Genomic DNA, 72,089 nt, shown 5'->3' on the forward strand with positions numbered 1-72,089 from the left:
CGCGATGTATCCAAATGTAATGTATTCGTCCAGATGGATTAGGACGGGTCGTTAAATCTATCGTGTAAAACATTTATAAAAGAATTTCATGTATTCCCAGTCCCGAAAATATATATATTAAAAGCATTTAGTAAAAAGGGAGCAAATGAAACTCACGATACGATATTTTATAGTAAAAATATTCATACGATGGAACTGAACAAAGCAGCGTTAGCCTTGGATTCACAAACCTCTATCAAGTATATATATATATATATATATATATATATATATATATATATATATATATTAACATATAATCGTAATTGAGCAAGTTTATATATTTTATTATTAATAATATGTTATATTATGTTATTTAATATATTTAATTTATATATTTTATATAACTATTATTTATATCATCCATTATAACATATTAATAATAAAATTTATATTAAGGTCTATATATGATAAGAATATATATTTTATATATTAACTGATATCTTTTATATATAGCTTAATTAATATCATTTTAATAACAAAAATATAGTGATATGTAATATTAATATTATTGTAATCTATTTTTATATAAAAATATCTATTTATAATAGTACTGATAATGATAAGAATGATAATAATAATAATAATATTAGTAATAACAGTAACAATAATGATAATGTTAACCTTAATAATGATAAAGATAATAACTTTACTAATAATGTTAAATTTTAATAAAAATGATAGTTTTAATAAAAAGCTAACTTTAATAATTGTAGTTATAATGATCCTTTTAATAGAAATGATAGTAATAATAATAATTATATCTTTAGTAATAATAATATTCATCATAACAACAATAATAATAATAATCATAATAATAACAATAATAATAATAAAAATAATAGAAAGGCTACCTTATTGTAATAAGCATTTTAAAAAGAAATAAACATCACTTCCCGAGCTCAAACCTGCGACCTCTTGCTCACTCAAAACATCCCTTAACCATCTGCTTTAGTCTGTTTTTCTAAAATTATAACCCATCTATATTTATTTTACCCGTAATTATTCTGTTTTATTTTCTTCTTTATTACTTCGTTACCGAAACCATCCTCATCATCATTCAATACTTAATATAATTTGGAATTCGACCCAAATGGAAAACGATACATGGCAGCCCAAATAAAACAATGGTGTTGGGTGATTGTTTTCGAACGAACAGAAAAAAAAAATACGCAACCACAACAGTGATTTAAAAAGGTGTTTGATTAAATGGGTTTGTGGTGTTGGGACTGTACAGAAGGAAATAGAATTACCTAGTTCGTGAGAGAGAAAGAGAGATAGGTGATGGAGTGGCGATTGGAGTTATATGTAGGTGTCGGTTATAGTTGAAACAGAAAAATATAGTAGTTGCAGCGACATTTTACATGGGTTTGGTGATACGGTGGTACTGTAAAAACAGAAACATGAGGTTGGTTGTTTGAGGTGAAGTTTGTGGCAGCTTGTTGGTGATCATGGGTGGTAACCGGTGGTGGATGGTGGTGAATTGTTTTGTTGATTGCAGTAGTAGAAACAAGAGCTAGTATCAGCTATAGTCAAGTAAGAGTAGTAGCAAACATACATGTTGCAGTAACATTGAGTCGTAGTCGGTTTAAAATGATGTTTTGGGTCCTCGGTTGTATGGCAGAAGCATATTTTAAGCGATGGTGGTTGATGTGGGTTTTAACAAGGGCAGCAAAGATATCGATGATGATAATATTTAAGTGGATTTGCGTGGGGTTGTTGAATTGATGTTAGTTTTTGTGAATCAATTAAGATAGTGATTGTTGAAGATGGTAAGGTGATTTGATCCGCATCATCCAACAAAAACAGAAGAGTATTATAGTAACGATGCCAATTAGGGTGACTCGAATGGTGGTTAATTGTAACAACCCAAACCAACCCGCGAACAAACCACGTGAAAATACAAAATAAAAAAAAAATTGCTGCACAGTGAACTGGCGTGGCGCGCCAGTAAGGCCGCGCGGCGCGCCATTCGGGTCTGTCCGGAAAGTCTCAAAATGCGAAAAAGATTGACTAGTTCCCGACACTTTTAGACGAAACGCTTTTTACCATACATCCAAATATGTAAAACTAACTTGTTTCAAATATAAAATCAATGTTTTACAAGCGGGGCCCACATCGGTCGTTTTACGAGTTTAATACAATTTACGAGTTTCGACCACCAAAAAGTTTAAGTTCCAAACTACACAATGAGCATGGCGTTTGGGATTAAACTACCCAACTATCGGTCAAACTCCACGAGCTACTAAAGCCAAAAGTGTCCCCTAGCATCAAGCGGGATCTCTAGTCCAAAACGATGCCCTTACCCTTGTCCAAAACCAAACCTATAAAATGGTAAACAACGAGAGGGTAAGCAAAGCTTAGTGAATGCAATAATTATACATACATATATATAACCCATCTATTTGCAATCACAATTACCGAATACCTTGTACGAACTTGAAACTAAAATTAGCATAACATCATACCCGAAATACTTAACAAGTCGCACATTATCACCAAACCGCATTAACATATACTCAACACAATATATTTAAATAATATGCCAAACAATCAACAATCTCAATATGGTTAACCATAACGCTATGGTGCTACCTGCTCGTGGTTCACACCATACGCAATTGAGTCATACTCTTTTATAGTGCTACCGGCTCGTGGTTCACACTCGATGCTACCGGCTCGTGGTTCACATCTTAGTTTATAGTGCTACCGGCTCGTGGTTCACACTCGATGCTACCGGCTCGTGGTTCACATCTTAGTTTATGGTGCTACCGGCTCGTGGTTCACAATCGATTCTACCGGCTCGTGGTTCACATCTTATCGCACACATGTCATGGCACTACCGGCTCGATGGTTCATGCCATAACACCCACAAATAAACACGCCATATACACATACGTATAATTACTCCACTCACCTTAGAGTCTTCGTGAAAAGATACCCGAGCTTGCGAAACCTCAAAGTAACGTACCTATCTCATTATACATATTATCAAACGCAAACTCAAGTCGGTCAACCAATTCTTTCACCATTCCTAAGTCATTTTGACCCAAAGTGCAATCCCGACCCATTTTGCACCATTAATCCTAATAATGGGTCAACTTCACCAAAAACCCTAACTCTAGTCAAATATGGTCTTATTACATTTTTAAATCACCAATTTAACTCATTTTCACACATGCAAGACCACTTAGGTCATTAAAGAACCATTTGACCCATTTCAAGGTCAACACAACCATTTGGGTCATCCATGCCCAATTAACACCCATTTACATATCATTGAAGTGTTCTAGTACTTTAACTAACTAATTAGGTTCATAAACATAAATTAACACTTTGAAAACCCTAATTAGTTACCTTTGAGTCTACATGACCCAAAATCACCCAAATCCCCCAAATTACTAGCAAGTGGGTTTTGTGTGCATCACTAACCCAAACCCTAACCCTTAATGCAATTAAAGTAAGAATCTAGGTTTTAGAACTTACCAACACAATCACTACGTAGCTAGCGACTAGATGAATGACTTTAGAACTCGCACTAAGACCCGATTCAACCTCCTTTACACTTTAATGAAGCTTTCTCTCTCAAGAAATGTACTCTCTCACTAGAATTGAATTGGAGAGGATAAGGTGGTTGTGAATGGAGTTAATGAGCTCCCAAAACTGATCTAAGGCATTAAATTCGGACCCCAAGGTGATTTTACCAAAATGCCCTCAAAATATCTAATTAAAAAGAAAAGGGGAATCTGTCGCAGACAGATGGCGTGGCGCGCCACATAGCCGCGCGGCGCGCGACCTCCCAGTTCAGCATCTTTTGTCCTTTTTAATTATGTGCAACAAAAACCCCAAACTTGAGTAACTCATATACACATATGTACACTACGAATATTCGGATCGTACAATTCTCCCCCACTTATTCGGATTGCGTCCTCGCAATCCAAGCCGCATGACACGAGGGAAGATAAACTAACACGAACTCTTCAGGCTCCCAAGTGAACTCGGAACCTTTGCTTCGTCGCCATTGAACCTTAAAGGTCTTCACCTCTTTATTCCTCAACATTTTCACCTTCTCGTCAAGGATAGCAATCGGTTCTTCGACATATTCTAACTTGTTGTTTAGCTCGATCTCGTCTAAATGCATCCATGAGGAATCATCCGCAAGACACTTACGGAGGTGGGAAACATGAAATGTATTATGGATCCCCGCAAGCTCTTCGGGTAATTCTAATCGATATGCAACTTCACCAACACGAGCTAAAACCTTGAACGGTCCAATAAACCGAGGAGCTAACTTTCCCCGTTTTCGAAATCGAATAATACCTTTCCATGGTGAAACCTTAAGCATCACCATATCGCCTTCTTGGAACTCAATCAATCGCCTACGTCTATCGGCATACGACTTTTGCCTATCTTGAGCCTTCTTCAAATGTTCCCGAATCAAATCGATCTTGCTATTTGTCTCTAAAACCAAATCGGTACTCCTGATCTCTCTTTGACCCACTTCTCCCCAACAAATGGGAGTTCGACACCTACGCCCATAAAGCATTTCGTAAGGTGGCATCCCGATACTAGTATGATAACTATTATTGTACGAGAATTCCACCAAAGGCAAATGCTCATCCCAACTACCACCAAAGTCAATGATGCACGCTCGTAGCATATCTTCCAAAGTTTGATTCGTACGTTCGGTTTGCCCGTCCGTTTGAGGATGATACGCCGTGCTCAACTTCAATTGCGTGCCCATATCTTCATGAAACTTTTCCCAAAACCGCGATGTAAAACGGGTATCTCGATCCGAAATAATAGATATAGGAACCCCATGTCGCGAGACCACTTCCTTGATAAACAACTTAGCCAAGGTCTCCGACGATATCGCTTCTTTAATGGGAAGAAACAAAGCGCTCTTTGTCAATCGGTCAACTATAACCCAAATCTAATCGAATTGGGTTCTCGCCGTTTTAGGTAACTTTGTAATGAAATCCATGGTAATGTGCTCCCATTTCCATTTCAGGATTTCTAACGGTTGCAATTTACCATACGGCTTTTGGTGTTCGGGTTTTACTTGCAAACACGTGACGCATTGCTCAACATACTTCACAACATCACGCTTCATGCCCGGCCACCAATAATCTTTCTTCAAGTCAAGATACATTTTCGTCGCGCCCGGATGAATGGAGTATTTTGACTTATGTGCTTCATCAAGTAGCACTCGTCGGTAATCACCCATCTTAGGCACCCACACCCTTCCTTGGAAGGACAACAAACCACGCGGACCCATAGTAATAAACTCCGATTGGCCCACGATTCGCTCCGTATGCTTGTTGTGAACATAAGCCTCTATTTGAATCTCACCAAGCTTTTCAAGAAAATCGTTGGTAATAATCAAACGTAACGACCCCACTTTTATCGCCGGATGTTGACTCTTTCGACTCAACGCATCCGCGACTACATTCGCCTTACCCGGATGATAAAGTATTTCACAATCATAGTCTTTCACCACATCCATCCACCTACGTTGGCGATAATTCAAATCTCGTTGATTAAAGAGATGTTTCAAACTCTTATGATCCGAATAAATCGTACATTTGACACCATACAAGTAATGGCGCCAAATTTTCAACGCATGCACTACCGCCGCCAACTCAAGATCATGAGTCGGATACCTCGTTTCATGTTCCTTTAATTGTCGAGAGGCATAAGCGATGACCTTACCTCTTTGCATTAGAACACACCCGAGACCATTTAAGGAAGCATCACAATAAACCACCATGTCTTCAACACCTTCCGGTAACACTAACACCGGAGCTTGACACAACTTCTCTCTTAACAATTGAAAAGCAATTTCTTGCTCGTTCTCCCAACCAAACCTCGCATTCTTCCTTGTCAATTTCGTCAATGGAGAAGTAATCTTAGAAAAGTCTTGGATAAACCGACGATAATAACCGGCCAATCCGAGAAAACTTCGGATTTCCGTAGGCGTAGTCGGTCGTCCCCAACTCTTCACCGTTTCGATCTTCCCCGGATCTACTTGAATACCGTTTTCGTTCACAATATGACCAAGGAATTGAACTTCCCTTAGCCAAAATTCACATTTGGAGAACTTTGCATACAACTTCTCCTTTCGTAGCGTCTTCAATACTTCACGCAAATGATTTTCATGTTCGTTCATACTTTTCGAGTAGACTAGTATGTCGTCAATGAACACTAATACCGACTTGTCCAACATAGGTTGGCACACTCGGTTGATAAGATCCATGAATGCCGCCGGTGCATTCGTAAGACCAAAGGGCATAACTACAAACTCATAATGCTCGTAACGCGTTCCAAAAGCTGTTTTCTCTATGTCTTCCTCACGGACCCGCATTTGGTGATAGTCGGACCGTAGGTCGATCTTAGAGAAATACGTTGCACCTTGAAGTTGATCAAATAAATCATCAATCCTAGGTAATGGATAACGATTCTTGATCGTCACTTTATTTAACTCACGGTAATCAATGCACATACGCATACTACCATCTTTCTTCTTCACAAATAACACCGGAGCGCCCCATGGCGAAGCACTCGGTCGAATAAAATCCTTCTCGAGAAACTCTTGGGTTTGATTTAACAACTCTTGCATTTCCGTTGGTGCTAAATGATAAGGAGTTTTAGCAATGGGAGTAGCTCCCGGAACCAACTCAATACGAAACTCAACTTGTCTTTCCGCCGGTACACCCGGTAATTCGTCCGGAAAAACGTCTTTGAATTCACTAACAACCGGAATTTCACGAATAGGTGGTGGCTCATTGCGAGTATCAACAACATGAGCAAGGAAAGCCATGCCACCGGTAACAACAAAACGACGTGCCCATGCAAAAGTGCATATCGGCACCGGTCTCCTTCGCTTATCACCATGAATAATTAACTCTCCCCCACTTAGGGTCTTCACACGAATAAACTTATCATGGCATGCAATATCGGCTCTATAACGATCGAGCCAATCCATACCGATGACAATATCAAAGTCGCCCAAGGTCATTGGAATAAGATCAATTTTAAAGGTTTCGGCACCAAAAACAACCTCACAATTTTCACACACATCAACCACTAGCACCGTCTTGCCGTCCGCTATTTCGACTTCTATCGGACAACTTAACTTAGCTAACGGTCTATTAAGTTTAGGCACAAATTTAGGAGACACAAACGACAAATTTGCACCGCTATCGAAAAGAATCCTTGCCGGATTAGAATTAACCATGTAAGTACCTGAGACAACTTCGTGCGATTGTTTGGCTTCATCATTGGTCATCAAGTAGTTGCGACCCCTAGCCGTACCCGCTGCCTTCTCTAACCGCTTCACATTATCATTTCGCAAATCGGGACACTCCGGCTTCTTATGCCCCTCTTTACCACAATTAAAGCAAGTGATTTTGGTCGACGCCTTGGTGCAATCACGGGCCATGTGTCCTCTTTGATTAAAATTATAACACGTGGGCCCAAAACCCCCGGAAGCACCCTTCTTCACACTATTAAAGCTTTCGGAGCCTTTCTTGGACTTCTTATTTGAGAAGTTCGAATGACTTGAACCCTCAAACTTCCTCTTTGAAAAAGTAAAATCGCTCCTTCTTGGCACCTCCGGCTCAAAACCCCGAGCAAATTTAAATAATTCGTCAAAAGACTTAGCCATACCCCGACTAATCTTACCCTTGTACTCATCATTTAAAGTGCGGTAGAAATCCTTCATTAGCTTGTGATCATCACCAACATACTCCGGGCAAAAACGAGTCTTTGCCAAGAAGGTAGATGTAGTGACCCGAACTTTTCCATGTTTATATATATTAATTGAGATTGATATTTACATGATTAAATGTTTCCAACATGTTAAGCAATCAAACTTGTTAAGACTTGATTAATTGAAATATGTTTCATATAGACAATTGACCACCCAAGTTGACCGGTGATTCACGAACGTTAAAACTTGTAAAAACTATATGATGACATATATATGGATATATATATATATAGTTAACATGATACTATGATAAGTAAACATATCATTAAGTATATTAACAATGAACTACATATGTAAAAACAAGACTACTAACTTAATGATTTTTAAACGAGACATATATGTAACGATTATCGTTGTAAAGACATTTAATGTATATATATCATACTAAGAGATATTCATACATGATAATATCATGATAATATAATAATTTAAAATCTCATTTGATATTATAAACATTGGGTTAACAACATTTAACAAGATCGTTAACCTAAAGGTTTCAAAACAACAATTACATGTAACGACTAACGATGACTTAACGACTCAGTTAAAATGTATATACATGTAGTGTTTTAATATGTATTTATACACTTTTGAAAGACTTCAATACACTTATCAAAATACCTTTACTTAACAAAAATTCTTACAATTACATCCTCGTTCAGTTTCATCAACAATTCTACTCGTATGCACCCGTATTCGTACTCGTACAATACACAGCTTTTAGATGTATGTACTATTGGTATATACACTCCAATGATCAGCTCTTAGCAGCCCATGTGAGTCACCTAACACATGTGGGAACCATCATTTGGCAACTAGCATGAAATATCTCATAAAATTACAAAAATATGAGTAACCATTCATGACTTATTTACATGAAAACAAAATTACATATCCTTTATATCTAATCCATACACCAACGACCAAAAACACCTACAAACACTTTCATTCTTCAATTTTCTTCATCTAATTGATCTCTCTCAAGTTCTATCTTCAAGTTCTAAGTGTTCTTCATATATTCTACAAGTTCTAGTTACATAAAATCAAGAATACTTTCAAGTTTGCTAGCTCACTTCCAATCTTGTAAGGTGATCATCCAACCTCAAGAAATCTTTGTTTCCTACAGTAGGTTATCATTCTAATACAAGGTAATAATCATATTCAAACTTTGGTTCAATTTCTATAACTATAACAATCTTATTTCAAGTGATGATCTTACTTGAACTTGTTTTCGTGTCATGATTCTACTTCAAGAACTTCGAGCCATCCAAGGATCCGTTGAAGCTAGATCCATTTTTCTCTTTTCCAGTAGGTTTATCCAAGGAACTTAAGGTAGTAATGATGTTCATAACATCATTCGATTCATACATATAAAGCTATCTTATTCGAAGGTTTAAACTTGTAATCACTAGAACATAGTTTAGTTAATTCTAAACTTGTTCGCAAACAAAAGTTAATCCTTCTAACTTGACTTTTAAAATCAACTAAACACATGTTCTATATCTATATGATATGCTAACTTAATGATTTAAAACCTGGAAACACGAAAAACACCGTAAAACCGGATTTACGCCGTCGTAGTAACACCGCGGGCTGTTTTGGGTTAGTTAATTAAAAACTATGATAAACTTTGATTTAAAAGTTGTTATTCTGAGAAAATGATTTTTATTATGAACATGAAACTATATCCAAAAATTATGGTTAAACTCAAAGTGGAAGTATGTTTTCTAAAATGGTCATCTAGACGTCGTTCTTTCGACTGAAATGACTACCTTTACAAAAACGACTTGTAACTTATTTTTTCGACTATAAACCTATATTTTTTCTGTTTAGATTCATAAAATAGAGTTCAATATGAAACCATAGCAATTTGATTCACTCAAAACGTATTTAAAATGAAGAAGTTATGGGTAAAACAAGATTGGATAATTTTTCTCATTTTAGCTACGTGAAAATTGGTAACAAATCTATTCCAACCATAACTTAATCAACTTGTATTGTATATTATGTAATCTTGAGATACCATAGACACGTATACAATGTTTCGACCTATCATGTCGACACATCTATATATATTTCGGAACAACCATAGACACTCTATATGTGAATGTTGGAGTTAGCTATACAGGGTTGAGGTTGATTCCAAAATATATATAGTTTGAGTTGTGATCAATACTGAGATACGTATACACTGGGTCGTGGATTGATTCAAGATAATATTTATCGATTTATTTCTGTACATCTAACTGTGGACAACTAGTTGTAGGTTACTAACGAGGACAGCTGACTTAATAAACTTAAAACATCAAAATATATTAAAAGTGTTGTAAATATATTTTGAACATACTTTGATATATATGTATATATTGTTATAGGTTCGTGAATCAACCAGTGGCCAAGTCTTACTTCCCGACGAAGTAAAAATCTGTGAAAGTGAGTTATAGTCCCACTTTTAAAATCTAATATTTTTGGGATGAGAATACATGCAGGTTTTATAAATGATTTACAAAATAGACACAAGTACGTGAAACTACATTCTATGGTTGAATTATCGAAATCGAATATGCCCCTTTTTATTAAGTCTGGTAATCTAAGAATTAGGGAACAGACACCCTAATTGACGCGAATCCTAAAGATAGATCTATTGGGCCTAACAAACCCCATCCAAAGTACCGGATGCTTTAGTACTTCGAAATTTATATCATATCCGAAGGGTGTCCCGGAATGATGGGGATATTCTTATATATATGCATCTTGTTAATGTCGGTTACCAGGTGTTCACCATATGAATGATTTTTATCTCTATGTATGGGATGTGTATTGAAATATGAAATCTTGTGGTCTATTGTTACGATTTGATATATATAGGTTAAACCTATAACTCACCAACATTTTTGTTGACGTTTAAAGCATGTTTATTCTCAGGTGAATACTAAGAGCTTCCGCTGTTGCATACTAAAATAAGGACAAGATTTGGAGTCCATGTTTGTATGATATTGTGTAAAAACTGCATTCAAGAAACTGATTTCGATGTAACATATTTGTATTGTAAACCATTATGTAATGGTCGTGTGTAAACAGGATATTTTAGATTATCATTATTTGATAATCTACGTAAAGCTTTTTAAACCTTTATTTATGAAATAAAGGTTATGGTTTGTTTTAAAAATGAATGCAGTCTTTGAAAAACGTCTCATATAGAGGTCAAAACCTCGCAACGAAATCAATTAATATGGAACGTTTTTAATCAATAAGAACGGGACATTTCAGTAGACTTAAGAGTAACTAAGTCCATTGAACCTTGTTGCAAATGGTGCAACTCGTCCCGGATTCTATCGAGATCGGAAGAAGTTCGGTATTCCTTGAAAAACTCCTTTTTAAATTCTTCCCACGTCAAGCCCATACATTGTTCCTCACCATATAAGTTGATTTTATCATCCCACCATAACTTAGCCTCTTCTTGTAGCATGCTAGAGCCATACCTCGCCTTCTTCTCGGGAGGACATTCCGAGGTACGGAAAGCTCCCTCGATGTCGGAGATCCAACATGTACTTTTTAAAGGATCTCGTACCCCATTAAACATCGGGGGTTGAGCGTCCTTGAAATTCTTGTAGTGGAAGTCCCGCCTCCCTTCACCTCCTTCACCACGAGGATAAATGTTTCTAGCATCAAGGGCCTCTTCGATAGTGGCCTTCATTCGTTCATTTATCAAATCGGTCACTTGCCCATCGACCGAATCCTGGAAGACTTTTCGGACGTCCGTAAGAAAATCCGCTTTTAACTTTTTAAAGACGGCCTCAACCTTGGCCGAAAACTCGGCGTCCTCACTTGTACTTCCGTTATCATGATCGGGTCCGTTTCTCGTCTTCATTCTATAAAACGAAGTAGGTTAAGAAGCGAAACAAAAGACATAACTCGTATGTATATACATATACACCACACTACCCCATCTTGCTCAACAATCGTCGTACATTGCTTGCTCGACACGATTTGCGCCCGTAACAATGGTAGCTAATCATTGTTACGCGAGCACGTCACATTGACTTGCTAGTACAACGTCCATCTCGCTCGATGCTCGCTAAACATACATAACAAATAGCGCATGATTAGTTTACATAAACCTATGCACAAACCAATCCCGATCCGACCCAAAGTCCTACAAGTCCCGCATAAACGCGCATACAAGAAGTCTAAGTCTAGGCGCCTATCTCAAGTCACCTAAATCCCTTAGACCATGCTCTTATACTACTTGTAACAACCCAAACCAACCCGCGAACAAACCACGTGAAAATACAAAATAAAAAAAAAATTTGCTGCACAGTGAACTGGCGCGGCGCGCCAGTAAGGCCGCGCGGCGCGCCATTCGGGTCTGTCCGGAAAGTCTCAAAATGCGAAAAAGATTGACTAGTTCCCGACACTTTTAGACGAAATGCTTTTTACCATACATCCAAATATGTAAAACTAACTTGTTTCAAATATAAAATCAATGTTTTACAAGCGGGGCCCACATCGGCCGTTTTACAAGTTTAATACAATTTACGAGTTTCGACCACCAAAAAGTTTATGTTCCAAACTACACAATGAGCATGGCGTTTGGGATTAAACTACCCAACTATCGGTCAAACTCCACGAGTTACTAAAGCCAAAAGCGTCCCCTAGCATCAAGCGGGATCTCTAGTCCAAAACGATGCCCTTACCCTTGTCCAAAACCGAATCTATAAAATGGTAAACAACGAGAGGGTAAGCAAAGCTTAGTGAATGCAATAATTATACATACATATATATAACCCATCTATTTGCAATCACAATTACCGAATACCTTGTACGAACTTGAAACTCAAATTAGCATAACATCATACCCGAAATACTTAACAAGTCGCACATTATCACCAAACCGCATTAACATATACTCAACACAATATATTTAAACAATATGCCAAACAATCAACAATCTCAATATGGTTAACCATAACGCTATGGTGCTACCGGCTCGTGGTTCACACCATACGCAATTGAGTCATACTCTTTTATAGTGCTACCGGCTCGTGGTTCACACTCGATGCTACCGGCTCGTGGTTCACATCTTAGTTTATAGTGCTACCGGCTCGTGGTTCACACTCGATGCTACCGGATCGTGGTTCACATCTTAGTTTATGGTGCTACCGGCTCGTGGTTCACACTCGATGCTACCGGCTCGTGGTTCACATCTTATCGCACACATGTCATGGCACTACCAGCTCGATGGTTCATGCCATAACACCCACAAATAAACACGCCATATACACATACGTATAATTACTCCACTCACCTTAGAGTCTTCGTGAAAAGATACCCGAGCTTGCGAAACCTCAAAGTAACGTACCTATCACATTATACATATTATCAAACGCAAACTCAAGTCGGTCAACCAATTCTTTCACCATTCCTAAGTCATTTTGACCCAAAGTGCAATCCCGACCCATTTTGCACCATTAACCCTAATAATGGGTCAACTTCACCAAAAACCCTAACTCTAGTCAAATATGGTCTTATTACATTTTTAAATCACCAATTTAACTCATTTTCACACATGCAAGACCACTTAGGTCATTAAAGACCCATTTGACCCATTTCAAGGTCAACACAACCATTTGGGTCATCCATGCCCAATTAAAACCCATTTACATATCATTGAAGTGTTCTAGTACTTTAACTAACTAATTAGGTTCATAAACATAAATTAACACTTTGAAAACCCTAATTAGTTACCTTTGAGTCTACATGACCCAAAATCACCCAAATCCCCCAAATTACTAGCAAGTGGGTTTTGTGTGCAACTAACCCAAACCCTAACCCTTAATGCAATTAAAGTAAGAATCTAGGTTTTAGAACTTACCAACACAATCATTACGTAGCTAGCGACTAGATGAACGACTTTAGAACTCGCACTAAGACCCGATTCAACCTCCTTTACCCTTTAATGAAGCTTTCTCTCTCAAGAAATGTACTCTCTCACTAGAATTGAATTGGAGAGGATAAGGTGGTTGTGAATGGAGTTAATGAGCTCCCAAAACTGATCTAAGGCATTAAATTCGGACCCCAAGGTGATTTTACCAAAATGCCCTCAAAATATCTAATTAAAAAGAAAAGGGGAATCTGTCGCAGACAGATGGCGCGGCGCGCCACATAGCCGCGCGGCGCGCGACCTCCCAGTTCAGCATCTTTTGTCCTTTTTAATTATGTGCAACAAAAACCCCAAACTTGAGTAACTCATATACACATATGTACACTACGAATATTCGGATCTTACATTAATGGGTGACAGATGGGAGTGGTGAAGGTCCGGTGGTGGCTCATGGTGATGGTGAGGGTTGGTGATGGACGACTTGGTGGTGACTCACAAGTCTCATAAAGAAAACAAATGTGATGGTTCATATATGTATCTTTCTGCATATATATGTCTAACATATATAGATATTAGATATCAATTACGATTATGAAATAGATAATGGGAGACAAGAAAAACAGTGACTTTTCCTTTAATAATTTTTATCACGGATTAGTTAACTGTTCTCTCTGTTGTCATATATAATAAGGGTATTAATTCATACATCGTTGCTAATCAGTGGCGGATAAAATGTCTTTAGAAAAATTCCATATTTTAATATAGTATTTATATATATATATATATATATATATATATATATATATATATATATATATATATATATATATATATATATATATATATATATATATATATATAATGGTCTTAACCCTTTTAAAACTAGTCATAAAAAGGTTGTCTATCAGTTGTTTTCAGTCCCTAGTAATATAAGCGGAGTATTACTCACCTTAAGAACGTAAATGTATATATATATTTTTTTTAACAATTCTAGTATTTACATAACTATTTACGGACCAACGTTTATTTTAAAATCCTTATATATTTGTATTTAAATTTATTTATTATCAATCGAATGACCAACGTGTTACATTCATTTAACAATTATATTCGAAATCATTTGATTCCAGAATATATATATATACACACACACACACACATATATATATATATACACACACACACACACACACATATATATATATATATATACATATATATGTATATATATACATACATATATATGTATATATATGTAGATACATATATATGTATATATATGTATGTATATATATATATATATATATATATATATATATATATATATATATATATATATATATATATATATATATATATATATATATATATATATATATATATATGCGTTTCAACAACATTTATTATTATTTTACATATTTAGCTCTAACAATTTAATCGTATATTATTTTAAATTATATTTCAAATTATTATATATATATATATATATATATATATATATATATATATATATATATATATATATAATTAAATATATATGTATCTATTTACAAATAGTTGTTCGTGAATCGTCGGAAACAGTCGAAGGTTAAATGAATATATTAAAACAATTCAAAAATTTTGAGACTCAACATTACACTCTTTGCTTATCGTGTCAAAGATATTAAATCGTATCGAGAGTTTGATTTAAAATTAGTCAAAATTTTCCGGGTCTCACAGTACCTACCCGTTAAAGAAATTTCGTCCTGAAATTTGATCGAGGTCGTCATGGCTAACAATAAGAATGTTTTCATGATGAATATAAGTTGATAAATAGAGTTTTATCATCATTGAGTAATGTAAATAAAATGATTTGATTATGTAAAGCGTACGAGTAAAGCTGTCACAAAAGATTGAGATAGAGATTTAACTTTTGACGTGGTCACGGTGGATTTTCGGAATTCAAGGAATTTAAAGAAATCTTCTAATCAGAAAGAAACTGTAATAGCACGATTTATTAGCAAACTGTTAGAATTACAGAAGAACATAAATATTAAGGAAATATTTTCGTGATATGCTTAGAAATTAAGTAGAATGAAAGAGTTATATAATATGGCACATGATGAGAGTATGATCTGTGACTCATCACGTTCCATTAGAAATTCAGCATGACTTACTGTAATATTACCACGTTAGCCTGACGTCATTATATTATACTAACTCATGCTTCAATTCCCAACACTTTTCCAGAAAACATTTATAATTTAAACTTGAATTTTACAGAATAGAGAAACTAAAACAGTTTCCTTTATGATGTAACATAGTAGCGCGAAGAGTTAAATAATTTCGGACAAGAATAGCTGTGAAGGTATCCTCAGGAATATCGAAGATATTTATAACAGAAGATACGATGATATCTTAGAATTTCCAAAGTACCTGAAACTAAAGGATGATGCAGAAAATTTTTCTGCAAAGAATCGAAATAAGTAGGAAGCAAGATATTCGCTGAAGATTTCATCAGACACTGAAACATATGGATTCTTTGAATACAGGTTTAGTCCCTGTGATTTTTCCACTGTCTCCTTCATGATTTGCTCAATCCGTTTTTCAGTACCAAGTTTTCTATTGAGCGTTTCCAACACTCCATTCTTTATCATTAAAATTTTGGCCATTGAGACCATCTACAACTTTTGCTGCTTCATCAGCATTCAAAGTTACCATATCTGAATCATTGTTTATCAATCTGAGGTGTTTCAAGAATTTTGAAGGGTTTGAACGCAGATTGTAATCGTCAAGACACATATGATGTTTAAGATGAAATCAAATGGCAAACTTGAAGAAATGTTTAGTTTCATATGTTATAATCAAGATTTTAATATGTTTTAATTGTCCAATGTTAGTAGTCCAATTTTAGTAGTCCACAGTTAGTAGTCCACAGTTAGTAGTACGTATATAGTTCAATATATAATCTTAGAATTAATTGACGTATTGTATACATATTGCATAGCTATTGTCTCAATTAATTTAAGATTATATTATATTGTCTCAGGATTAACCAAGACTAGTATAATATGAAAGTATTTAAATGACGATAAATAAAGTGCGTAAAATAAATAACAGTATTTATATGACGGTAATTAAAGTGCGTAAAATAAATAACAGTATTTAAATGACGGAAATTAAAGTGCGTAAAATAAATAACAGTATTTAAATGACGATAAATAAAATTGCGAGTATTAAAATTGCGATAATTAAAATGACAAATAAAATGTAATAAGGAAATAGTCATAACACGTATAGGAATAGTTAGCTAGGATTTTGTTAGCGTGGTTCTTAACAAAATTTTACATACATAATTAGTTTGTTTCTAACAAATTTTATTGTGTTCATTATTTCTTCATTACACCACTTGTTGGATTATGATCTGTCAAAATCCAAATATGAAATTGAATTTGAATGAAAATGGTTATTCTTCGGTGAACGGATACGTATATCGGTGGATGAAAGTAGTATAGTTAATGACGGTTGAATCAGAATTGAAGGATGTATAGTGTATCGTATTAATGTGAAATCTAAATATTTCTCGGGTATTACCTACCCGTTAAAATATTCTCATCATTAATAGTTTCTATGAAATAATCTTTGATGTAGAATGATACGTTGAATGATGATAAATGATGTTGAACGAAGATTATGCTCCAGGTACAGATGGTGATATTGAGGCGTGTGTTGTTGATGGTACTATTGGTGTTGGTGATGCTGCTGGTGCTCGTAAGTTTTGCACCATATTCTCCAAAGCCACTACTCGAGCACGAAGCTCGTTGACTTATTCTATTACTCCAGGATGATTGGAGATTGGAACAAGGGAATGAATAAGATTTAGAATTTGAGATATTATATAGTCGTAGCGAGATATTCTGGAAATGAGGGTGAAAATGGTGTTCCGGACTAGTTCACCGGTAAGTGCTGGTTCTTCGTCAAGAGGGAAATTTGGTTGATGAAAGGGATCACCTTCTTCTTGTCTCTAATGATTAACTAGATCACGAACACATCCCCAATTCATCCAGAATTGAAGATGACTAATCGGTTGGTCCATTCCGGTTGCACTGTTTTCGGAGCTCCAGTGAAAATCCATATCAGAATAGCTGTCGGAATCTGAGGAACTCGAACTGGTTGCATAATCCATCTTGTACGATTAAGGAAATGATTTTCGATAGAAGATACATCACAGGACTTAGATTGGTATTCTTCAATACATAATTTTCATATGTATATATAATACCAAGATCCCATAAGTTACGGAGGAATCTTCGGAAGCTACCAGGCAAAGTCTACAGTAATAGATATGCTAGGATATAAATTTATCTATACACTATCGATGCAATCAATGCAGTAAGACGTGTCTAGACTAGGAATGATAAGCAGGTAATTTTCAACACGAAATGATAAACAAAAATTTTGACATGCAGACACGGTCGAAGTCCAGACTCACTAATGCATCTTAACAACTACCAGTTAGACACATTAATGCAAGACCTGGTTCGCTAAGACCACCACTCTAATACCAACTGTGATAGCCCATCCAAATTCACCTGGACGAATACAATAACATCTGGTCCCATTGAGAGGTACTTACCTATATATGATACGTTTTACAAACATTGCATTCTTTTAAAAGACAACTCATTTCAAAATATAACCTTTCGATACAAATGATATTTGACTCCTTTAATATGAACGACTAATATGTCATTGACTAAATAATAATATTTTTGAACTCGAATGACTTGAATGCAACATCTTTTGAAATATACCATGAATGACTTCAAGTAATATCTTTAAAACGAGCAAATGCACAGCGGAAGATTCTTTCATACCTGAGAATAAACAGGCTTAAAAGTGTCAACCAAAAGGTTGGTGAGTTCATAAGTTTATCGTAAAAAATAAAATTCAGTAATTTTGATAAACCACAAGATTTAGATACAGTACACCTATCTCGTGTACGAAACCATTTTTCATAAATACTTGGCATAGTAGGTTCGTATCCTTTTCTCCCCCGTAGGTTACCTCAGGATTTTTAATAACCGTACACATATCTCGTGTACAAAATAACATACACATAACCTGTGTATAAAAATCATTCTCTCTATATATAACCTTTGCTTGGTAACCGACCTTAACATATAAAGCGCATCATGAATATCCACAAAATAAATAGAACTTTCAGTCTGTAATATACAAGTATCATCTGTATATATACACCTCGAAGTACTAAAGCATCCGTAACCCGGATGGGGCTGGTCAGTACCCATAGATCTACCTTAAGGATTCGCGTCAATTAGGGGCCATTTCCCTAATTCTTAGGTTACCAAGCTATAATAATCAGGTGCGATATTCGATATAATAACCGACAGAACTTTCTCGTCTGTATAATAATTCAATCGAGGAATGTTTTGCTTGTGTCTATCGTGTCAAACATTTATAAAAGCATTTCATGTATTCTCAGTCCTAAAAATATATATATTAAAAGTATTTAGTAAAAAGGGAGCAAATGAAACTCACGATACGATATTTTGTAGTAGAAATATGCATACGACAGAACTGAACAAAGCAGGGTTGGAATCGTATTCATGAACCTATATCAAGTATATATATTAACATATAATCGTAATCGAGCAAGTTTATATATTTTATTATTAATAATATACTTGTTATATTATGTTATTTAATATATTTAATTTATATATTTTATATAACTATTATTTATATCATCCATTATAACATATTAATAATAAAATTTATATTAAGGTCTATATATGATAAGAATATATATTTTATATATTAATTGATATCTTTTATATATAGCTTAATTAATATCATTTTAATAACAAAAATATAGTGATATGTAATATTAATATTATTGTAATGTATCTTTATATAAAAATATCTATTTGTAATAGTACTGATAATGATAAGAATGATAATAATAATGTTAGTAATAATAGTAATAATAATGATAATGTTAACTTTAATAATGATAAAGATAATAACTTTACTAATAATGTTAAATTTTAATAAAAATGATAGTTTTAATAAAAATATAACTTTGATAATTGTAGTTATAATGATCCTTTTAATAGAAATGATAGTAATAATAATAATTATATCTTTAGTAATAATAATATTTATCATAACAACAATAATAATAATAATAATAATAATAATAATAATAATAATAATAATAATAATAATAATAATAATAATAATAATAATAATAATAATAATAATAATAATAATAGAAAGGCTACGTTATTGTAATAAGCCTTTTAAAAAAAATAAAAATCACTGCCCGGGCTCGAACCAGCAACCTCTCGCTCACCCAAAACATCCCTTAACCATCTGCTCTAATCTGTTTTTCTGAAATTATAACCCATCTATATTTATTTATCCCGTAATTATTCTGTTTTATTTTCTTCTTTATTACTTCATTACCAAAACCATCCTCATTATCATGCAATACTTAATATAATTTGGATTTCGGCCCAAATGGAAAATGAGACATGGCAGCCCAAATAAAAGTCCAATAACTTGATTAAATAGATCCTCCCACAAGTCCACTAACCCTAATCCAAAAGAAAGTATTCGGTAAAAAAAATATAGAAGAGGCAATTTGTAGCCGCTATCACTTTTCATCATCATTAATCATTATTTTCCATCATCATCTTTAATCTTCTACTTGTAACCAGAAACCGAAATATATACTACTGTAGTAGCAACGTAACAGTAAAAACAATGGTGTTGGGTGATTGTTTTCGAACGAACAGAAAAAAAATACGCAGCAACAACAGTGATTTAAAAAGGTGTTTGATTAAATGGGTTTGTGGTGTTAGGACTGTACAGAAGGAAATAGAATTACCTAGGTCGTGAGAGAGAAAGAGAGATAGGTGATGGAGTGGCGATTGGAGTTATATGTAGGTGGCGGTTATAGTTGAAACAGAAAAATATAGTAGTTGCAGCGACATTTTACATGGGTTTGGTGATACGGTGGTACTGCAAAAACAGAAACATGTGGGTGGTTGTATGAGGTGAAGGTGGTGGCAACTTGTTGGTGATCATGGGTGGTAACCGGTGGTGGATGGTGGTGATTTGTTTCGTTGATTGCAGTAGTAGAAACAAGAGCTAGTATCAGCTGTAGTCGAGTAAGTGTAGTAGCAAACATACATGTTGCAGTAACAGTGAGTCGTAGTCAGTTTAAAATGATGTTTTGGGTCCTCGGTTGTATGGCAGAAACATATTTTAAGCGATGGTGGTTGTTGTGGGTTTTAACAAGGGCAGCAAAGATATCGATGATGATAATATTTAAGTGGATTTGCGTGGGGTTGTTGAATTGATGTTAGTTTTTGTGAATCAATGAAGATTGTGATTGTTAAAGATGGTAGGGTGATTTGATCCGCGTCATCCAACAAAAATAGAAGAGTATTATAGTAACGATGCCAATTGGGGTGACTCGAATGGTGGTTAATGGGTGACGGATGGGAGTGGTGAAGGTTCAGTGGTGGCTCGTAGTGATGGTGAGGGTTGGTGATGGACGGCTTGGTGGTGGCTCACAAGTCTCATAAAGAAAACAAATGTGATGGTTCATATATGTATCTTTCTTCATATATATGTCTAACATATATAGATATTAGATATCAATTATTATTATGAAATAGATAATGGGAGACAAGAAAAATAGTGACTTTTCCTTTAATAATTTTAATCACGGATTAGTTAACTGTTCTCTCTGCCGACATATATAATATGGGTATTAATTCATACAGCGTTGCTAATTTGTGGCGGATAAAATATCTTTAGAAAAATTCCATATTTTAATATAGTATTTATATATATATATAATGGTCTTAACCCTTTTAAAACTAGTCATAAAAAGGTTGTCTATCAGTTGTTTTCAGTCCCTAGTAATATAAGCGGAGTATTAAATCTCACCTTAAGAAAGTAAATGTATATATATATATATATATATATATATATATATATATATATATATATATATATATATATATATATATATATATATATATATTTTAACAATTCTAGTATTTACAAAACTATTTACGGAACAAAGTTTATTTTTAAAATCCTTATATATTTGTATTTAAATTTATTTAATATCAATTGAATGACCGACGTGTTACATTCATTTAACAATTATATTCGAAATCATTTGATTCTAGAATATAATATATATATATATATATATATATATATATATATATATATATATATATATATAAATGTGTGTGTTTCAACAATAATTATTATTATTTTACATATTTAGCTCTAACAATTTAATTGTATATTATTTTAAATTATATTTCAAACTATATATATATATATATATATATATATATATATATATATATATATATATATATATATATATATATAAAATTAAATATATATGTATCTATTTACAAATAGTTGTTCGTGAATCGTTGAAAATAGTCAAAGGTTAAATGAATATATTAAAAAAATTCAAAATTATTATGACTCAACATTACAGACTTTGCTTATCGTGTCAAAAATATTAAATCGTATCGAGAGTTTGATTTATAATTAGTCGAAATTTTTCGGGTCGTCACACAAGCTGAACGGCGTTTCTCCTGTGCTATTTTTATGATTGGTACGATGCGTCCACAAAACACTTGGGAGCTCATCGACGCACTCATTACCATACAAACTCATGCGCGCCTTTATCACCTTTACAATATCTCGGTTTGTTACTTCAAATAGGCCATTGGCCTGTGGGTGCGCGACCTAAGTGAAAGACTGCTTGATATTCAGCTCTTGACACTAGCTCTTAAAAGGCTCACCTTCAAACTAAGTACCATTGTCGCTAACAATTTCATAGGGGATACCAAACATGCACATCTTCCAAAAAGAAGTTACGGATGTGCCTGCCAGTAATTGTTGCCAATGCCTTTGCCTCCACCCACTTGGTGAAATAATAAATTGCCACCACCAAGAATTTTATTCCTCCTGATCAAGTAATGATAGTATGAATATTGTTAAAGCGCGTATATTACAAAGTATTACATAAGTGTTTTATTTCAAGCGTACCTGAGCACGCAGAATAGGGCCGACAATGTCGATGGCCTACTTGCTGAACTGCCATGCTATCGTTATTAGTATCATGGGATGCCGTGGTGCTCGAATTATTGGCACGTATTGTTGACATGATTGGCATGTCCTTACAATTTCTGTTGCGTCGCTATGAATGGAGGGCCAGTAATATCCTATGTGCATCACTTTTGCAGCAATCGTTCTGTACCCAGAGTGTAGAGCACAAGAGCCTTTGTGAACTTCCCGAAGCACCACTTTAGCTTGATTAGGTCTAATGCACAACAGGCTTGGGCCTAAATAGGATTTCCGATATAAAACACCTTTGATTAATGCCTACATGGGTGCTTTCATGCGGATCTTTCGCGCTTCTTTTTCTTCTACTGGGAGTTCGCCCTCAGTCAGGAATTTCACCAACGGTGTCATCCAATTTGGGCTTTCCTCTTCGATAGGCGCAACAGTTGGTTTCTCATCAATAGATTATTCTGGTAACACTTCAACCCAAACGTCTTTGCGCAGATGATCGAAAGCCAAAGCAGCCAATTTGCTCAGTGCATCTTCTTTCTTGTTTTGCCCCCTAGGTACCTACGTCAAATTAAAAATATCAAACTCGTTTGCTAATTCATGCACTGGTTCAATGTACCACTGCATAGAGGCTTCATGCGCTCCAAACGATCCATTGACCTGGTTAGCGACTAACTATGAGTCAACATACGCATCCAAGTGCTTTATTCTGACTTGTTGTGCTATGCGCATTCCAGACAGTAACGCTTCATTTCCAGACTCATTATTGGTCGCAACAAACATGAACAGGAGTGCATAAGTATGCTCCTCTCCGTTGGGGCTTATGAGAACCAGTCCAGTGCCAGTGCCTTCGGGCCCACAAGCTCAATCTGTATGTAGTTCCCTGACCTAATGCTCGTCACAGCTGATTGTAGTACTTCCTGCGAGTGCCTCTACTTTTCCTATTGTTTCAGCCAGATAATCTGCAAGTATCTCGCATTTTATCACCGTGCGCGGGGAGTAATTGATTTCATGCTCTGCCTATTCCATAGCCCATTTGGCCAATCTACCTAAAACCTCAGGCTTGTACAATACATGTCATCACATGTTATCAGCATATCACAATTAATTCAAGCACGTATTTGGCGTCTTATAAGATTTTGTAAAAGAGAGATTGGAATGCGCGTGTCGCGACTTATACCTGTCTTATCGGTTGATCTGTTAACACCACTATTGGATGCGCCTGGAAGTACCTGCGAAGTTGAATAGTTGTATGTACTAGCGCATATACGAGCTTTTCAATAGGTGGGAAGTTAACTTCACTTCCGCTAAGTGCTTTGCTGACAAAATACACATGCTTTTGTACCTGGGCCAAAATAGTGGAAAATACACAGTAAGCATTACGTTCAATATCTATTCCAAGTCTCAATAGGAGACATACCTGCCCCCTATCTGCGACGAGAATGGAACTGATTGCTTCCTTTGAAGTCGCAAGATACATCATCAATGTCTCGCCCGCTATTGGCCCAGTCAAAGTAGGCAGCTCCTTTAGGAGCGACTTCATCTCGACAAAAGGTTTCTCGGCATCTTCAGTCCACCTGAAGTCTTACTTTTTCAATGAATTCTTAAGGGTCTGGAAAAAAGGTAGTGACCGCTCCGCGGCTTTTGATAGGAATCTACTTAGCGTGGCCAACTTGCCTGTCAAACTTTGCACCTCTTTCATTGATTTTGGAGAGTTCAAATGCTCTACGGCCTCGATCTTCTTTGGATTAGCATTGATTCCTCTTGGCATCACTATATCCCCCTAGAACTTGCCTTCTTCTTCCCCAAAACTACACTTTGTGGGGTTAAGCTTCATGTTGATCTTTCGCAGAGAGTTGAACATTTCTAGAATATCGACCAGTAGTTGTACTTTTTTATTGCTTTTGATGACTAATTCATCTAAGTAAGCCTCAAGATTTCTACCGATTTGATCCTTGAACGCCAAATCCACTATTCTCTGGTATGTTGCCCCCGCATTCTTCAACCCGAAGGGCATTTTTGTGTAACAATAGATGCCCTCATTGGTGTTGTGCATTTTTGTCTTCATCCGCTACTGCCATCTGAGTCTGGTGATGCCCCTTATACGCATCCAAAAAGCATTTGAACCTAAAACCGGAAAGAGATTCCACTTTCCAGTCAATCTCAGGCAAAGGATAATTATCCTTATGGCACGCCTTGTTGATATCGTTAAAATCTACGCACAGCCGTCTCTTTTTTAACCAAAACAGGATTCTCGACCCAAGTCTGATACCGCACCTCTCTAAGAATATTAGCATGAACCAGCTTGTCTACCTCCAACATCAACCATTCGCTTCTTTCTGGAACCATTGTCGCTTCTTTTGGCGAACCGGAGTCAAGTTTGGATTCGCGTGCAGCTTGTGCTCAGCGATATTTCATTGTACCCCCTGTCATATCATCCTCACACCACGCGAAGATGTCCATGTTGGCTACAAGTATGTCGCACAATTGGACTTTGATGTCATCTGAAAGGTTTCCCCCAATTTGAATTTTTTTATCAGGGTACTTCGGATTGACAAGGATAGAACTGCTTTGTATCTGTTCTCCAATTGTAGGTAATGGTTTAGGTGGTGTTACCGAAGCGCATAGTGCTTTTCCAGACTCCGTTTGGATGGTAGCAATACCTTGCTTAGTAGGAAACTTGATCATACCGTGAACAGTGGAGGGTACTGCGCCAAACTTTTGCAAAGTCACTCGCCCAAGGAGTGCATTGTAACATGAATAAGAATGTACCACACAGAATTCTACAGGGATAGCCCATGTGCAGGTTGAATCATTATCATCGACCAGCTCTAGTTCAAGCTCGATGCACCCTAATGGCCATGCAGATTTGCCGAAGAACCCCAACAAAATAGTTGTGGGTGCCCACATCTTAGAATTGATTGTCACTGGTAGCTTCCTGAAGCAGTGTTCATACATTACGTCAACATTGCTGCCCGTGTCGACATTTAACCGTCGCACATTGTACCCACAGTCAGTGATGCGACCTTTAATGATTATGGGCACATGTGAAGGATTAATTGTTTGCATTGGAGGGAAGATAATAGCTTCTACCTCCCATTCCTCCAATTGCTCGGCCTTGCGCCTCTGACCAGAGCGCCAAGCATGCACCATGTTTATCGTTTTATCAGAATTTTTGTCACCACCCTTCTTTTGGTTGGGTGCGGTTTTCTCTGATTGATTGCCCTGCGATGCAGTTCCTTGCTTTTTTACTGGCTTCAGGTGATTAAGCTCACCCCTTCTCAGACATTCAATCACTTTTTCAATAAAAGACTTGCAACGATCAATCTCGTGCCCATAGTCATCGTGAAACTCACAGAATTTCGATTTATCTCTCCGAGCATATTCTGACATTTTCGCAGGAGCTGAGAATGTCAGACAGATCGGTTCAGTAGCTAGGATCTCCTTTGGTGTTTTAACCAATTCGTGCATGATCGCGAAGTTTTGACTTGGGAAGTGACCCTTCCCATGATCAGAATTGCTTGACTTCTGAAACTTGTTGTATTTTGACGATGCAGAGCCCTGGCTATAATTGTCATCTTTACGCTTCGATCCCCCTGCTTGACTGCGATAAGAATCGTCGTCTTTGTTACCTCTGCCATCGGGATTTTTCCCACTATTCCTAGTGGTATCTTCCCTCGCACGCATATGCTCGTACGTTTCTTTGATTACTTCGGCTAAGGTATCAGGGACCTTTATGCGCAAGCGCTGCCACATGGCAAGATGTCGCTATCTACACAACCCGTGTATAAAACCGAACACTTTTTGGCTTTCGGGGAGTCCAGCCATTTTAGCGACCTCCTTGGTGTATCAATCTATGAATTGCTCAAGGGATTCTCTTATACCTTGTCTGATATCATGACATTCAACGTGCGTCCTTTTGCGGGTGCACATTTTGTGAAATTTTAACAAGAAGCACGCTCGAAGATCGTTATAAAAGGTGACAAGTGGTAGTGGCAAATTACTAAACCATTCTCTTGCGACTCCCTGCAATAAAGTATGAAATTCTAAACACTTGGTTTCATCGTTTCAAGCCTGAGCGTGCGCTGTTCCTTCATACCTTTGTAAGAAATCATCTGGATATGTTGTGCCACCATACCATCTCATAGTTAATGGAATGATAGGAGGAGATTCGGGCACATAATTGGAAATATGGGGCGCAAACTTTTCATTAGCTGGCGCAACCTCCATGAAGGGTTTTACCTTTCACCCCATTATTCCCGCATAGAAGTTATCCAACACTTCTTCACCCTTTTCTGGCACCATGAATGCTTGCGCATATTTATCTGGTGCAGCTCCAGTCATTATGGCAAGTAAATCTTCCTGACTTTTCTTCCTGCTTTCACCCGCATAATCGGTAGTGGGGCCTGAAGGCGCACTTGGTGAAAGTAAAGATGACAAACTGGGAATGGGTGAAGGCATGTGCGTTGTTCGTATTTTATCCAAGGGAGTGCGATCATTAGTTGGATAACCAATATCGATTATCTATCCCGCTAAATACTCGCATGCACTAGCAGGTGTCATTATTCGCCTGGTATGAACCATTAACTTTGGGGTATAATATATGGGAAAGGATCCCACTGTAGTAATAGGGACCTCTTCCTCATAATCATCCTCCTTGTTATCTTCGTTACCCGGTGCCCAATACTCGACCGTTATTTTTGACGTTAATGGCTGAGACACCGAGGGAGTAGCAGTTGATGACGTTTTTGATTTTTCCGGGAGCTTGACCGCTTCAGAGTTTGGAGTTTTGCTTGTGACAGGAGTTTTGTCTAGGTTTGCTTGTTTCGACATCGTAATATCAGGACCCTGAGAACGAGACGATTAATTTCTACCAGACTTTCCCATTGTAACCTGTTACATAAGAAAAACCATATAGATTAAAAGTTTTATAGTTAATCGTTCGTAACATATAAAACTTTTTAAGTAATTCTAGTTATGGTCTTACGGATGGCGCCATTTGATCGAACATAAATCTGCTCAAATAGCAAAATTAATGTTGAGTACATGAGGGAGTGTTTAAGAACGTTTATAGCTTTGATCTCCGGTCCGGTTTACCGTGGATAACCCTTATTGAGATGAGGATCTACGAAAGGGTGATCAAAGCTACGTCTACCATTGATGGAAGTTGCCGCAATAATGGCCACTAAAGGTGGTTGCATAAGGTTTATGTTCATGGAACATACCTGTTACCATAAGTGTTTTCTGGAAGCAAATCGTAAGTTCGAGTAATACAGAAAACGTTGTGTTGAGTGAAGGAGGTTTAGGGTCATATTTATAATAAAACCCTAACCCTAGATTACCTCATAATTAGGTTCTGGATCCTACTGAATCACAACCATAAAAACGGGTTTATAGTTGGAAAGGATCACATTTAATTATAGATAAAATCATATTCAATTGCTTTCGTGTTCGATAAGCAAAACCCACGTGCGCACCTCCTAATCAGTTACTCTGGTATTATTCTGGATGTGCGTGCTGCACGTGATACGCACGAGCGCCATGCGCGTAGGTACGCATATCATTAGCAGGTTAGCTGGAGTGATTGGTATGATCGAGTGTTTTGTTGATGAAATGGAATGTTATTCCAGAGTTGTGTGTGTTTCTTGCCCAAGTTACTTCTATTTATACATGTGAGAATTTTCACCTAGTTCCACATAAGAAGACAAAAGGATATGTTGGTGCCACGTTACGTTGTCCTTGTCCTTTTATTCCAAAAAGCTGTAAAAGTGCTGCCATTGTTTTAGTGCTGTCCTCTTTATACCATGTTGTTCCTTTCTGGCCGTCATGCTATGCCAGGATCGTACCGTCCTGTCACAGGTGTCCTTTCTGCTTTAGTGTCACCATAGTACACTTCCAGCTTTGTTCATGCCTATTTAGTTGGCGCCACGTTTAAAATTGTGTGACCAACGTTGTAGGAATATCTTCATGAAACGATCAAATGGCGAGTACGCAAGCGCATAAATACAGTTTTGTGAGAATGCAAAAGGCTATGCGCACCGTTTCGATATTGTGCAATAGATGTGCAGCTATGCTCATCATTAAGTCCCCCAGTTATATATTACGGGCAATTTATTGTGCGTGATGTAGAACTCTATTTATGACATACAGTGCGCTAAAATGTACATTTAATGCTAGGTATTGCGTGTGCTGTAGAACTCTAATTATGACATACAATGCGCAAAAATGTGTATTTAATGCTAGGTATTGCGCGTGATGTAGAACTCTAATTATGACATACATACGCGATTACTGTAGCATGTCAGTTTTCCCTTCATTAGATTTGCGACATGTGTACGACTGTGACGCGTTTTCCCTTTTTCCACGCTTTTCATTCGAATTTTTCCTATAAATACCCCCATTAACTTCTGCATGAAATCTTTTACTGCCTACACAACTGATTCTTCCTTCCCTTGAGAACTGATTCGACTCTTTTTCCAACTTCCTTCGCTTTCTTATTTAACGACCATCAGGTTAGAGCTTTCTTTCCATCTTTATTTCTTATAAAAAATCATGTCTTCTTCTTCCTCTGTTACCGAGAGTAAGAACGTCGATGAGATTTCTTCGTTGATCACTTGCCAATATTTGGAGGATTTTAAGGAGGATTATCCTCCTCTTCGTTCTTTAAACCATATTCCCCCTAGTAACAGTCAACGTGCCAATGATCCTCCTACCAATAAAGTAGCAATATACTTGAAGGTGATGCAATATGGCAACCTTCGATATCCACCTACCTCCTTCTTCTTGTCTGTTCTTCATCATTTCTGTATTGGCGCTGGGCAGCTCCACCCATACAGCGCCTACAAATTATCTCTTTTTGAGTTGTGGTGTAGGGCGATAAACTTTGCCCCTACGGTGAACCTATTCAGGAATGTCTATTCCTACCAGCCACATGAGAATGGCTAGTTCACGTTTTGAGGGCGCGTGAAGTTTTCCCAGCGTACTAAGGCGGGCATGCGCGAAAAGTGGAAGAATTCCTTCTTCTATGTTGACAACTCTTTCAAACACAATTATTGTGCCAATGTGCGCGCATGGCACTCTGGTGTTAACAAGGACTTGAACGACAAGCCCACCATGACACTCGATGTAGAGCGCATATTCAAAATGTGTAAGGGCAAGCAACTCCCGGTGCGCACATACGACTCACATTCTTCGTGTCGGTCAAATATGTACTTATCCTGCCATCGCGCTAGTGCTGATGTACAAAGGGCAGGGTACGACGAACATCACATGTTATCTTTATAATTCGTAGTGTAGATATTTATTAAAGCGCTTACTAACTTTATCGTGTGTCTGTTTTCCAGTGATGCCGGTCCTTACTGTGCTCGAGGATGAGGACCTTGATGAGATTACTGCCCGTCATGGGGGCGAGGAGATCGAGAGATCTCAAGCTAAGGGAGATGCCATCCCTACCACCGGCGCGGAGGGTAATGTTCCTCCTACTAGCACCGAGTTCTATGCGCTCGAGGGTGACGCACATTCTCAAGAGGAGGTGGTTCCACACATAGATGTGGAGTCCAGCGACCATGATGCTAGGGATCCCATTCCTCCTGTTTTTGGCTAGGGTGATCCTGCTGTCTAGGGCGCTTCTTCCCACAAGAAGAAGAAGCACAAGCATTAAGAAAAGAGTGAGGAGAAGTCCCACAAGAAGAATAAGAAGACTGGTAAGCGCATTTCTTTTTATAACTTCTCATTATCGTTCAATTTTCTGTATTTCCAGCTCTAACATGTCATTAGTCTTTTGTTGCGCAGACGGTGGCAAAGGCGCGCATCGCCCTCCCCAGGACGTCTTTTTGCAGTTTAACAAGCTAGCGGAGTTTTTGGAGGTCCCATCTGAGGCTTCCATGACCCAGCTGAAGTTTTTGATGGATTACACTCCTGCGAGCGTGTTGAAGCTGTTCAAAAAGGAGAAAGCAGAGGTGAATTTGTACATGGATGTACAGGCAATGCTCACCACATTTTTTCGTGATGCCTCCAGGATCCAAGACAAGTACGCACTGTTAAAGAGGGAGTCCAGCTCGGGGCAGGAGGCCTTGAGCGTGCAGGAGGCACGAGACTGCCTCAACGCACTTCACGATGAGGTGAAGGCGGTGCAGGACGCTCGAGCTAGCACTGAGGCTGCAGTTTTGTAGGCGTTGATATGACCAAAATGGACAGTTTTATTTGTGCGATGTCGTTAGGTCGCAACACGCCAGAATCAGTCACCAATAGGGGGTACTATTTTTAAATTTATATTTAGCGGGGCCTAAATCTTACTTCTCCTTATTACGAGTAAGGGAAATATGAACTAGGGTCGTATTTTTAAGATATCAGTAGAATCGAACCAATACTTAAAGCCTAAGATAATTATAAAGAGGAGTAGTGGTTACCTAATTTTTGGGTTTTTCTAGTTTATAAGACAGATAAAGTAAATGCAATACATTTCGTAATTCAGATAAGGTTAAAGCAAGTGCATACTATGAGTTCATCAGTTATTCTGCCGGGATTATGGAAATGCTGGCTCATGAATAGGTAGGGACCTTATATTCATTTCACTGGTCCTAAACGCCCTTGTCCTAAGACATGTCACTGGGTAATGCGATAGGTTTGAAGATTATGAATAGACAGCAACGTCCCTTACCCGACGCATGTGCAGTCTGACTACAGGCATACACTTTCAGACGGCTTATCCAATTGAGCGACTCGGTTGGGTGACGTATTAACATTCCACAAAGGTCTAAACTTTCTTAAGCATAATAGAATACAGGGTTTACCATATCCGAGAGACGTGATGTGTTTCAATACTTTCGTTAACGATTGGATTTAAAAGGTAGTTAGGCCCTTAAAAGAGTTCAACCATAAAGAACACCATGGCCAAGTCTAGTGACTTCCATGAACACGTTCGATTATCCTAACGGTCCAATCCTTTATATGTTTAAACAAACAGTTCCTTAATTAACCAATAATCCCTCAAGCGGTTCCTTAATTAACCAATAATCCCTCAAGCAGTGTACTAATCAGCACTGACCGGGTTCCATGGCCTTACTTAGCAGAGGTACAGCTTACAACAACCGTTGTGCTTTAGCATGTCCGTACGAAGTTTATTTGCTTGGTGACTACACTAGCATGGTCTGGGACCGACAATGTACTAAGGGTCTAGTTAGATGTTTCACTACGAAAGAGTCCTCTGTCGGAATCCAAAGCTTGATAGACTTACTACAACAGGTGTGCCTCAGTCGATCTTATGTTGTATCCGATAGACTTCTCTTACCAAGGGGTGACACAGATAGTGTACTCTGAATCAGGGTTCACGACTTCCCAATAACTAAGCCGATAACTACGTTCTATTAGTTGGAAATGCGATTGAGTTTAAAGCATAATCGAAAAGCATCTTGACAACATACGCAAACCATAATATTATTTCAGCATTATAACTGATTACATCATGGCAAACACTAAAGATAACTACTCACTAATCATGGCAACAACATCACAGAACATAATGATAGAAGACATTATATAAAGATAAAGGATAGAAGTACCAATAGATTAAACGAGTTCTAAATACAACAGTGACAACTTCAAACTCCAGACCGCTCCTAATACAATCTTCAGCTTTCTTCTCTGGGTACTAGATTTCCCGCACGGAGTCGAAGACCTTGAAAGTATGATTAATATTGTACAAGAGAGAGAGAGAGAGAAGTGATTTGAAGTGTGTGTTGGAATGAATGACAAAGACCCTTTAAATAAGCTTGAAATTTTCCTGCAAACAGCTGGCAGGCCGTTTGACAAGCCGTTTGGTAGGCCGTTTGCAGGGGCCGTTTGCCAGCCCAGCCCGTTTACTGTGGCCGTTTGATCTGGGTGTATGGCAGGTCGTTTTCCATACTGGAAAACCGTTTGGCAGGCCGTTTCGCTTGCTAATTCGCTGGATCGTAACTTGATTTCTTGTCTTTCACCGTTTTTGCTCTAGAATCCTCGTTTTAGCTCCGATTCTCTTGATTCTTTTTGCACTATCTTCGTAATTACTTGAACTTTAATTCTAACCGATGAAGCGGGTATTTTTCCAATAAAGTTTGGAACTTTCTTGTTTGTGGGCCTCAATACCGGGGTGAAAACGTGACTTTTTAGCCGATATCAGGCGTCTTCTGAGAAAGAGGCGCTTTCCAAGGAGCTTGAGTTGGTCAAGGCGGAAAGGGACCAACTGAAAATCAATGAAAATGAACTCCTGACCGCCAACTCCAATCTCAGTAAAGCTACCGAGCAATACGCTGTGCAGCTTAACAACTTGGATGAGATGCACAAGTATGCCTGGGATCGGTTTAGGACTCTGAAGCTTGGGCTCCCAGGTTTGATTATGCGCACTTACAATTCTCCTACCATGAATGAGGCATACAACAGAGCTACGTGCACCATGAAGGCGGCCGAGAGATGTAGGTTCTGTGGTTTTTGAGGAAGCATGTTCAACTTCCTACTGTTTCGCCACCTGCTATTGCAGAGAATATGACTTCAGGCGCCGCTGAAGATGAAAATGTTGTGGTCCTCGTGCTAGAACACGTGGATGTGCCTAACCTTTTTTCCATTACACGAAGTGCGGAGGCCACTGCTGATCAGCTGTTGAATGCCATCTTATAGTTTTTTTATTTTTATGCATTGTATGCGCGTTGCGTTTTTTTTTTTTTTTTTTTTTTTTTTTGTAATAAACACTTGTGAAATGAAGAATGTGTGAAATGAAGAATGTTTGTTCTTTTAAGTAATGTCTCTTGCTGCTCGCATTATTACTTTTATTACTTGTATTCAATTATTGTGCATGCATGATACCGGGTATAGACTTGTACTTGTAAATTGTGGTGACACCAATTGTGCGAATATGGACTTTATCGTTTCAAGCACGTTATGTGCGCGGCTTAAACAAGTTAAATGTGTTAATTGTATATCATACTCAAGGCATGTCAGCGCATGCTTTATCATATATGTTTTCGTGCACACAACATAGACTTAAATCACGCACCCTAATAGTTTCGCATCGAGAGTCTTCTAAGTGCGCCAACACTTAGGATTGAGGTCAAGGGCGACCAACCCAATAACTTAAAGTCATGACTTACAGATCTCCTATTGTGCGCAGGTATGGCTAGGACAAACCAATGTCCGTCACCTTCCGGTAATAAAATCTAGCTCATCGCCAAACAAGCTTCTACCGTGCGGGGGTTGGAGAAAACATCCCTTCAAAGGCAGGAGTGCATGGGGTATTCGTGACCGTACACACCAGTCCAAGTTAAAGAACTACTTTGCATTATACATGGCATAAAGATCTTTGCAGACAATATCTTGGAAAATAAAGGAAACATAGGCGCATTGCCGATATTGATTACGATACTTTTTTCTTCTAGCGTAGTTACATAGGTAGCACGATGGCTTTCTTCTGGGAACAACATATAAAACATGAATAAAATTATAAAGACTCTAATGCATCCTTGTACTACTTGTGCGTAACTTCATGTCTAAACGCCGCAGTTCCCATCATCCTTTATTCATGTAGTCAAGCTATTTTCTTCTTCTTCAACTTCCACTGCCTGGTTCCTTGTGTAGTGACCCGAACTTTTCCATGTTTATATATATTAAATTAAATTTATATTTACATGATTAAGTGTTTCCAACATGTTAAGCAATCAAACTTGTTAAGACTTGATTAATTGAAATAGGTTTCATATAGACATTTGACCACCCAAGTTGACCGGTGATTCACGAACGTTAAAACTTGTAAAAACTATACGATGACATATATATGGTTATATATATAGTTAACATGATTTTATTATTCATTAGGTATTTTAACAATGAGTTATATACATAAAAATGAGACTATTAAGTTAAGAAACTCGAAATGATATATATAACGATTATCGTTATGATAACGTCTACTAAATACATATGCATCATATTAAGATATTGATACACTATATTTAACATGATAAAATGATATTTAAATATATCATTAAGTTTGTTAACAACGAACTACATATGTAAAAACAAGACTACTAACTCAAGAATTACGAAATGAGACTTATATGTAACGATTATCGTTGTAACGATATTTTAATGTATGTATCATATTAAGAGATATTCATACATCATAATATCATGATAATATAATAATTTAACATCTCATTTGATATAATAAACATTGGGTTAACAACATTAATTGAGATCGTTAACTTAAAGGTTTCAAAATAACATTTACATGTAACGACTAACGATGACTTAACGACTCCATTAGAATGTATATACATGTTGTGTTTTGATATGTATTCTTACACTTTTGAAAGACTTCAAGACACATATCAAAGTACTTATACTTAACAAAAATGCTTACAATTACATCCTCGTTCAGTTTCATCAACAATTCTACTCGTATGCAACAGTATTCGTACTCGTACAATACACAACTTTTAGATGTATATACTATTGGTATATACACTCTAATGATCAACTCTTAGCAGCCCATGTGAGTCACCTAACACATGTGGGAACCATCATTTGGCAACTAGCATGAAATATCTCATAAAATTACAAAAATATGAGTAATCATTCATGACTTATTTACATGTAAACAAAATTACACATCCTTTATATCTAATCCATATACCAACGACTAAAAACACCTACAAACACTTTAATTCTTCAATTTTCTTCATTTAATTGATCTCTCTCAAGTTCTATCTTCAAGTTCTAAGTGTTCTTCATAAATTCTACAAGTTCTAGTTTCATAAAATCAAGAATACTTCCAAGTTTGCAAGCTTACTTCCAATCTTGTAGAGTGATCATCCAACCTCAAGAAATCTTTCTTATTTACAGTAAGATATCTTTCTAATACTCATATTCAAACTTTGATTCAATTTCTATAACTATAACAATCTTATTTCGAGTGGAAATCTTACTTGAACTTGTTTTCGTGTCATGATTCTACTTCAAGAACTTTGAAGCCATCCAAGATCCTTTGAAGCTAGATCCATTTGTCTCTTTTCTAGTAGGTTTATCCACAAAACTTGAGGTTCGTGAATCGACCAGTGGCCAAGTCTTACTTCCCGACGAAGTAAAAATCTGTGAAAGTGAGTTATAGTCCCACTTTTAAAATCTAATATTTTGGGATAAGAATACATGCAGTTTTATAAATGTTTTACGAAATAGACACAAGTGATTGAAACTACATTATATGGGTGAATGATCGAAGTCGAATATGCCCCTTTTGCTTGGTAACCTAAGAATTAGTAAATCGATCTACTAATTGACGCGAATCCTAAAGATAGATATATAAGGCCTAACGAACCCCATCCAAAGTACTGGATGCTTTAGTACTTCGAATTCATTTTTATCATGTCCGAAGGATTTCCTGGAATGATAGGGGATATTCTTATATGCATCTTGTTAATTTCGGTTACCAGGTATTCACCATATGAATAAATTTTATCTCTATGTATGGGATGTATATTGAAATATGAAAGCTTATGGTCTATTATTATGATTTGATAATATATAGGTTAAACCTATAACTCACCAACATTTTTGTTAACGTTTTAAGCATGTTTATTCTCAGGTGATTATTAAGAGCTTCCGCTGTTGCATACTAATATAAGGACAATATTTGGAGTCCAATGCTTGTATGATATTATGTAAAAACTGCATTCAAGAAACTTATTTTTGATGTAATATATTCTTATTGTAAAACATTATGTAATGGTCATGTGTAAACGGTATATATTAGATTATCATTATTTGATAATCTACGTAATGCTTTTTAAACCTTTATAGATAAAATAAAGGTTATGGTTGTTTTAAAAATGAATGCAGTCTTTGAAAAACGTCTCATATAGAGGTCAAAACCTCGCGACGAAATCAATTAATATGGAACATTTATAATCAATATGAACGAGACATTTCAGTTGGTATCAAAGCGTTGGTCTTAAAGAACCAGAAAATCTGCATTAGTATGTCTTATCGAGATTGTTAGGATGCATTAGTGAGTCTGGACTTCGACCGTATTTTCTTTAAAAATGATTGCTTAACATTTTTGTTGGAAACTATATATTATTAACATGTAAATATTATGTGATATATTAATCTCTTAACATGTTTGATATTGTGTGATAGATGTCTACCTCTAGCACAAATCCCATTGACTCACCTAATAATAACGAAGAGTCGAATATATATTGGCAAGATTCATAAGTTCCCGAAGATCCGGAAGAAGAGGAAACTGAACCGGAAGAGGAGGAACCAGAAGAAGAAGAGGTTCCAGAGGAAGAAATATTGATACCTATAGTAAATCAAATAAATAAAAGAAAATCCTCAACCAACGGACCAAAGTTAATAATGGTCAATGGTGTTTCCGCCGAGGAAGCAAAATATTGGGAAGATTACCAATTTTCCGATGAATCGGATCCCGATGAGGATTTCGATGATGTTATAGAAATTACCTCGACCCAATTTAATAAACCGAAAGAAAATAATAAGGGAAAAGGTATAAAAATAGAGAAACCCGATTCCAACCCCGATGACCTTTATATGTATCGACAACATCCGTATTTCCTAAAATGTAACAATGACCCGGGAACCTCTAAACTACCAGGTTTTTCTAAACCATTATATAAAATGACGGCTCGTATTAGAGGAACACCATATATTCCTAGAAAATTAGGAAAACGAACCAAGTCCGAAGAAGAAGAAACCAGTGATTCAGATTAGAGGGTTGTAATCATGTTGTGTATTATATGTATTATAGTGTGCTTGTATTTTTTTTGTTCTATGTAAAAATTGCTTGTATTGTTTGTTAATTATCTTTTACGAATCTATTTCTTCTCTATTTTACAGTATAAAAAAAAATGGACGTTAAGGGTAGACAACCGAATATTTTAGAAGACCTACCAGGGGATATGATTGAGGAAATCTTGTCTAGAGTCGGTCAGAATTCATCAGCACATTTAGTTATGGCGAAATTAACTTGTCAAACATTTGAAAGACTTTCCAGAAATGCCTTAGTTTATAAAAGGCTTTCCTTTGATAGGTGGGGTATATCATATTGGGGAGACTTTAAGTTACACCGTGTTTTCTTTAAAGAGTTAAATGCGGAGAACCCAAATGTAATTTTACGCTACGGGTTAAGAACCTATTTTGACTCAACATATTCCAACATAGGATTTCGTGAATTAGAAAGAGCTTCTAACATGCAACATAAAGAAGTATGTTATGCTTACGGGTTAGTGATGTTCGCTTCTTACCAAAGTGAGAAAAAGAATATCGGATTGCAACTTTTAAATAAAACCTTCCCACAAGTGACGGATTCAGTAGTTGGGGTGAGAAACAAGGTTTTTAGATTATTACGGGACTGTTGGACATTACGAAACCCTCATCCTTTTGATGACGTTACAACATGCTGCCTAGCCAATGGTCATAACGGTTATTTTCCACAAGACCAAGGATGGGAAGTCATCTTAGTAAAACCAGAATGCATGACTTGTTTCTGGACATATGAATTACGTGTCTTTATTTCCTTTGCTGAACAACTTGCGTATTAACTAGATTTATCTTCAAAACTGTCCTGTATCATAGTGTACTATATTTCATATTATATGTAATATAGCGAAGTTGTAAGTTTGAAGAATATTTGTATGTGATATATTATTATAATCAGTTTTTCATATGGACTTGTAGTAGTTGAATTGTATATTAGCTACTAAGTATGAACTTAACGGGTAGGTAGTACCCGAATTTAAAGTTATAAAACGCTAATATGAAGAAAAAGCTTTTATAAATGAGTTCATATTATGCTACGAAATACTATTGACTACTCTTAATATTCTGTATGATTAACTCGATTCAGTTGTCTATTTTGAAGGAAATGGCACCGACTACTCGACACACCTTGAATATGAGCGACGAGGAATTTTGTGCCTTTCTTGCTTCAAACATAGCCGCAGTACAGGCCGCCCTACATACCAACAATAACTCTGAATCTAGCAATACAGCTAACGGCGCAAGAAATCGTGTAGGATACTCCTTCAAGGAATTCACTGCCTGCAAACCTTCAAAATTTGATGGGACCGAAGGACCAATCGGATTGAAACGGTGGATCGAGAAAGTTGAATCGGTGTTTGCCATAAGTAAGTGTGCTGAAGGAGACAAAGTGAAGTACGCTACATATACCTTCACGGGTATTGCGTTAACATGGTGGAATACCTATCTAGAGCAAGTGGGACAAGATGCTGCTTACGCGCTACCGTGGTCAGCATTCAAGCACTTGATGAACGAGAAGTACTGTTCGAGAACCGAGGTCAATAAGCTCAAGTCAGAACTTAAAGGGTTACAAACACAGGGATTTGATATTACTTCGTACGAAAGATGATTCACATAATTGTGCCTATTGTGTCTGAGAGCATTCGAAGATGAGGAAGAGAAGATCGACGCATTTGTGAAAGGGTTATCGGAGAGAATCCAAGAAGATATAAGTTCACACGAGCCTGCCTCCATACAAAAGGCATGTAGAATGGCTCACAAACTAGTGAACCAGATTGAGGGAAGAATTAAAGAACATGCGGTCGAAGAGGCCAACGTGAAGCTAGTCAAAAGAAAGTGGGAGAAAAATGGTGATAATAGTCACCAAAATAACAACAACTATCCCAACAATCGAAACATCAATCACAACTACAAAAAAGGGCAAAATAACAACAACAACAACAACAACAACAACAACAACAACAACAACAACTAAAACAATCATCCCAACAACAATAACAACTGCAACAACAACAACAACAACAACAATCAGAAGCAGCTATTCCAAAGGTGTGAAAAGTATCACTCAGGGTTCTGCACCAAATTTTACAACAAGTGTAAAAGAAATGGTCATAGCGCGGCGAAGTGTGAGGTCTACGGACCAGGGATTAACAGAACGAAAGGAACAAATGGTGTCGGAAAGAGTAATGGCGAAGCAAGTAGTGTCGAAGCAAGTTATGCCAATATAGTTTGTTATAAATGTGGAAAACCGGGACACATTATTAGAAATTGCCCGAACCATGAGAACACGAATGGACAAGGCCGCAGAAGAGTTTTCAATATTAATGCGGCAGAGGCACAGGAAGACCGGAGCTTGTTACGGGTACGTTTCTTATTGACAGTAAATCTGCTTACATTTTATTTGATTCGGGTGCGGATAGAAGCTATATGAGTAGAGATTTTTGTGCTGAATTAAGTTGTCCATTGACACCGTTGGATAGTATATTTTTACTCGAATTAGCAAACGGTATATTAATTTAGCAGATTATATATGCCGGAATTGAGAAATTAAACTGGGTAGCGATATATTTAAGATTGATTTGATACCAGTAGAGTTAGGGAGTTTTGATATAATAGTTGGCATGGACTGGCTGAAGAAGATGAAAGTAAAGATCGTATGTTACAAAAATGCAATTCGCATTGTACGAGAAGAAGGAGAACCCTTAATGGTGTACGGAGAAAAGGGCAACACGAAGCTACATCTTATTAGTAATTTGAAGGCACAAAAACTAATAAGAAAAGGTTGCTATGCTGTTCTAGCACACGTCAAGAAAGTACAAACTGAAGAAAAGAGCATCAATGATGTTCCCGTCGCAAAAGCATTTCCCGATGTATTTCCGAAAGAATTACCGGGACTACCTCCACATCGATCTGTTGAATTTCAAATAGATCTTGTAACAGGAGCTGCACCAATAGCTCGTGCTCCTTACAGACTCGCACCCAACGAGATGAAAGAACTGCAAAGTCAACTGCAAGAACTATTAGAACGTGGTTTCATTCGACCAAGCACATCACTATGGGGAGCTCCTGTTTTGTTTGTCAAGAAGAAGGATGGTACATTTAGGTTGTGTATTGACTACACAGAGTTGAATAAACTTACCATCAAAAACCGTTATCCACTGCCGAGATTTGACGACTTATTTGATCAACTACAAGGCTCGTCAGTTTATTCAAAATTTGATTTACATTCTGGATATCATCAAATGTGAGTAAAGGAGGATGATATTCTAAAACCTGCTTTTAGGACGCGTTATGGTCATTACGAATTTATGGTTATGCCGTTTGGATTGACTAACGCACCAGCTGTGTTCATGGACCTTATGAACCGAGTGTGTGGGCCATATCTTGACAAGTTTGTCATTGTTTTCATCGATGACATACTTATTTACTCAAAGAATGATCAAGAGCACGAAGAACATTTGAGAATAGTGCTAGAAGTATTGAGGAAAGAAAAACTGTATGCTAAGTTTTCAAAGTGTGCATTTTGGTTGGAAGAAGTTCAATTCCTCAGTCACATAGTGAACAAAGAAGGTATCTAGGTGGACCCGACAAAGATCGAAACCGTTGAAAAGTGGGAAACCCCAAAAACTCCGAAGCATATACGTCAATTTTTAGGATTGGCTGGTTACTACAGAAGATTTATCCAAGATTTCTCCAAAATAGCAAAACCCTTAGCTGCATTAATGCAAAAAGGGAAGAAATTTGAATGGAAGGATGAACAAGAGAAGGCGTTTCAGTTATTGAAGAAAAAGCTAACTACGGCACCTATATTGTCATTGCCTGAAGGGAATGATGATTTTGTGATTTATTGTGACGCATCAAAGCAAGGTCTCGGTTGTGTATTAATGCAACGAACGAAGGTGATTGCTTATGCATCTAAACAATTGAAGATTCACGAGCAAAATTATACAACTCACGATTTGGAATTGGTTGCTGTTGTTTTTGCATTAAAGACTTGGAGGCATTATTTATATGGGGTCAAACGTATTATATATACCGACCACAAAAGTCTTCAACACATATTTAATCAGAAACAACTGAATATAAGGCAGCGTAGGTGGATTGAATTGTTGAATGATTACGACTTTGAGATTCGTTACCACCCGGGGAAGGCAAATGTGGTAGCCGATGCTTTGAGTAGAAAGGACAGAGAACCTATATGGGTAAAAGCAATGAATATAATTATTCGTACTAACCTTACTACTCAAATAAAGGAGGCGCAACAGGGGGTTGTAAAAGAAGGAAAGTTGAAGAATGAGATACCCAAAGGATCAGAGAAACATCTTAATATTCGAGAAGACGAAACCCGACATAGGACTGATAGAATTTGGGTACCAAGGTTTGGAGATGTGAGAGAAATGGTACTTAAAGAAGCACATAAAACCAGATATTCAATACATCCCGGAGCGGGGAAGATGTATAAAGATCTCAAGAAACACTTTTGGTGGCCGGGTATGAAAGGCGATATTGCTAAATATGTAGGAGAATGTTTGACGTGTTCTAAGGTCAAAGCTGAACATCAGAAACCATCAGGTCTACTACAACAACCTAAAATCCCAGAATGGAAATGGGAAAACATTACCATGGATTTCATTACTAAATTTCCAAGGACTGCAAGTGGTTATGATACTATTTGGGTAATAGTTGATCGTCTCACCAAGTCAGCACACTTCCTGCCAATGAGAGAAGATGACAAAATGGAGAAGTTGGCGTGATTGTATTTGAAGGAGGTTGTCTCCAGACATGGAATACCAATCTCTATTATCTCTGATAGGGATGGAAGATATATTTCAAGATTCTGGCAGACATTACAGCAAGCATTAGGAACTCGTCTAGACATGAGTACTGCCTATCATCCACAAACTGATGGGCAGAGTGAAAGAACGATACAAACGCTTGAAGACATGCTACGAGCATGTGTTATTGATTTTGGAAATAGTTGGGATCGACATCTACCGTTAGCAGAATTTTCCTACAACAACAGCTACCATTCAAGCATTGAGATGGCGCCGTTTGAAGCACTTTATGGTAGAAAGTGCAGGTCTCCGATTTGTTGGAGTGAAGTGGGGGATAGACAGATTACGGGTCCGGAGATAATACAAGAAACTACCGAGAAGATCATCCAAATTCAACAACGGTTGAAAACCGCCCAAAGTCAACAAAAGAGCTAAGCTGACATTAAAAGAAAAGATATAGAATTTGAAATTGGAGGGATGGTCATGCTTAAAGTTGCACCTTGGAAAGGCGTTGTTCAATTTGGTAAACGAGGGAAATTAAATCCAAGGTATATTGGACCATTCAAGATTATTGATCGTGTCGGACCAGTAGCTTACCGACTTGAGTTACCTCAAGAACTCGTGGCTGTACATAACACTTTCCACGTCTCGAATTTAAAGAAATGTTTTGCTAAAGAAGATCTCACTATTCCGTTAGACGAAATCCAAATCAACGAAAAACTACAATTCATCGAAGAACCCGTCGAAATAATGGATCGTGAGGTTAAAAGACTTAAACAAAACAAGATACCAATTGTTAAGGTTCAATGGAATGCTCGTAGAGGACCCGAGTTCACCTGGGAACAAGAAGATCAGATGAAGAAGAAATACCCGCACTTATTTCCAGAAGATACATCAACACCTCCAACTGCTTAAAATTTCGGGACTAAATTTATTTAACGGGTAGGTACTGTAGTGACCCGAACTTTTCCATGTTTATATATATTAAATGAAATTGATATTTACATGATTAAGTGTTTCCAACATGTTAAGCAATCAAACTTGTTAAGACTTGATTAATTGAAATAGGTTTCATATAGACATTGGATCACCCAAGTTGACCGGTGATTCACGAACGTTAAAACTTGTAAAAACTATACGATGACATATATATGGTTATATATATAGTTAACATGATTTTATTATAAGTAAGTATCTCATTAGGTATTTTAACAATGAGTTATATACATATGTATCATATTAAGATATTGATACACTATATTTAACATGATAAAATGATATTTAAATATATCATTAAGTGTGTTAACAATGAACTACATATGTAAAAACAAGACTACTAACTCAAGAATTACGAAACGAGACTTATATGTAACGATTATCGTTGTAATGATATTTTAATGTATGTATCATATTAAGAGATATTCATACATCATAATATCATGATAATATAATAATTTAACATCTCATTTGATATAATAAACATTGGGTTAACAACATTAACTGAGATCGTTAACTTAAAGGTTTCAAAACAACATTTACATGTAACGACTAACGATGACTTAACGACTCCATTAGAATGTATATACACGTTGTGTTTTGATATGCATTCTTACACTTTTGAAAGACTTCAAGGCACATATCAAAGTACTTATACTTAACAAAAATGCTTACAATTACATCCTCGTTCAGTTTCATCAACAATTCTACTCGTATGCAATCGTATTTGTACTCGTACAATACACAGCTTTTAGATGTATGTACTATTGGTATATACACTCTAATGATCAGCTCTTAGCAGCCCATGTGAGTCACCTAACACATGTGGGAACCATCATTTGGCAACTAGTATGAAATATCTCATAAAATTACAAAAATATGAGTAATCATTCATGACTTATTTACATGTAAACAAAATTACACATCCTTTATATCTAATCCATATACCACAGACCAAAAACACCTACAAACACTTTTATTCTTCAATTTTCTTCATCTAATTGATCTCTCTCAAGTTCTATCTTCAAGTTCTAAGTGTTCTTCATAAATTCTACAAGTTCTAGTTTCATAAAATCAAGAATACTTCCAAGTTTGCTAGCTTACTTCCAATCTTGTAGAGTGATCATCCAACCTCAAGAAATCTTTCTTATTTACAGTAAGATATCTTTCTAATACAAGGTAATACTCATATTCAAACTTTGATTCAATTTCTATAACGATAACAATCTTATTTCGAGTGGAAATCTTACTTGAACTTGTTTTCGTGTCATGATTCTACTTCAAGAACTTTCAAGCCATCCAAGATCCTTTGAAGCTAGATCCATTTGTCGCTTTTCCAGTAGGAGTATCCACAAAACTTGAGGTTCGTGAATCGACCAGTGGCCAAGTCTTACTTCCCGACGAAGTAAAAATCTGTGAAAGTGAGTTATAGTCCCTCTTTTAAAATCTAATATTTTGGGATGAGAATACATGCAGTTTTATAAATGTTTTACGAAATAAACACAAGTAATTGAAACTACATTATATGGGTGAATGATCGAAGCCGAATATGCCCCTTTTGCTTGGTAACCTAAGAATTAGTAAACCGATCAACTAATTGACGCGAATCCTAAAGATAGATCTATTGGGCCTAACGAACCCCATCCAAAGTACCGGATGCTTTAGTACTTCGAATTCGTTTTTATCATGTCCGAAGGATTTCCCGGAATGATAGGGGATATTCTTATATGCATCTTGTTAATGTCGGTTACCAGGTGTTCGCCATTTGAATGAATTTTATCTCTATGTATGGGATGTATATTGAAATATGAAACCTTGTGGTTTATTATTATGATTTGATAATATATATTTTATACCTATAACTCACCAACATTTTTGTTGACGTTTTAAGCATGTTTATTCTCAGGTGATTATTAAGAGCTTTTGCTGTTGCATACTAATATAAGGACAAGATTTGGAGTCCATACTTGTATGATATTATGTAAAAACTGCATTCAAGAAACTTATTTTTGATGTAATATATTCTTATTGTAAACCATTATGTAATGGTCATGTGTAAACGGTATATTTTAGATTATCATTATTTGATAATTTACGTAATGCTTTTTAAACCTTTATAGATAAAATAAAGGTTATGATTGTTTTAAAAATAAATGCAGTCTTTGAAAAATGTCTCATATAGAGGTCAAAACCTCGTGACGAAATCAATTAATATGGAACTTTTATAATCAATATGAACGGGACATTTCACCTTGGGACCTATTTAGACTAGTTCAATATTTTTTGTAAATCAATGAATGCGCGTGAATATGCGTTAAGTGCATTTAAAATGTGTGTCTTATGTTTCGGATTGTAAAAGTTTGTGCTCATTTAAATCCGGTAAGCGCGCTACACTGTTCGCGCGTTTAAGCATTTATTCAGATCAAGTAACCATCTTACAATTGTAAGGTTAATAATTAGTGAAATACCTGATTGTGATTGTTTTCTGATGATTTTGACATCATCGTTGTAATGCCAGCTTTGGTCGGAAACCTGAACGAACCATGCGCGATTGAGAGTACCGCCTCAAACTTCTGCAACAACGGGTATCCCAATAGTGCATCATAATCTGATGTTGCACACACGATGCTAAACTGCACCTTCTCGATTCGCATCGTCGCCTAATTATCATCATTCTCAAGCTGTAGTTCGATCTCCAAAGTTCCTAGGGTTAGTAACGGACTGCCGGAGAGCCCTTGGAACCTATCCTTTGATGGCTTCAAGTTAAGTTTGAGTTTTCGCGGAAGTTTTTGGAAGTATTGTTAAAACATGACATCAGGGTAGCTACCAGTGTCCACGCAAAGTCGCTTGATCTTGAGCCCTAACTCAGGCAAACATCCGCCAATCATGATCAGGTCACTCTCAGCTTTGTGAACTTTTCCTGGCGAAAATGGGACCTGCAAGTATTCCCGAAAGTGCTCAGGTCTGGCCTTTGAGATAGTACATTCTTTTGTGACAACATGGATCACCTTATCTCGTCCTTTTTCCTTGTCTTCATCATATTCTTCCTTGCGCGATCATTCTTTGAGCTCCTTCAAGTGCTGAAGCTCGCCATGCTTCAAGCATGCAACTACCTTATCAAACAATGCCTTGCATCGATTAGTCTCATGCCCGCATTTATCATGAAAGTCGCAGAACTTATACTTGTCGCGTCTTGCATATTCTGACATGCGCGTTGGCCTGTCGAAAGTCTGCGATATTGGTTCTGTTGCAAGAATTTCTTTAAGACTCTTTGCCAAGTTTTTGATGAGCGTTAGGTTGTGTTCTCGATTTCTATTTCGCTGATTATTGCTACCGTGATGTCCATGGGTGTGTCCGCGCCTGTTGTCATTGATGTGCTGATAAGGACCATTATCTTGGTATCCTCTGTGAGAGTTATGCGAATTACGCCCTCCTCTTGGTGAATCATGGTCGATGACCATGGCTATTGCCATATCCTGAATACCGTATGGTTTCTTCAGCGGCGCACAAATGCTCGTACGTTTCCCTGATAGTTTCAGCCAATGTTTCTTGTGGCCTCTTTCGCAGCTTTTGCTACAACTTTAAGTGGCGCTCTCTACAGATTCCATGAATGAATTCAGAAACTTTCTGTGATTTTGCCAAATTAGGAATGTGCGCGACTTCTTGGCTGTATCTATTGATAAACTGTCCCATAGATTCTCTGCGTCCTCGTTTGATATCATGACATTTGACATATGTCCTCCTGGATGCTCTCGTATTGTGAAAATTGAGCAAGAAGCGTTCTCTCAAATCATGGTAAGAGATGATGAGCGGTGCAGGCAGGTTGTTAAACCATTGATGCGCTATTCCCACAAGGAGAGGAGGAAATTCTTCACATTTTGTTTCATCTGCCCACCTTTGATTGCGAGCAATGCCTTCGTACTTCTGTAGGAAATCATCTGGATCAGACACTCCATCATAGTACCCCAATGTAAGTGGGATCACCGATGAGGGGAAATGTAGTTAAGTATGTGTGACGCAAATTTTTCAGAGGTGGGCGTAGTCTTAAAGTTAGGCATAACACTGACTCCCTTCATGCTTGTGAACAAGTTCCTAATCATGAGCTCTGCCTTCCCTGGTTGCTCAAATTCTTAGACCATATCATCTGGTGCAGCCTTCATTAGAGAGTAAATCAAGTTAGCTTGGTTTTGGGCGCGCTCATTAAATGTTTGGGTGCTTGACGCAGAGTTTGACACTGCATTGAGAGGTGTCTGCTGAGATATAAATTGTTGGGGTTGGGCGTGGTTTTGTTAGCAGCGACGTCTGGTAGAACTTGAGCTCAGCTGAGTACTTTGAATGTTCAACTCTTGCGTGTCAAAGCCCATTTTTTGCAAGGCTTCTATTGCGCTGGTCGGCGTAGTGGGTGTGCGCGACTTGATGCTTGAAAGTTCAGTGTTAGTACCATGCGCGGTGTCATACCCCATCCTACTCCATCTGGACGAAGTCACCAACATCTGGTTCCATTGCGATGATCGACTCCAAATAATGTCTCTAATATGAGCAAACGCACAGCGAAAGATTTCTTTCATACCTGAGAATAAACATGCTTTCAAGTGTCAACCAAAAGGTTGGTGAGTTCATAGGTTTATCATAAAACAATAAAATTCATTATTTTGATAGACCACAAGATTTAAATGTTGCATGGTACAAATGGGCCCGAATCCTACACCCACCTGTAATGTACATGCGATATCTTTTAAATACAGTACACTTTTCTCGTGTACGCAATCCATTTTTCATAAATCTTAGTAACCGTACACATATCTCGTGCACAAAAACTAATACACATAACCTGTGTATAAAAATCAATCTCTCGATACATAACATTCACATCAATTGGTGGCAATTATCATGTCCACATAATTTAATGGTGGCAATTATCATGTCCACATAATTCAACGGTGGCAATTATCATGTCCACGTAATTCAACGGTGGCAATTATCCTGTCCACATAATTCAACGGTAGCAATTATCATGTCCACATAATTCAACGGTGGCAATTATCATGTCCACATAATTTAACGGGGGCAATTATCATGTCCACATAATTCATTCGAGGAATGTTTTGCTTGTGTCTATCTCGTCAAATATTTATAAAATCATTTCATGTATTCACAGTTCAAAATATATTTCAAAAGCATGTAATAAAGCAGTTGTAAAAACATCGCATTTATTCTCAGTCCCAAAAATATAAAGAGTAAAAGGGAATCAAATGAACTCACAATACGATATTTTGTAGTAAAAATATGCATAATAATAATTGTAATAATGATAATAAAAATGATAAAACTTTTAGTAATAATAATAATGATAAAAAATTTGCCATATGTTAAAAATAATAATAATAATGATATTAATAATTTTTTAATAATAATAATAATAAAAATAGTTAAAATAATATGTATTTGTATTATGCTTAATCATACTTCTATATTATTTTCATAATGTTAACATTCTTTAAATCACATACTTAACTTAAATCTTATCATTTTAGTAAGGTAACATTAATATAATAATAATAATAATAATAATAATAATAATAATAATAATAATAATAATAATAATAATAATAATAATAATAATAATAATAATAATAATAATAATAATAATGAGTAATAAGTAAACTACCTTAAAGAAGTAGTTCTTAAAAAAAAAAATACCCAAGTCCGGGCTCGAACCCACAAACTCTCGTTAACCCGATACTTCCTCTAACCATCTGTCCAATTCAGTTTTTCTGTTTTAACACCGAATTATAACCTTATAACCAAAATCATCGTCATATATCTATACTCTAGTCTAATTACATCGGCCCAATAGAATATTGGATTATCTCGGCCAAAGTAGAAGATATTGGATTATCTCGGCCCAATAACAAATTGTTTTTACTGGCCCAAGTAGAAGATAACAGCCCAACAAGCATGAGTTTGTAAGACAGCTTCTATTAAAAAAAATACTGTTACCCAGTTTCGAACCCCAGACCTCTAGGTAAACAACCCCATGCCTAACCAATGCTCTACAATTTTTTTTCTGTTTTATAACTCAGCCTAAATCTATATATTCACTATATATATCTGTTCTACCTCCTTCTTCAACAATTTTAATCGACTAAAAAACCCATTAATAATCATAACCTGCGAAAATTATCATCATCGTTCTATGTTCATCGTATATGGTATATCATTATATCCTAATCATCAACTAACATAAATCATAATCATAATAACTCATCGTCATCCTTTTACTCATCATCATCAATATTCTTTGTATCACCATCATACATCATATATTATTTGATTCGTGATTTCTCAACAGAGACTAAAAAAAATGCAGCAGCAACATAATATTTATCGTATAGCATCGTCATGTATCACTTCATCACAGCGATCAATGATGTCTAAGACCAAACAACTAATGTGGCCTAATTACTTAGCCCAACTACTAGGTTAGCCCAAACAAATTACTCAAGCCCAATATCGATATAATGTCCAATAACTGTATCGTGAATTTAGTGAATTTAATAGATTAGCTGTGAATAGAAAACAATAAGTGGGGTCTTCGGTTTACCATCAATCATCATCGTTACTTTACAGTCTGTCAGCCTCTTTCTTCATTGGTACTGTTACTGTAGCAAAAACATACGTATAGCAGAGAGAAAAAAAAAATAATTGGTGGTTCATGTTCGAAAATAAAGTAATAGTTGTAGCACGACAGGAGCAGTAATGCAGTTAGCTATGGTGGTTTTAGGTCATCGATGATGGCGGTAATAGGCTGCAACAGCAGTAGCTTTGCATATATAATGGGTTCAAATTGATGGGTTGCGGTTTGGGGGACGTTTGATTAAAATAGGAAAAAAACAAGGAGGAGTAGACTATTAACCTGCAATGATGATGACAAGTTGTTACGGGTGTTGGGTTCTTGTCGACAGTAAATAAACAAGGTATAAAACTAGCGAGCAGTTTAATAAATCAGAGATAGATACTTCAGTGGTGATGAGTTTTTTTTGAAGAAAATTAGGAGAGAGAGAGATAGGAGAGATAAAGGTGGTGAAGTGGTGGTGGAAGGTGGTTTTAAGTGATGATTCACGGTGGTAGCACAATGGTTGAAGTGTCGATGGAAATGGAGGTTTGTAGTGTGGTTTCAGGTGATGATGGTGAGGGTAGTTAATGAAGATCAAGGTAGTTTGTGGTGATAATGATGGTGGTTGGGTGGTGGCCGTGAGATGGCAGTTCATGGTGGCAGCTTGTGTTGATCAAGGTGTGAGGGTGAAGGTAGAAGAAGAGAAGGGTGTCAGACGCAAAGGTTGATCGAGCAAGTCATAGGATATATATATATATATATATATATATATATATATATATATATATATATATATATATATATATATATATATATATATATATATATATATATATAAAATCTTACATGTACATATAATACAGATAAGAATAAGAATTAATATTATTATATAATAATAATTATAATTTATAATATAATATAATAAAAGTACTCAATCAGTGAATTGAAACATGAAAGCCATCTGAATTTTTGTTTCTATATACCGACAGTTTTCACGGACTGTGTATCGTGCGAAACCAGTGGCGGATAAAAGTGTTCAGAAAAATCCCATATTTTTAAATTAACTATATTTATTTATTTTGGTCATTATGGTATAAAATTCGATCATTAGTTATGAAATAAAAATTACATTAATTATTCACTCCCAATCCCAAGTAAAATATAAAAAGTTTTAAAATTTAACAAATAGCTCCTAAATACATTTTTACTAAGCCTATAATTTACAAAACCCATTTTCGGATCACCGTTTATTTTAAAATCACACAAGTTCGTTTCTAACTTGATTAATAACTCTCAAAATGACAAACGAGCATTTATTAAATAAATTCTAAATCATATATATATATATATATATATATATATATATATATATATATATATATATATATATACACACATATATATATACTTTTCATATATATATAGATTTATAGTAATATCATATATTATTTTTATTTACACAAATGAATTAAATCACATAAGTTTCTCTTTTATATATATATATATATATATATATATATATATATATATATATATATATATATATATATTTAAATATATATGTATTTATTTACAGATAGTGGTTCGTGAATCGTCGGGAATAGTCGAAGGTCAATTGAATATATGAAATAGTTCAAAATTTTCAAGACTCGACATTACAACTTTGCTTATCTTGTCGAAATCTTAATCAGATTCAGTTTAAATTTGGTTGAAAATTTTCGGGTCGTCACAGTACCTACCTGTTAAAGAAATTTCGTCCCTAAATTTGAGTAGAGTTGTCATGGTTAACAATAAAAATGTTTTCATGACGAATATGAGTTGATAACTAGGGTTTTATCAACGTTGAGTAATTTGAATAAACAATTCGATTATTTGAAGAGTACGAATGAAGCTATCACAAAAGAGTGAAATGAGGTCAATAAAGATTCGTCTTAACTTTTGACGTAGTCATAGTTGATTTCCGGAATTCAAGGAATTTAAGGAAATCTCCTAATCAGAAAGAAAATGTAATGGCACGATTTATTAGCCACTGTTGGAATTACAGAAGAACATAAATATCAAGAAAATATTTTTGGATTGCTTAGAGATTATGTAGAATGAAAGAGTCGTGTAACATGGCACATGATGATGTTATGGTCTGTGAATCATCATGTTCCATTAGAAACTCATCATGACTTAGTGTAATATAATCACGTTGATCAAGTGTCATTATATTATACTAACTCATGCATCAATTTCCAACACTACTTCAAAACATCCATAATTCAAATTCGAAATTTGTTTTTTTTTTCTTCAGAATTTTAGAAAGTAAAACAGTTTCTTCTATGATGTAATATAGATAGCGTGAAGAGATAAATGATTTCAGATAAGAATAGTTACGAAAATATCTTCAGAAATATCGAAGATATTTATGATGATATTTTGGAATTTCTAAGATCGAAAGTTACTGAAGAAAATTCTTCCGCAAGGATTTAGTATAATTAAGGAGCAAGATATTCGCTAGAGATTTCGTCAGGTACTGAATCGTAGACTGGGTGCTTTTCAGAATTTCAGAATGGAAGATCATAATTCTAAGAGTTAAATGTTATATGCATACATATAACTGTTGATATAGAAACGCTACGGGATTCAAAATACGGATTGCTAATTCCCGATAGTTGGTATGGCAATTATCGTTACAAGATACAGATGAGTATATGATAAGGCTTTAATGAACAATTATAATGGTTCTTCGGAGAGACTTACGCCAACGAGTAATGAAGTTGCTGGTAAGTTTACTGCTAATGTGGTGGAATATAAACGGTTCCCCGATAACGATGACGAAAGGAAACTTATATATCACGGTTATAATAAGGCTAATCCAAATGAAAGTTGAAGTTGATTTGCTGGAGCTGTGACAAAATTGGCTACTTTGGAAAGGAATTGCAAAGTTATTTTCGGTAATAACAACGTCAAAGGAGTTAGCACAGATACGTGTTAAACGTTTACTCAGGTTCTGAGTGTTTTCAGGTGCATAACTATATGCATAAATCTTTCTTCTGTAGATGAAGTGCAGTTGGTACATCCTCTCGATTGAGGTGTTTTCAAGAATCATGAAAGGTTTGAATGCAGATTGTAATCGTCAAGATACAAATGAGGTTTAAGGTGAAATCAAGTGGCAAACTTGAAGAATTGTTTAGTTTCATATGTTATAATCAATATTTTTAATTCATTTTAATTGTCCAATGTTGGCAGTCCACAGTTGATAGTCCACAGTTAGCAATTCAATAATTCATATATAGTTTAATATATAATATTTGAATTAATTAATACATGTCGTGACCCGTGTACATATCTCAGACTCGATCACAACTCAAAGTATATATATTATTGTAGAATCAACCTCAACCCTGTATAGCTAACTCAAACATTACTGCATATAGAGTGTCTATGGTTATTCCAAATAATATATATAGATGTGTCGATATGATATGTCAAAACCTTGTATACATGTCCCGATATTTAAAGTGCGTAAAATAAATAACAGAAAATTAAATGACGATAAATAAAATTGCGAGAAAATAAATTGCGATAAAATAAAATGTAACAAAGAGTTAACAGTTAGCTAGGAACAGTTAGCTAGGATTTTGTTAGCGTGGATCTTAACAAAATTCAATTAGTTAATTCGTTTGTTTCTAACAAATTTTATTTTTGTCCAATGTTTTCTTCATTTTGCCGCTTGTTGGATTCTGATAAGTCAAAATCCAAATATGAAATTGAATGAAAATGGTTATTCTGCGGTGAATGGATACGTATATCAGTGGTTGTAAGTAGGATAGTAACTGACTGCTGAATCAGATTCGAAGAATGTATAGTGTAACTTGTTAATGTGAAAACTAAATATTCCTCGGGTATTACCTACCCGTTAAATATTTTCATCGTTAACAGTTTGTACGAATGAATTTTTAATTACAATCTTTAAGAAAATATATCTACATATATATTTTATTCAGATGTAATCTTGGATTTAATGAGTTAATATGATATTAAACTCATTTGGGTTACGGTTAGAACTAGAGTACATAATCTCTAAAACATTAGAGGTTACATAACCATCATGCCGAACGAAGATAAATGATGTAGAACGTCATGTAGAATGATGATTATACTCGAGGTACAGAATGAGATGTTGAGGCATGTGTTGTTGAAACTTGGGTTGTTGGTGGTACTGTTGGCACCGGTGATGTTGCTGAAGCTGGTAAGTTTTGCACCATATTCACCAAATTGATTACTCGAGCGCGAAGCTCGTTGACTTCTTCTATTATTCTGGGATGATTATCAGTCGAAAAGAGTGGATGAATAAGGTTCAGAATTGTAGATAGAATATAATCGTGTCGAGATACCCTAGAAATGAGGCTGAAAATGGTGTTTTGGATAGGTTCTCTGGTAAGTGCTTCAAGTTCATCGTCAAGAGAGCAATATGGTGGGTGGAAAGGATCGCCTTCTTCTTGTCTCCAATGATTAAGTAGGCTACGAACCCAGCCTCAATTCATCCAGAATATGATGGCTAATCGGTTGATCCATTCCGATCACACTGTTTTCAGAGTTCGAGTGGATATCCATATCGGAATTCGAGGGACTTGAACTAATGACGAATTCCATTTCGTACGATTGAATAAAGGATTTTTTGATATGAAATGATTTTTCGACTATCGGGTGGTATTCTAATTACATAGAATATCTATATATATAGAGCAAAAGATTTTGTCGATTACGGAGGAATTTACGGAATATGTCAGCCAAAGTTTACAGTAACAGATACGCTAAGATATGAATTAACAGATACGCTAAGATATGAATTTTGTATATACACTATTCATGCAATTAATGCAATAAAATGTGTCTAGAGTAAGAATGATAAGCAAATGATTTTTGACAAGAAATGATAAGCAAAACTTTTGACATGCAGACACGGTCGAAGTTCAGACCCACTAATGCATCTAAACAACTATCAGTTAGACATACTAATGCAAGACCTGGTTCACTAAGACCACCGCTCTGATACCACATGTCATACCTCATCCTAATCTATCTGGACGAAGTCACCAACATCTGGTTCCATTGCGATGATCGACTCCAAATAATGTCTCTAATATGAGCAAATGCACATCGGAAGATTTCTTTCAAACCTGAGAATAAACATGCTTTCAAGTGTCAACAAAAGGTTGGTGAGTTCATATTTTATCATAAAACAATAAAATTCATCATTTTGATAGACCACAAGATTTAAATGTTGCATGGTACAAATGGGCCCGAATCCTACACCCACCTGTAATGTACATGCGATATCTTTTAAATATAGTACACTTTTCTCGTGTACGCAATCCATTTTTCATAAATTTTAGTAACCGTACACATATCTCGTGCACAAAAACAAATACACATAACCTGTGTATAAAAATCATTCTCTCGATACATAACATTCATATCAATTGGTGGCAATTATCATGTCCACATAATTCAATGGTGGCAATTATCATGTCCACATAATTCAACGGTGGCAATTATCATGTCCACATAATTCAACTGTGGCAATTATCATGTCCATATAATTTAACGGTGGCAATTATCATGTCCACATAATTCAACGGTGGCAATTATCATGTCCATATAATTCAACGGTGGCAATTATCATGTCCACATAATTCATTCGAGGAATGTTTTGCTTTTGTCTATCTCGTCAAACATTTATAAAAGCATTTCATGTATTCGTAGTTCAAAATATATTTCAAAAACATGTAATAAAGCAGTTGTAAAAACATCGCATGTATTCTCAATCCCAAAAATGTAAAGAGTAAAAGGGAATCAAATGAACTCACAATACGATATTTTGTAGTAAAAATATGCATACGACGATACTGAACAATGCAAGGGTGGCTTCGGATTCACGAACCTATATCATTTATATATATTAACACACATAAATGTAATCGAACAAATTTATACATATCTAAATTTATTAGTTATATCATTTTACATTAATAACTTGTATGTTTCATGTACTCATTTAAATAAAAATATAAATATAGTTATATTATATGTGTTAAGTATATTTTTATTTAATATCATTTGTTTTTAAAATAATAATTATATTAATCCTAAAATAATGATAATAATAATAAATATAAAGTTAAAAATAAAATATTGTTAATACTAATAATAATAATGATAATAATAATAATTTTAATAATGATAATAAAAATGATAAAAGTTTTAGTAATAATAATAATGATAAAAAATTTGCCATATGTAAAAAATAATAATAATAATGATATTAATAATTTTTGTAATAATAATAATAATAATAATAAAAATAGTAATAATAATATGTATTTGTAATATGCTTAATCATACTTCTATATTATTTTCATAATATTAACATTCTTTAAATCACATACTTAACTTAAATCTTATCATTTTAGTAAGGTAACATTAATATAATTATAATAATAATAATAATAATAATAATAATAATAATAATAATAATAATAATAATAATAATAATAATAATAATAATAATAATGAGTAATAAGTAAACTACCTTAAAGAAGTAGTTCTTAAAAAAAAAAAAATACCCAAGTTTTGGCTCGAACCCACAACCTCTCGTTAACCCGATACTTCCTCTAACCATCTGTCCAATTCAGTTTTTCTGTTTTTACACCGAATTATAACCTTATAACCCATATCATCGTCATATATCTTTACTCTAGTCTAATTACATCGGCCTAACAGAATATTGGATTATCTCGGCCCAACAATAAATTGTTTTTACTGGCCCAAGTAGAAGATAACAGCACAACAAGCATGAGTTTGTAAGACAACTTCTATTAAAAAAAATACGGTTGCCCAGTCTCGAACCCCAAACCTCTAGGTAAATAACCCCATGCTTAACCAATTCTTTACAATTATTTTTCTATTTTATAACCCAGCCTAAATCTATATATTCACTATATATATCTGTTCTACCTCCTTCTTCAACAATTTTAATCGACTAAAAAACCCATTAATAATCATAACCTGCGAAAATTATCATCATCGTTCTATGTTCATCGTATATGGTATATCATTATATCCTAATCATCAACTAACATAATTCATAATCATAATAACTCATCGTCATCCTTTTACTCATCATCATCAATATTCTTTGAATCACCATCATACATCATATATTATTTGATTCATGATTTCTCAACAGAGACTAAAAAAAATGCAGCAGTAACATAAACTTTATCGTATAGCATCATCATGTATCACTTCATCACAGCGATCAATGATGTCTAAGACTACAACTAATGTGGCCTAATTACTTAGCCCAACTACTAGGTTAGCCCAAACAAATTACTCAAGCCCAATATCGATATAATGTCCAATAACTGTATCGTGAATTTAGTGAATTTAATAGATTAGCTGCGAATAGAAAACAATAAGTGAGGTCTTTGGTTTACCATCAATCATCATCGTTACTTTACAGTCTGTCAGCCTCTTTCTTCATTGGTACTGTTACTGTAGCAGAAACATACGTATAGCAGAGAGAAAAAAAAAATAATAGGTGGTTCATGTTCAAAAATAAAGTAATAGTTGTAGCACGACAGGAGCAGTAATGCAGATGGTGGTTTTAGGTCATCGATGATGGCGGTTATAGGCTGCAACAGCAGTAGCTTTGCATATATAATGGGTTCAAATCGATGGGTTGCGGTTTGGGGGACGTTTGATTAAAATAGGAAAATAACAAGGAGGAGAAGACTATTAACCTGCAATGATGATGACAAGTTGTTACGGGTGTTGGGTTCTTGTCGACAGTAAATAAACAAGGTATCAAACTAGCGAGCACTTTAATAAATCAGAGATAGATAGTTCAGTGGTGATGAGTTTTTTTTGAAGAAAATTAGAAGAGAGAGAGAGAGAGAGAGAGAGAGAGATATGAGAGATAAAGGTGGTGAAGTAGTGGTGGAAGGTGGTTTTAAGTGATGATTCACGGTGGTAGCATAATGGTTGAAGTGTCGATGGAAATGGAGGTTTGTAGTGTGGTTTCGGGTGATGTTGGTGAGGGTAGTTAAAGAAGATCAAGGTAGTTTGTGGTGATAACAATGGTGGTTGGGTGGTGGCCGTGAGATGGTGGTTCATGGTGGCGGCTTGTGGTGATCAAGGTGTGAGGGTGAAGGTAGAAGGAGAGAAGGGTGTGAGATGCAAAGGTTGATCGATCAAGTCATAAGATATATATATATATATATATATATATATATATATATATATATATATATATATATATATATATATATATATATATAATCTTACATGTACATATAATACAGATAAGAATAAGAATTAATATTATTATATAATAATAATTATAATTTATAATATAATATAATAAAAGTACTCAATTAGTCATTTGAAACAGGAAAGCCATCTGAATTTTTGTTTCTATATACCGACAGTTTTCACGGACTGTGTATCGTGCAAAACCAGTGGCGGATAAAAATGTTCAGAAAAATCTCATATTTTTAAATTAACTATATTTATTTATTTTGGTCATTATGGTATAAAATTCGATCATTAGTTATGAAATTAAAATTACATTAATTATTCACTGCCAACCCCAAGTAAAACATAAAAAGTTTTATAATTTAACCAATAGCTCCTAAATACATTTTTACTAAGCCTATAATTTACAAAACCCATTTTCGGATCACCGTTTATTTTAAAATCACACAAGTACGTTTCTAACTTGATTAATAACTCTCAAAATGACAAACGAGTGTTTATTAAATAAATTCTAAATCATATATATATATATATATATATATATATATATATATATATATATATATATATATATATATATTCAATATACTTTTCATATATATATATATATATATATAGATTTATAGTAATATCATATATTATTTTTATTTACACAAATGAATTAAATCACATAAGTTTCTCTTTCATATATATATATGTATATATATATATATATATGTATGTATATATATATATATATATATATTTAAATATATATATATTTATTTACAGATAGTGGCTCGTGAATCGTCGGGAATAGTCGAAGGTCAATTGAATATATGAAATAGTTCAAAATTTTGGAGACTCGACATTACAACTTTGCTTATCTTGTCGAAATCTTAATCAGATTAAGTTTAAATTTGGTCAAAAATTCTCGGGTCGTCACACGCAGATGACCCCGATGCACCAACGTAGATGGGAATGGTTCCCACGTATGTGGGGTTCGCCGTCCACGGTATTGGTCGCGTAGTTTCTGGGGTTTTGAAACCTTGTACAAGAGTTTTCGGAGAGGGAGAGGAAGGGTAGTCCTTATTGGTAATGCACTTGTGTCGCTGCTCGTCTGTGTACCCACAGGTTTGTATACTCGTGGGGCTTGTGGACGTGCTGGGACTGCCTTTGAAGCCTCCGGTTAGATCGTCATTTCTTCCCGCTACGCTTTGAATTACATGGGACTGAAACACCGTGATGACCCGAAAAATTTCGACTAATTTAAACCAATTCTCTATATGATTTAATATTATATAAATATACATACATATATATATATATATATATATATATATATTTATATATATATATATATATTATAAGATGTACAAGTAAAACACTAATTGCTACTGTAAAAATGACTTTGCTACAGTAAAACACTATTTGCTACAGTGAAACCGTATTTTGCTACAGTGCTACAGTGAAACACTATTTGTACAGTAACACTATTTGATGTCGAAGAACTAGCAAACGGAAAAGGCGGCCATTCGATCGCATGGCAAAACCACTGAAAACTCATGCGATCGCATGAGTTACAGTAAATGGAAAAGTATTATAAATACACCAGTTTCCTCGACGAATTTTTTCAGAACACCTTATTCTGTAATTTATTTATATTTATATTATAATTATAATTTTAAATTTAAGTTTAATAATAATAAGGTATATACGAGGGTGTTTTTAATTCGGGTTTCAAACCGCTTTAAGCTAAGGAAATATTGGGTATTGTTCGGGTATTGTTCTTGAATCCAAGGCCAACCATACAGTCGTCTACCATCATTACGTCTACGCAATTTGCCTACAATATTGAGTCTCAATATTGAACTGTGAGTTTATAGTCTCCCTTTTTAAATACTTTAAATATTTTTGGGCTGAGAATACATACAATTTATTTTAAACGCAATAAGACACAAGTACATACTAAATTTTACACTGAGTTAAACCGAAAATTCCTTAGCTTTGGTAACTAGTAGCTGCCAGTACATAGGATATGGACTGGTGGGCGCGAATAATTGTATATGGATCCATAGGGCTTGACATCCCCTTCCAAGCTAGAGCGCTAGCCTTTTAATGGACGTATGTTATTTGAGTTTAAGACACGTTGGTTTGCGTGTATTAAAACAAATGGGGTAATTATCACTATAGCGTTAAGTTTAGTTACCAGGGTGCTCTGTTACGTAGAATCTATTGATAAACTTTTGATGAAATCTTGTGGTCTATCTTTATATATGTTTATGACTCGAGCAATTAAACCTATAACTCACCAACATTCGTGTTGACTTTTTAGCATGTTTTATTCTCAGGTCCTTAGACTGCTTCCGCTGTGATGTGCTTGTTGCCTGCATGGAGTCTCTCAAGCTTTGTACAAAGTTTATTGCATTCAAAATAAAACTGCGTTGTGTAATAAATAATTGGACTGTGATGTCAACCTGTAAATTAAAGACTTATGTATTTTAGGGTTTTGCTTATACCTAAGCACTCGCCCACATATTTATAAATTTCTATGTTTAGAATGTCACTTATTTTAATGAATGCAATATTTTATCAAAACGTATCATATAGAGGTCAAAATCTCACTGTGGAATCAATGATTAACGTGCCGCGTCAATAGCGATTTTGACGGGTCGTTACAAACACAAATATAAAAAAGAAACGTTTGAATGTAAAGAACTTTAAGGAAAAAAGATAAAGATTTTAACAAAACCTTTTAACTTAGAGTCCCACGGATGGCGCCATTTTATCAAGCATAAAATGGTCCAAAGGGTTCGGTTTATGCAAGATCAACAAATAAGGGGTTTAAGGGTTTTTTGAGTTTAACTCTCCGGTCCGGAGTACCGTGAATAACCCTCATACGAGATGATGATCTCTGAAAGGGTGTTTAAACGTAACCCACCATCATTCGGGTTGACCGGAGTTGATGGCCCAAGGGCGATATTAGGATTTATGTTGTACACACGCTACCTGAAATCGTAGAGTGTTTGGGAAGCTATTCTGGTTGCGCAGGTTAGCTGGAGTGATTGGTATGATCGAGTGTTTTGTTGATGATATGGAATGTAATTCCAGAGTTGTGTGTGTTTCTTGCCCAAGTTACTTCTATTTATACATGTCAGCATTGTCACCTAGTGCCACGTAAGAAGACAAAAGGATATGTTGGTGCCACTTTACGTTGTCCTTGTCCTTTTATTCCAAAAAGCTGTAAAAGTGCTGCCATTATTTTAGTGTTGTCCCCTTTATACCATGCTGTTCCTTTCTGGCCATCATGCTATGCCAGGATTGTACCGTCCTGTCACATGTGTCCTTTCTACTTTAGTATCACCATATGATGTTATGCGAGGTGTATACGAAATAGTTATATTTTTATTGCGAAATACTATTAAATACGATACAATTTTACACAAGTTATTTATTTATTTATAGAGTGGATATACCTAAACCTTTCTACAACACTATAGGCAGTGTACCTAATCGTAGAGTAGTGTAGTTTTTAGTAAGTCCGGTTCATTTCGCAGGGAGCTAGCCAAGTTTAACGCTATATTTTTAAAACTATATTTGTGTATATATATATATATATATATATATATATATATATATATATATATATATATATATATATATATATAAGTAATATTATTATTATTATTATAAAAGGGGATTTTACCGTTTAATGACCGGTTTGTCGATTTTATGTCTTCAGTCACAAATAAAACCTAATGTAAAATATTAAATATAAATACAACTTAATTTAAAGCGTAAAGTAAATGACGATAAATAAAAGTGTGATAATTAAAAGTACGATAATTAAAAGTGCAATAAATAAAATGACAGTAAATAAAAGTGCGATGAGATATAAAATAAAGGAATTATGCTTATTTAAGCTTCCGTAATCATGATGTTTGACGTGTTGATTTTAATTTATTACCATGGGTTAATTGTCCTTTTGTCCTGGATTATTCAATATGTCCATATTGTTTTTGTCCATAACGGTCCATCAGTCATAAATATAAAGTGCGAGTGTCCTCGTCAAATTATCCTTATACCCGAAGTCAAATATTCCAACTAATTGGGGACTTAAACAGTAACAAGGTCTTAATACTTTGTTTAATAATTACACCAGGATATCGACTGCGTGTAACCCAAGATTTTAATACTTTGTTAACAATTTCGCCAAGTGTCCTTGTACGTAATCCACCCCTGTTTTAATGAGTCTATTGACTATTAATCCATTCTCGTGTCCGGTTAAATGAACGCTTATTAGTACTTATAAATATCCCGCACATCGTGTCCGATCGAGTGTATATGGTTATTTATAGATACGCCAAATAGTAAATATCTATATTAAATTATCGAATTATCATTCAGTTAAACAAATATAAAGCCCATTAATAGCCCATAGTCCAATTTTCACAAGTGTCGGTCTTTTGTCCAAACCCCAATTATGGTCCAAAGCCTAATAACCCTGTCTTAATATTTAGTCCAACATCACGATTACTTCGGCTTAAATAAGCATAATAATAACTTAGCTACGAGACATTAATTTAAAAAGGTTGAACATAACTTACAATGAGTATTAATCGCGTAGTGTTACACGGACAGAATTTTGACTTACAAACTTACAACATTAGCTACCATAAACTTATTAATATTAATCTTAAATTAAAATTAAAATTATAAATATAAATATATATATATTGAGAGAGTTAGGGAGAAGATTGAATTAGGTGTCAAAATTCGTCGACCAAATGTTGCAATTTATAGGACCTAACCTGCTACAGCAAGCCATACGATCGCATGAGATTTAGGCAGGCAGGCCATGCGATCGCATGGCAGCCTTTTCCTGCACACAATGAGTTTTAAACGTGGGCTGCTGAGGTTATTTTATAATATAATATAATATATATAATTTTATATAATTATATATATATTATATTATATTCTTGTGCATAGTTGTCTTGTAATTTTAGGTCTGTTGCATCGCGCGTTGATAGTTGGTTCAGGTCTCGGTTCTGGATTTTCGAACGTTCTTTCGTACGATTTAATATCTTGTACTTTGAGTTTTGCGGCTTGTACTCTTGTAATTTTGAGACGTTTCTCATCAATAAATTGAACCACTTGGATTGTACTTTATACTTTTTAGCATTTTGATCATTTGCGTCTTCAATTCGTCGAATCTGTCTTTTATCTTCACCTTTTAATATTTAAATGAATATCACTTGTAAATAGAACAATTGCAACTAAAAGCTTGTCTTTCTTGAAGGATAATGCTATGAAATATATGTTCGTTTTTAGCATTATCAAATATTCCCACACTTGAGCGTTGCTTGTCCTCAAGCAATATAGAACTTGAATATAACTTTACTAGAATCACTTCTTTATTCTTCACACTTTGTACATCAGTGATTTTAATACGGCGGTATGAACAATGGTAGTAACGTTGTGGTTTACAGTCCCACATGACTATAAAAATTTAGATCCTTTAAGGAAATTGAATCTTTATGAAAACATTTGATCTTTTGAAAATTCAATCTAGCTTTTACCCTAGATAAGTTTTCCGGAATAACCCTTCTCCGTTGTTTGCAAAATGTTTTTGTGGGTTTTGTGGGTTTCAGATTTGAAAATTTTAGCTCAATACTTATGATTTTGTGTCACCCACTTGCTAACCTTGTATTAGGAAAGCACACGTCTAGTTTACTTGCTCCGTATATTACCTTTCCGATTGTAAAGGAAAGCGTTGAACAAGCAACTGCTAAGGGAATGTCTAATGACATGCTTTTGATTATGGTCTATATCGTGTCGGATGCAATTACTATCCTTTGTAGGAGCAATAGTAAAGATCACCCTATAGTTTTTCGGTCTGGCACAAGGTCCTGTCTTCGACCATGCTATGCAACCACCGTTCTTACAGTTGACACCCGATTTGGTTTAGGTGACCTAATGAATTCCAGGTGAATTCCTAGGATTTTACGTTCAATGGTAATGAACGCATTGAAAATAGGATTTTCAAAAAACAAATCGGTTTGTGATTTGATCAAAATATTTTCTCGTTCAAGCTCGAGTTTAGATATCATTGAATTCCATGAGTTTGTAATTCTCAATCTTTAAGGTCAATCCCAATGATTGAGTAATATCAGGCTTAAAAGCTGATTTTTGATCTTTAAGGAGATTATCATTTCTGGGGATCTGATTCATTAGTCTTATAAGCTAATTTGCACGGTGCCCCCATTGTACTAGACAGATCCTCTCATGGTTAGGATAAGTCTGATCACTTGGCGACCCTGTTTGATGTTGAGGTCCGTGGATTTCCAGCTGATTTTCGAGAAAACTTTTCAAGGTTTTTCGTAGACTCTACAACTGGTCTGGATGACAACTTCCTGACCTAAATCAAGAAGCGCGTGTCTTTTTCTCGGAAGACTTTACTTCCTTTTAAATTTCATTACAATAAACTGGGTAAAACTGATTAATATCGTCCAAAAATAAAGTATCTTCAATTATTTGTACAAAAATATGTGATATATGTTCTAAATAACTTGGTAAATTTTTCCCACACTTGGCTTTTATTTTTCTTTCTATGCCTTTTTATTCTCCTCTATTCCATTTTAAATGAATTCAAGCATTTTGGGTTGTTTCTCAAATTATGTCCTTTCCGAGGTAACAATAATTTCGGTGTTAACACCTAGTTTTATCGTTCATAAATATGTATAAAGATGATTTTGAATTCATTTATTTGAATTTTTTTTTTAAAATTTTACTAGAATTGGGTAGTCAGTATATAAGACTAGGGCTGTTCTTTATTATCAGAGAGCACTAGATTCTAATACAACTACTGCGTTTCTAGTATTTTTAATGGTAACCAAGTGTTTAATTTAAAATTTTAAAACCCGAAAGAATTTAACCCCTTCCCACACTTAAGATCTTGCAATGCCCTCATTTGGAAGAAATCAGTAACAATTTAAATTATTGAGGGTGATTAGCGTAAAAAGTTGATTAAAATTTTACCAAAGTTTCCAAACATATTGTTGTATGCTTTGAATGATAAATGGTGCACTTCATTTGTTCATTCCTTCTGTTGTTATTTCACATATATTTTGCATTTTGTCGTCAAAATTAATAGCTTTTGCTGAACTTAATGCCAGTCTTTGAAAATGCGCTGTTCTACCATGTTTTGTACAATTGACAATATACAAACATACAAATATAAACATGCATGATAATTTGAAATTGGACTTAATATCCCACTTTCAAATCAAATATGAAATATTAGTACAAAATAATAAAAATGTGAAAAATTTCATAAAAGTATCACAATATTATATGTTTAAACATAAGTAGATAAAAACAATAAAAATATAGAAATCACCAACGGAACTATATCAATCTGGATAGGGGTTCTAGTTCATGTCATCGCTCGAGTTCCATGGTTGGTGATAGGTGTCCTGATAGGCTTGGTTAGGGTCGTACAAGGTAAAGGGTGGTTGCATATCGAGCTGATGTGGCGGATAGTAAGCATGTCGAGTTGGGACGTAGTTATGCGGTACCTGATATGATAGCTGGCTCATGATCTGATGCTGATGATAGTGCCATCTATCATGCTAGTGTCGCCTGGAGTTCTCGTACACATTCTCGGCGTGCCACTGCTCATATTGACGATGTCTAGCCTCGTTAGTCATTTCTACCTCATCTATACGTTGGAAAACGTCAGTAGCACTATCCCTAATAACATCCCTAATGTCATCCGCTTCCTCCATCTCCTCATCCGAACCCCTCTCTACCTGTGGATGGCGGCCCTGATATGGTATTGCCTGATTGCGTCTCCTAGTCAATACCTTTGCACCTTGATAGACTTGCAAACCTAAAGTCTCATCTTGTTCCCTAACCACCATCATTGGACCCCCTTGTTCCCTATCTACACCTAAATACTCTCTAATGAGAGTAACAAAAATACCTCCTCCTATTATTCCCCCGTCCTGTATACCTTCCACCATTTTGGACAGATAAAAACCAACACAGTAGGGGATATTAACAAAGCCTCTAGTGTCTCGAATGCACTTAAGGTAAAATAAATCGTGTAAGGTAATTTTCTCCTTGTTGTTACCTCTTTGTGTAATCGAGTTTGCTGAGAATCTATGTATTATACGAAGCTCGGCTTTATTAATATCTAAATAGGAGTGTCTTCCTCCCCGGGTAAACACATTAAAATTTGACATACGCCTCCAGATGGCGTTAGCGTCAAAATTTCTATCTACCCTCTCACCATGATAAATCAAATCTGTACAATCAGGTGATAGTAATTCAGCGGGAGTGTAAATCTGTAAAGCCCTGGCCATGTCCAGCATGGACATCCTGTACATCCTACGGCCAAGTAAAAATCTAAGAAAACTATTATCGTCTAACCTATCTACATCTTTATTTAAGGCTATAGTACTCATTAGCTCAACACACCACTCTTTATATACATGCCATCGAGTAGTAAATAAACGTTCTCAATCGAAAAAAGAAGAGCTGCCATACTTTTGGATTAGATGCTGCCTAACTGGGTTAGCTAGGTGGACCCTTTCCAAAGGCTCCCAATCTATTACCATTTGTACTTCTACATTTTTAGTCCAAAGCTTAAATTTGTTACTTTGGTACGTCGGGTAATCTCTCCAACTTCTATTAAATCTTAAATTAGGATGCAACCTGTAGTGACCCAAACTTTTCCATGTTTATATATATTAAATGAAATTGATATTTACATGATTAAGTATTTCCAACATGTTAAGCAAATCAAACTTATTAAGACTTGATTAATTGAAATAGATTTCATATAGACAATTGACCACCCAAGTTGACCGGTGATTCACGAACGTTAAAACTTGTAAAAACTATATGATGACATATATATGATTATATATATAGTTAACATGATATTATGATAAGTAAGTATCTCATTAGGTATTTTAATAATGAGTTATATACATAAAATTGAGTTTATTAAATTATGAAACTCGAAATGATATATAACGATTATCGTTATAACAGCGTCTTACTAAATACATATGAATCATATTAAGATATTGATACACTATGTTTAATCATGATAAATTATAAGTAAACATGTCATTAAGTGTATTAACAATGAACTACATATGTAAAAACAAGACTACTAACTTAATGATTTCGAACGAGACATATATGTAACGATTATCGTTGTAACAACATTTAACTGTGTATATATATCATACTAAGATATATTAATATATCATAATATCATTATAATGTAATAAATTTAACATCTCTTTAGATATAATAAATAATGGGTTATTAACATTTAACAAAATCGTTAACCTAAAGGTTTCAAAACAACATTTACATGTAACGACTAACGATGACTTAACGACTCAGTTAAAATGTATATACATGTAGTGTTTTAATATGTATTCATACACTTTTGAAAGACTTAAAGACACTTATCAAAATACTTCTACTTAACAAAAATGCTTACAATTACATCCTCGTTCAGTTTCATCAACAATTCTACTCGTATGCACCCGTATTTGTACTCGTACGTTACACAGCTTTTAGATGTATGTACTATTGGTATATACACTCCAATTATCAGCTCTTAGCAGCCCATGTGAGTCACCTATCACATGTGGGAACCATCATTTGGCAACTAGCATGAAATATCTCATAAAATTACAAAAATATTAGTAATCATTCATGACTTATTTACATGTAAACAAAATTACACATCCTTTATATCTAATCCATATACCAATGACCAAAAACACCTACAAAAACTTTCATTCTTCAATTTTCTTCATCAAATTGATCTCTCTCAAGTTCTATCTTCAAGTTCTAAGTGTTCTTCATAAATTCTATAAGTTCTAGTTTCATAAAATCAAGAATACTTCCAAGTTTGCTAGCTTACTTCCAATCTTGTAAAGTGATCATCCAACCTCAAGAAATCTTTCTTATTTATAGTAAGATATCTTTCTAATACAAGGTAATACTCATATTCAAACTTTGATTCAATTTCTATAACTATAACAATCTTATTTTGAGTGGAAATCTTACTTGAACTTGTTTTCGTGTCATGATTCTGCTTCAAGAACTTTCAAATCATCCAAGGATCCTTTGAAGCTAGTGTGAAGACCCGTCCTAATCCATCCAGATGAAGTCCATATCGATTATAAATGATTCACAACAGTTGATTACATCGCGAGGTACTTGACCTCTATATGATACATTTTACAAACATTGCATTCGTTTTTGAAAAGACAATCTTTCATTACATCGAAAGTTGACAGGCATGCATACCATTTCATAATATATCCAACTATAATTGACTTAATAATAATCTTGATGAACTCGATGACTCGAATGCAACGTCTTTTAAAATATGCCATGAATGACTCCAAGTAATATCTATAAAATGAGCAAATGCACAGCGGAAGATTTCTTTCGTACCTGAGAATAAACATGCTTTAAAGTGTCAACCAAAAGGTTGGTGAGTTCATTAGTTTAGCATAAATAATCATTTCATAATTTTAATAGACCACAATATTTCATATTTCTAATTCTCATAAATAAACGTCCCATGCATAGAGACAAAAATATCATTCATATGGATTGAACACCTGGTAACCGACATTCACAATTTGTATATAAGAATATCCCCATCATTCTGGGATCCTCCTTCGGACATGATATAAATTTCGAAGTACTAAAGCATCCGGTACTTTGGATGGGTCTTGTTGGGCCCGATAGATCTATCTTTAGGATTCGCGTCAATTAGGGTGTCTGTTCCCTAATTCTTAGATTACCAGACTTAATAAAAGGGGCATATTCGATTTCGATAATTCAACCATAGAGTGTAGTTTCGATTACTTGTGTCTATTTCGTAAAACAGTTATAAAAACATCGCATGTATTCTCAGTCCCAAAAATATATATTGCAAAAGCATTTAAAAGGGGATTAATGAAACTCACCAAATGTATTTTGTAGTAAAAATACATATGACTATATTGAACAATGCAGGGTTGGCCTTGGATTCACGAACCTATATCATTTGTTTATTCATTAATACATATTTAATCATAATCGAATATATATATTATTATTAGTAAATTAATTGTTATTTTAACTATGTTTTTCATTAATAATCTAATTAATTACATTTTTTTAATATTTATATATAAATAATAATATAGCTACGTTATATGTAGTAAATATGAATTTTATATTACCAATAGTTGTTTGAGGAAGTAATGTTGATAATAATAATAATAATTAAAAATTTGTTTCATCCTATAATACTAGTAATCTTAGTTATAAAATGATAATTTCTATAAAAGTGATACTTTTAATAATACTAAATACTAATACTAATAATAATAAATACTATAAAAATAAATGATTTTGTTAATAGTAATATACTACTTACTTATAATAATAACTATAATGATAATAAGGTTAATAATGAGGTTAAAGATAATAATCAAAATAACAATCTTAATCATAATTATATATTATCTTATACTTATAATTTTTATCCTTATCTTTTAAATCATAAAATTGATAATTTTCTAATTATTTTATTTTTTAAATTCCTTTCATCATCTTTTATATTCTAATTATAATTGTATTTATAACAATATAATCAATAATCACAAATGGTAATAATAATAATAATAATAATAATAATAATAGTAATACTTAAATTAATAATAATAATATTAGTATTCATAATTTTAATTTTAATTATTAATAATAAATGATAACTATTATTACTAGTAATAATAATACTAATATCTATAACATCAATCATAATAATAATTCCTAATAATAACATAACAATAATAATAATGATAATCATAATATTAATAGTAATAATAATAATAACAATAAGAATGATAATAATAAGTTTTAAAATATATAAGTTACCTTTAAAAGAGTTGCTAAAAAGAAAAGCCCCAAACCGGGCTCGAACCCGTGACCTCTCGCACATTCAGAAACACCCAGGACCATCTGATCTGTCTTTCTTTTCTGAATAACTTCCCACAGAAATATCTATAATCTGTTTTAAATTGTTTTGGTTTCTCCTCCTTCTTCTTCAATTTATAAATCGATCAGAGATCGATATCTTCTCAATTCAATTATTTAATTATTCAATAGACGCATAATTAACCATTTGAATTTGTTTGTATTTATAGAAAACGAAATCATGGATAAAAAAAAAGAAGCAGACCTGCTGCTTATCGAAGAAAAAAAAAATAGAACCCAAAAGTTGATTTCAATTTTAAAACAATTTTAGCTCATGATTCCTATACAAAATACGTTTGAAAACCTTCCTAGAATCTTTCTCAATATCTAATTTCACTTAAAATATAACAAAGATTTCGAATTTTATCAGGAACATAAAGTTTGACTTTTGAAGTTAAAAGTTTGACCTTCAAATTCGAACTCAATAAGAAAAATTGGAGATTGAAATTTTACAGAAAGTTTGTGTAGCAGATTCCTAACAGCTTCCCATTATTACATTTTGAAAAATATAACGAAATCTAGTTTTTAGAAAAATTGCCAAAACAGAGAAAAAAGAAAAAAAATAAACTGTAAAATATATTTCTGTGTAAATTTCGAATTTGCAGTTGTATTGTTGCTGTATATAAAGATGATAACGAATAATTCAAGCTAGTACATAAGGAATAATCGATTCTTGTTTGCTACTGATAGTTCGTGGTCGAACTTCCAATCAGACGTAAAAAAACAAAATATGTGGAGAAAGAAAAAAAATTGATTGTGATGGGTAACTTAATTTGGATTCATCTGTTATGGATTTTGAATCTTAATTCAGAATTGGAAATAAAAAACAAAGCTATATACAGTTTGATAGGTACCTTGAACTGAATGGTATAATTTTTTTTTATAAATTATATAAATAAGCTTTTAATAAATAACAAATACATTAATAATAATATTAATACTAATTAATAATAATTATATTAATTATTAGTAATAAAGTATATATAATAATAAATAAGAACAATAATGATAATAATATGAGGGTATTAATAATAACCAACATTATATTTCTTAATAAGTTTGTTAAAAATAATCTATAAGGATGATAATAATATTATTCTTAATGATACAAAAAATAAATTGTATTCTTTTCTAATAATATTAATAATAATGATTTTAATGTTATTAGTAAAAATAATAATAATAATAATAATAATAATAATCTAAAAAAAATTCTACTCATTATAATATAATAGTTATATTGACAACGATAACAATAATAATAATTATAATATTTATAATTCTTAATAATAATTACACTAACAATAATACTAATACATAATAATAATAATTATAATAACTGTTAATATTTAAATTACAATTATAATGTATTCATAACACTAAAATTGATATTGATATTAGCTTTGTATTAATAATTAATAATTAAAATTATTATGACAACTATATTCTTAACTTGTATTTACATTTGGTATATACAAATTATTAATTATGTAATATTTAATAATATATATATATATATATATATATATATATATGGTAACTTATATTGGGTATTATATTCGTATATATATGTTACAACATACATATTATAATAATTATCAATAATAATCATATATTTATATATAAATTCATTTTAAGTACAACTTAATTATTTTATATCTTATTTTACTTATTTTAATTTTAATGTTTAAATTATATTTTATAATTTTAAATTATTATATATAC

This window comes from Rutidosis leptorrhynchoides, chromosome 4 (assembly GCF_046630445.1).
Source record: "Rutidosis leptorrhynchoides isolate AG116_Rl617_1_P2 chromosome 4, CSIRO_AGI_Rlap_v1, whole genome shotgun sequence".
Taxonomy (NCBI): domain Eukaryota; kingdom Viridiplantae; phylum Streptophyta; class Magnoliopsida; order Asterales; family Asteraceae; genus Rutidosis; species Rutidosis leptorrhynchoides.